This window comes from Rhineura floridana, chromosome 1 (assembly GCF_030035675.1).
Source record: "Rhineura floridana isolate rRhiFlo1 chromosome 1, rRhiFlo1.hap2, whole genome shotgun sequence".
Classification (NCBI taxonomy): Eukaryota; Metazoa; Chordata; class Lepidosauria; order Squamata; family Rhineuridae; genus Rhineura; species Rhineura floridana.
The window spans coordinates 310,981,196-311,042,100 of record NC_084480.1 but is presented as its reverse complement, the minus strand read 5'-3'; the positions used below and the strand labels follow the sequence as shown (position 1 = coordinate 311,042,100).

General features: G+C 43.2%; 1 protein-coding gene across 1 annotated transcript; it reads left to right on the top strand.

Annotated features, from left to right (window-relative positions):
• Window positions 1-33,752: 33,752 nt before the first annotated feature.
• Window positions 33,753-56,953, top strand: LOC133377587 (solute carrier family 2, facilitated glucose transporter member 5-like). The gene is made up of 9 exons (XM_061611923.1): window positions 33,753-33,825; window positions 36,602-36,754; window positions 36,847-36,972; window positions 43,860-44,050; window positions 50,109-50,219; window positions 52,297-52,398; window positions 53,390-53,465; window positions 54,849-54,976; window positions 56,780-56,953. The coding sequence occupies exons 1-9, from the start codon at window positions 33,753-33,755 to the stop codon at window positions 56,951-56,953; spliced, it is 1,134 nt and encodes a 377-aa protein (XP_061467907.1).
• The last annotated feature ends 3,952 nt before the right edge of the window (window positions 56,954-60,905 follow it).

Sequence of the window (60,905 nt, the reverse complement as noted above, 5' to 3'; positions counted from 1 at the left end):
CTGCTAGTGACTTTGCCTTAGTCTCCCTATGGCTTGTTACTTTGTGTCTGGGTGCCCTTGCTGTCCACAACCCCCTTGTATCTTTGTCTATAAAGCATACAATCCTGGGTTGCTCTGGATACTTGTTACACTTTCTTCCTTCACCGCTGCCACCATTAGATACAGTTTCCCTTCAGCCTGCCCTCCCTTCTGGTCTGTATACCCCCAGCCAAGGACCAGGCTTTAGGTAAACCAATAAAAGTATTTATTTGATAACACTAGGAAATAACAAGATTACTTTAGGAATGTTTAACAAGTGTATGGTTTCATATAGTGTCACTCTTTATGTTTCTGGTCATATATATACTGTCTAAATATCAGCCAAATATAATCCAACCCTCCCTCAGAACTCCGCCAACCAACCCATCCAAATAACTCTCCACTAACGACTCTCCAACAACTCTCACCAACCGACCCCCTCTCCACTGTCATCCTCCCATTTATACCTTCAGCCATTCAAATACTCAGCCAATCATCATCCAGCATTCTCCAGCCTTCCAACCCATGCTCTCCCCCCTCTCATTCAATTCACTTACCATATATCCCTTAATAAACTCGCACTTGCCATATTTACTAACATATTTACTAACATATTTACCATATTTATTTACCATATTTATTAACATACAAGGACATCACAATGGCGCCTGCCTAATATTTAAGGGGAAGGAATTCCACAGGGTAGGTGCCACCACACTAAAGGTCTGTTTCCTATATTGTACAGAACAAACCTCCTGATAAGATGGTATCTGCAGGAGGCCCTCACCTGCAGAGCGCAGTGATCAGCTGGGTATATAAGGGGTAAGAAGGTCTTTCAGGTATCCTGGTCCCAAGCTGTATAGGGCTTTGTACACCAAAACTAGAAACTTGAACTTGGCCCAGTAGCAAATGGGCAGCCAGTGCAGTTCTTTCAGCAGTGGGGTGACATGTTGGCAATATCCTGCCCCAGTGAGCAGTCTCGCCACTGCATTTTGCACTAGCTGCAGGTTTCAGACCAACCTCAAGTGCAACCCCACATAGAGCGCATTACAGTAATCCACCCTAGAGGTTATCAGTGCATGGACAACAGTGGTCAGGCTATCCCGGTCCAGAAACGGCCACAGCTGTCTTATCAGCCAAAGCTGGTAAAAGGCATTCCTAGCCATAAAAGTCACCTGGGCCTCTAGCAACAAAGATGGATCCAGGAGCACCCCCAGACTACGGACCTGCTCTTTCAGAGGGAGTACAACCCCATCCAAAGCAGGCAACTGACCAATTATCTGAACTTGGGAACCCCCAACCCACAGTGCCTCCGTCTTGCTAGGATTCAGACTCAGTTTATTGGCCCTCATCAAGCCCACCACTGAGTCCAAGCACCGGTCCAGGGCTTGCACGGCCTTTCCTGATTCAGATGTTACGGAGAAGTAGAGCTGGGTGTCGTCAGCATACTGCTGACACCTCGCCCCAAATCTCATGATGACTGCTCCCAAGGGCTTCATAGAGATGTTAAACAGCATGGAGGACAGTACCCTGCGGCATCCCACAGCACAACTGCCAGGGGGCCGAAAGACAGTCACCCAATGCTATTCTCTGAGAGCGACCTTGGATATAGGATCAGAACCACTGTAATACAGTTTCTCCAATACCCATCTCACCAAGTCAGCCCAGAAGGATACCATGGTCAATGGTATCAAAAGCTGCTGAGAGATCAAGTAAGAATAACAGGGTCACATTCTCCCTGTCCTCCCGATAAAGGTCATCCATCAGGGCAACCAAGGCCGATTCAGTCCCATAACCAGGCCTGAACCCAGACTGGGATGGGTCAAGATAATCTGTTTCATCCAAGAGTACTTGAAATTGCTGCACCACAACCCTCTCAATCACCTTCCCTAAAAAGGGGGTATTTGCAACCGGTTGGTAGTTGTCATAAACCAATGGGTCCAGGGTGGGCTTTTTCAGGAGTGGATGGATCACCGCCTCCTTCAAGGTGCCTGGAACCACTCCCTCCCACAATGATGCGTTGACCACACTCTGGTTCCACTCAGTCAAACTCCCTCAGCAAGGTTTAATAAGCCAAGAAAGACAAGGGTCAAGAGGACATGTTGTTGGCTGCATCATCGCAAGCACCTTGCCCACGTCATCAGGCCGCATCAACTGAAACCGTTCCCAAGAAGTTGCAGCAGACTTTGCACTGGACACCTCACTGGGGACTACAATAGATGTGGAGGGAGCATCAAGGCTGCTATGGAGGTGAGCAACTTTACCCTCAAAGTGCCTAGCAAACCATTCACAGTGGGCCTCCGAAGGGTCTAAAACTCCCATTTCCTGGAGTTTATTTATTATTTATTTATTTATTGTATTTGTATACCGCCCCATAGCCGAAGCTCTCTGGGCAGTTTACAGTAACTAAAAACATTAAAAACAAATATACAAATTTAAAACATATCTTTTAAAAACAATTTAAAACACAATTTAAAAAATTTAAAACAATTTAAAAACACATGCTAAAATGCCTGGGAGAAGAGGAAAGTCCGAGAAGATAACAGTGATTGTGCCAGGCGCACCTTGTCAGGGAGATCATTCCATAATTTGGGGGCCACCACTGAGAAGGCCCTCTCCCTTGTTGCTACCCTCCCAGCTTCCCTCCCAGTAGGCACCCGAAGAAGGGCCTTAGATGTTGAGCGTAGTGTACGGGTGGATTCGTATTGGGACAGGTGTTCCATCAGGTATTGTGGTCCCAAGCAGTGTAAGGCTTTATAGCTTAAAACCAGCACCTTGAATCAAGCTTGGAAACATACAGGCAGCCAATGCAAGAGGGCCAGAATTGGTTTTATATGTTTGGACTGTTACCAATATGGCTGCTGCATTTTGCACAAGCTGCAGTTGATGTCAACAGACTCCTGACAATAAGGAAAAGTTCCACTGGACAGCTACTTGAGGATGCGATGGAGGCAGAGAAGTGCCTTGTTGCCAGTAAAAGGGAATTGCTTCAATGGTGCATTTAATAAGTGTCATTGAAGCCATTTTCTTTGCCTGCCAGCAAACGTGTATATAATGGAGCCTGTACACTTGTTGAATGTTACATGTGAATAACTGTACAATTGTACAGCTCAACTACTTGTGTACCCAGGTACACAGATTGTACACTCATTGAATGTAACATGTGAACAGGGCCCAGAACTGGATGACTCAGTGAAATCAGAGTTGTGAGTTATTTGGATACCAGGCAACAGAAGTCCCTGGGTTTCTAAAGAGCAGCTGTTCTGTCCTGCCTCGTGGAATCTCCATAGTTTGCCCTTCCCTTTTCCCTAGCAACCAGGATGATTTTTTTTCCTGTGCTGGGTTTGCCTGAGATCAGGTAGTGCCTAGATTTTTTTTCTTTGCATATACTACTACACAATAAGTGTGGGTGAATGTTAAAGAATCCCTCCCTCCCAGTAAATGTGAAAACTTTGCAAAGTGGCTTAGGTATACCTCCTGCTTTGTAGGAGCTAAGGACCAGGGACTCGTTAAGAATTCACTGTATAGTTAACTTACAATACATTGGTATACATATCTTAGAAGTAATTCTCTGTGTTTAATGGGGCTTACTTCCAGGAAAGTGGGTACAGGATGCCAGCCTAGGCTTTGGTTTAGGGTTGGCATTGGAGAACAACAGGGTTCTTGTGCCTTTAATAGCTATATGGCAGCCAGAAATTAAACAGCTCAAATCTTTTCTAATATGGAAATAGCATTATGGGAAAGGTTTCATCATGACTACTGTCTGATTTTGTGTTATGCCACACCGCAGTGGCAGCCATTTTATGTTATGTCGTGTCTAGGGTTGCCAGGTTCATGGCCTGAGACTGATCCTGTATCTTTAGGAGAAGAGAAAGTCAGCCAAGTGCAGGTGTTGCAACACTGTAATGGGAAAAACCACAAGGTGGAATTCTCCCTTCCTCCTGCACAACTTTTAAAGATACAGAAGACCACTTGGTTGCCAGGCCCAGCCTTCAAGAGGTCTTCTGTATCTTTAAAAGTTGTGCAGGGGGAAGGGAGAATTCCACTGTGGTTTTTCCCATTACAGGGTTGCAAGCACACCTGCACTTGGCTGACTTTCTCTTCTCCTAAAGATACAGGATGAGTCTCAGGCCATGAACCTGGCAACCCTAGTCGTGTCCCCATTGTGGCCATTGTGTGACTGGTGCCCCTAGCACTCTCTCAAGATTTGAAATGTGCCATCTGGTCCAAAAAGATTGGCAACCCCGCCATTAAGGGTGGGGCTGTACACGCCACCGCCCCCCATCTGATTTGGGCCCAGTTTGGTGATTACAATATACATTTTTAAGGGTGTACACTGACCACAATGTTAGGTTTATTTGCTTGTCATGGGGCAGGACTACATTTGTTCCATCCCATTTATGAAGAAATTAAAACAAAAACACTTAGTAGATGATCTAAAGGCTGTCTGGCTATCTTTCCTTGTTTATAAAATGCAACTGTGGCCACTTACAAGTGGCTAGCAAATGCATGCATCTCCCTAGCACCCTGGTCACCCTGCCACCTTGTACAATGAAATAAATGTAATATATATCATTCCTCCTGAGAGCGATAGCATGTCATTAAGACCTGTCACTCCCAGTGCAGCTTACTACATTTATTTGAATGCACGTTGTGGCAGGGAGATCTGTTTCTTGTTTTACATTTTAAAAACCAGAAGAGACGACAACTAGGCAGACCTCAGACTACCTCATATTTGAATTTGTAAGTAAATGGGAATCTGACATTGCCTGGTTTCGGGAGAAAACACCTGCCTGAGCTTGTGCATTAGTCCAGACAGATTGGATCAGATGTGTCTGCTTTGGAATCATGGCTCACTGGATTCCTCCCCAATCTCAAGAAAGTGAATGAAATTTTCAAGCATGGTAGCCCCTCTAGAGTGGTTAGAGTCTGATGACTTTTTAAAAAACAGTACCAGGGGTTCTTGTGCTGGACAGCTTTAAAATAAATGCTATCTTTTGTTTAAAAAATGCTTAGAATTGGGCAGAGTTTGCAGGCAAGTTTGCTTGCTTCAAAGAGCACCAATCTTGCCAAATTTCAGGCTAGGTGTAGTAGTTTTCTCACGAGGGCATCACAGGAATCTCACAGGAATCTCCTCTATGCTCCCTTTTTCACTGTTGAGAAGTTAAAACAATGGCTATAACAATTTACTTTTGAGAGACATGAACAAACTTTTCAAGCGTAATATAGTGGGTAACTAGAGTGGGTAAAGGCTGAGAGATTGCAAGCAAATAGATCCGGGGCTCTTGTTCTGGGTATCTTTACTATTTAGATTAAAAAAACCTCACACTTTTTTATCTGGGGGGCAGAATTGTATGAAATTTGTTGGCAAGGTTGCTCCTTTAGAAGGGGATGAATCCTGCCAAAGTTCAGAATAGCTGAAGTGTTTTTCCTGTAAGGGCAAACATTACAATTCTGAGGTGTGTAAAAACAAACAAACACATTTGGTTGTATTCAATGTAGCACTAAGTCAAACATTTAGGGAAATCATGTGGCACACGCAGGATGAGGAGAGGGGAATCCCCTTGTGGTAGCTGAAGTCATTCCACTAGTACAAAATGTAAATGTACTGCCTTCGAGTCGATTCCAACTTATGGTGACCCTATGAATAGGGTTTTCATGAGCCTGAGAGCCAGTGACTGGCCTAAGGTCACCCAGTGAGCTTCATGGCTGTGTGAGGATTCGAACCCTGGTGTCCCGGGTCATAGTCCAACACCTTAACCACTACACCACACTGGTGATTTAGTTAAAGTTGAAATGGATTTGCTTCCCTTTCTGTGGCTTTGTGGGCACCATTTTGATTATGAAAATTGAATACATTGTAGAGATACCCCTAAGGAAAGTAACCTGTAAAACTTCAGGAATATGGTTGCAGGGACTAAAGAGTTATACTGAATGAAGAAAAAAAAATCTAGTTTCAGGATGATGAAAAAAATCACCTTCAAACCTGACTTGACAGGAGTGGATGTGTGAACATGTGGCACAGAGTCAGAACTTCAATGTCCATCATTTTCAAATCAAACACAACTAGCAGAACTACCAAAGAGCACAGAACAGATAAGAACAAAGTGATTTCTTCAACACTCCTTCCCCAATCACTTGGTGAGCCCTGGTAAAATCGTTCCCTCTGATTAGAAATTAAACCTGTCAGTCACAGAAGAGCTCTCCGCCCCCACCCCCAGGGTTTTGCTTATATGGCAAGCTTGGGGAGAATTTTTTGTAGGGACTCTGAATCATTTGTTTAAAGTTCCAGTTAGAGAGATCTTGCTCCAGCTCAGACATGCCTCAAATCTTGCCAAAGTAACCCACTTCATTTTAGTATTTCAGATACAATCCACATTCCTAGTTAACTGCTTGGTGTAATTGTTTGCATAATGCCACCATGAATAACAGGAAGCTTACAGCCGAGAACTTTTTTAAGAAATCTGGGAGACAACACTTGCTGCCATTATTTTGTTTGTAAGAATATGGTCATCTTTTCAAAATTGAAAGGATACGTAGACGGGACATATTGAAAGATGTTAAAAAAACCCCACACTCTCTTAGCTTTATATCTGTGGAGGACAGGCTATTGCAAAGTAAATGACTGTAACATGTGCTTGTTTGTAAAAGAGCCTGCAAGAATGTGCAATTGAGAAGGGAGGGGGCTGGAACATGGTTACCTGGAATAAGAACTGAAGTGTTCTTAAAAACAGCTCCCTATTTTGCAATGTGATACGTTGAAAGGTACATACTGTAAATATATATAGTACTTCCAGGAAATGTTGCTTCCAGGAAATTTTTATACTGCAGTCCTAATAAAACTCTAGAAGGCAGGCCAGTATTATGACCCCCACCTTGGAAGAGTTCAGGTTGAGAGACAATGTGGTCACCCTTAGGCCACCAACCATGCATAGCAGAGTGCAATCTCAACTGGAGTCTTCCTGATTCATAACTCAGACATTTCACCACTGTGCTATTTTAGCTCTATTGCCCCAGCAACTAATCCATGTTAAATTATTATGAGATTACAATACTAAGCAGAGATGATGCATCATCTCAGCTCCCAACTGCCAACAGCTTCCTGGAACCTTCTGCAATCCTTCTCCTGATTGGCTTCCACAATGCTGTTAGTATTCCGAATGCATTTTTTCAAAATAAAATAGGGCTTGGCTCAGTTTCCCCCTTCTCACCCTTAAGAGAAAGCTAAGGTAAATTTGTGGGCTCTTTGCCTATTCCTCCTGAAATACATGTGTGGTTACTACCCTGCATAGAGTGGGGAACTTGCCAGTAGACAGATTCTATCTGTACCCAGTTCTGTGGTTGTTTATACAATCATTGACACTGGGGATAACAGCTCATGTCTTCTCCAACTTCTGAATTTGGTAATTTCAACAAATATTAAAGGGTCAAATGTTCAAGGACTAAAGCAGTTATCTCCCATGATCTCCTCACTACCAAAGATTTGGCATGGCCTGTTGTGTAGTGACATATTTTTGAGTGGAGAAGCTCATCATGGCAAGCCCGCACCCATGTCTTCAAGGAGTCCAAAAATGCTGACAGTAATACACGATTTAATAGGATCTGCATGATTGCAATCCTATACAGATTCGACCCCTAAAATACTTTGAGTTTATCAAAAGACCTTCAACCAGAAGAAATGCAACTTTTAATTTTTAATTAGAAATGCAAACAAATCTTGTGTAGAGTGTTACCATTTAAACTGCTAGTGTGGAGAAGGAAGCCCATCTAAGCATCCAGCTTCTGCTTGATCTTTTCCATATTCTGACTTCTTGTGTGCTAATTTGCCATAAATATTATCACCTGATTCACTTGACAAAGCAAGGAGGACCCTGTCAATTATTTTGGTGCATCACACAGATGACATAATCACTTCTGCTCTGAAAAAAAAATCCCAGAGCTACAGTCCCCCGTATTCCCCGTCCACTACACCACTGGCAATCACCCTTAGCTTAGAGGGCTTTAACAAATTAGGGAATTTCATGCAGGAAAATAGTCCTTCCTGTGATGGTTAGCCAGGCAAGCTGCATGGAATAACCTTCAAGGTTGTATTAATCTGAATACCAGATGCTGCAAGGCAAATGGGAGGGGCAAGTCATCACCTCCATGCCTTGCTTGTGAGCATCCTACAGATATTTGATTGTCTGCTATTGGGATCACAGTGTTGATCTGATTCAGCAATAGTTTTCTATCCTTCTAGAGTCAACAAGCATATGTCAAAAGGCACTCTCTTATTCCCTGACAGGTGAGTTTTATTTTCTGACTCCTATCAAGAAAACATGGACCAAAAAGAAGAGTTAGAAAATGTACAAGCCAAGAAAGGGGTGAGCTTGGATGGTCTTGTCCAATCAACTGGGCTTACTGAAAATCTAAGTTAATATGTAATCGTTATGCAGATTTCTGATAGACAGTACAGGCCATAGTATTTTGGGTTTGATCCAGAATTTGTCATTCTTAGAGTAGTTCCAAATGGACTGTTTTCATTGTGTTTCCTCTAAGCATGACTAAGCATAGATCCAAGCCAATACGCTATAATATTGATCACTATATATTCAACATCAATTGATATATTGTAATGCATTTTTATAATAATGGATTAAACCTGTTCAAAACTGAACAGTTGAAATTCATGAACATAACTAATTAGGTTCATTAATGTAAGTGGGTCTACTCTATTCTGAGTAGAACTTAGTTCGATACAATCCAATATTAATATTATTCATCAGTTAATATCTTCTAAATTTTATTAATGCAGGATAAAACAATCTACTATTTAATCATATATTGTCTACAATGTAATGTAGTGTACTATTTGTAGATACATAATTTATAAAATCTAAATGTTGGACTCAATTGTTTCATAAAAATATATCTTTTCAAGAGAGCCTTTTCAATTGTGGCTCCCAGATTTTGGAATTCCCTGCCCCAAGAAGCCCACTTTGCTCCCTCCCTGATGGTCTTCTAGAAACTTGTAAAAACTATTTTGTGCCGGAGAGCCTTTGGTTGGGACTGACAGAACAGCCTGACACTGTTTTAAGTTTTTTATCTTTTATTTTTATCTTCTCACTTCCTTATATGTGTATGCACATATATACATGTTTGTATATGTATGTATGTATGTGCATAATGCATTTTATGTATTTTAATAGTATTTTATACATTTTAATTTACTGTAATGTTTTATGTTTTATTATGTATTTTATTATATATGTGTGTGATTTTATCGTAGCCGCTGTGAGTGACCTATTGTAGGGTAGAAGGGCGGGATAGAAATATTTTAAATAAATAAATAAATAAGAACAATAAAGCAGCAGAATAGATGTACCAATAAAAGTCATGGGAGGGGAGAGAAAAAGCATTTGGCTCATGCTGAATGGACATTAGAGTGGGTGCCAGGCTAGCCTATCTGGGGGTTAATTAGATCATCCAAGTGCCAATACAGAGAAGCCTCTTTCCTCCGTGAACATCTGTCGGAAGGCAGAGCTGGGGTCCCAATCCCGGGGAGCTGGATCCCGGAGAGTTGGGAGAAGAGTATTCGGATGGATGGCAGAGGGAAGGGGGAGGAACTTCCCCCCTTTGGAGCGAAGACGAAACAGAGGAACTGCCAGTGATAAGGTCGCTTAGCGACGGGGAGCCTGAGCCCTCCCTGGACATTCTCACGCCTCCCCCTCTTTCAGGCTCAGAGCAAGAGGGGAAAGAGGGAGGGCTGCTCACAGCCGAAAAGCGGGGGGGCAGTTTACCATCAGCCCCTCCCCTATCCCCCATCCTGGAATCGGAAACTTCAGAAGAGGAGGGGGTGATGCTTCCCCCCTCACCGCGCACATGCAGACAGCTGAAAAGACAGGAGAGAAGGGGGGGAAGGCGGGCAGTACCTGAGGGGCAGTTAAGGAGGAGCGAAAGATTGCGTGCCCGTTTGGCCCCTTCTTAAAGAACAGGTGGGAAGAAGTCCCTTGCTCTGTCAACTTTCTCCCAATGCCGCAGGACCTGTATCCCTGTATTGCTTCATGAGAAAACGCAGTCTTTGTTTGGACATTACCCTAATAAAACACAAATTAACTACAGCCGTTGGTCTGGTTCCTGAGTCACATCCTGGGCCTGACAGCTTGACAGAGCCACCTAAATCACCCTCAACGCTCTCTTCACTTGACTGGGACAAGATGTCAAAGGGAGCAGCGGGGGGGACGAACCCCACTTCTGAGACGGAAGAAGTGGAACTCTTGAGGACTAAGGTAGCTGATTTGCAGATGGATGTTCAAGCCCTGCTAGCAGCAGTCAAGGCGCTGAAGATGGATAATCAAACCTTGAAGGCCACGATAGACCAGATGCGAACAGCCCCTCCAGCTGCTGTAGTAAAGGTTCCCATTGGATTGCCCCCAAAATAGGTGGGACAAAGTGATCAGTTGGCAACCTTCGTGGCTCAATGTGAGTTATATCTGGATGTCAGGCACACGGAATTTCCAGACAATGGGGCTAAAGTAGCTTTCGTGATTAGCCTCCTGGAGGGAAAAGCTGCAAAATGGGTGACTCCATATCTCGTGAGAAAGGATACTGTCTTAGGAAGGTACAGAGGATTTATACAGGAAATGACCGAGATGTTTCAAGACCCGCAAAGGGCTGAAACAGTAGCGCGGCAACTAGGCGCTCTGAAGCAAGCTAAAGGGACTGTTTCCGAGTACACTAATGCTTTTAAAATTCTGTCCCAGGAAACTGGTTACAATGACGCCACCCTGATGTTTATGTACCGGAGTGGATTAAATGCTGAAATCCTGGATGAGTTGGCCAGGACCTCCCCCCCCCCCCGCTGACCTACCAGGGCTCATCCGGCTATGCCTACAGATAGATCACCGGATGGAAGGAAGGCGCCTGGAAAGGAAGCAGGAGGTCCCGAGATACTCAGCCTCGGCATCCCGCAACAAGACCCTTCCCACTGCAGGGATGGCAGGTAATGCAACTGAGGGACAGGGAGGGGCTAGGCCAAGACTGTCGGAAGAAGAAAAGGAAAGACGATGCCGGGAACGTTTATGCTTTTATTGTTCAAAGCCGGGCCATGTGGCCAGAGACTGTGGACTGAAAGGGGGGACAGCCGAGCCGTCGGGAAACTAGAACACCCAGTCCATGTGCAGGCCGGTGGACTGGGGGCAGCGTTGTATAAAGGCCCCCCAATGGTCCAACCTCCCTCAAAGGGGGTGTTGGTCTTGCCTATTCGGATTACAACTTCCAGAGGAGTGGTGTTTAATTCCACTGCCTTAATTGACAGTGGAGCCTCCACAAATTTTATTGATGCAAAGTTAGTCAAGCGTCATGGAATTTCCCGGTGGAAACTGGACGCTCCCCTAGCTGTGGAGACTATCGATGGGAGACCCCTGAAGTCAGGAGGGGTGACACAAGCCACGGAGGAAGTGAAACTTCAAATCCCTGGGCACGAAGAGTTCATTTCGCTATACGTGTCAGATCTCTCGAACTTTGAGGTGATTCTGGGAATGCCCTGGCTAGCAAAGCATGAACCCAAAATAAGTTGGAAGGAGGCAGTGGTGTGGTTCACCTCACAGTATTACCAGGAGAACTGTCAACCTGAAGGAATCAAGAACACCCTAGCGGGGGCAGTGCTATTCGATGAGAGGTCCCCTCTAGGTATTGTCTCCAGTTTTCAAAAGAGTCCTTGATGTCCGTAAGCGGTCAAGAATCCTGTTTTCCATTCATCTCCCTCCTTCATTCTGATCAGATTGTACGCTCCTCTCAAATCCAACTTCGTGAAGATTTTTGCAGAGCGCAGTCGGTCCAGCAACTCTGAGATCAGGGGCAGCGGGTAGCTGTTGGGGATGGTGATCTGGTTCAATGCGCGATAGTCGTTACAGGGTCTGAGTCCCCCCCCTTCTTTTTCACAAACAATAGTGGCGCTCCAGCAGGGGATTGTGAGGTGCGTATGAATCCTCGCCTCAGGTTTTTATCCAGGAATTCCTTCAGGGCCTCCCTCTCATTCTCTGTGAGAGAGTAGATTCTCCCTGATGGGATGCTGGCTCCTGGCACTAGGTCAATCGCACAGTTGTAAGGGCGGTGGGGGGGTAAAGTCTCTGCCTCTTTTTCATCAAACACATCTTTGAATTTTTCATACTTTGGCAGCAGGGTCACTTGCTCGATCTCTTGCACTACCCCCGCTAGGGTGTTCTTGATTCCTTCAGGTTGACAGTTCTCCTGGCAATACTGTGAGGTGAACCACACCACTGCCTCCTTCCAACTTATTTTGGGTTCATGCTTTGCTAGCCAGGGCATTCCCAGAATCACCTCAAAGTTCGAGAGATCTGACACGTATAGCGAAATGAACTCTTCGTGCCCAGGGATTTGAAGTTTCACTTCCTCTGTGGCTTGTGTCGCTCCTCCTGACTTCAGGGGTCTCCCATCGATAGTCTCCACAGCTAGGGGAGCGTCCAGTTTCCACCGGGAAATTCCATGACGCTTGACTAACTTTGCATCAATAAAATTTGTGGAGGCTCCACTGTCAATTAAGGCAGTGGAATTAAACACCACTCCTCTGGAAGTTGTAATCTGAATAGGCAAGACCAACACCCCCTTTGAGGGAGGTTGGATCATTGGGGGGCCTTTATACAACGCTGCCCCCAGTCCACCGGCCTGCACATGGACTGAGTGTTCTAGTTTCCCGACGGCTCGGCTTTCCCTCCTTTCAGTCCACAGTCTCTGGCCACATGGCCCGGCTTTGAACAATAAAAGCATAAACGTTCCCGGCGTCGTCTTTCCTTTTCTTCTTCCGACAGTCTTGGCCTAGCCCCTCCCTGTCCCTCAGTTGCATTACCTGCCATCCCTGCAGTGGGAAGGGTCTTGTTGCGGGATGCCGAGGCTGAGTATCTCGGGACCTCCTGCTTCCTTTCCAGGCGCCTTCCTTCCATCCGGTGATCTATCTGTAGGCATAGCTGGATGAGCCCTGGTAGGTCAGCGGGGGGGGGGGAGGTCCTGGCCAACTCATCCAGGATTTCAGCATTTAATCCACTCCGGTACCTAAACATCAGGGCGGCGTCACTGTAACCAGTTTCCTGGGACAGAATTTTAAAAGCGTTAGTGTACTCGGAAACAGTCCCTTTAGCTTGCTTCAGAGCGCCTAGTTGCTGCGCTACTGTTTCAGCCCTTTGCGGGTCTTGAAACATCTCGGTCATCTTCTGTATAAATCCTCTGTACCTTCCTAAGACAGTATCCTTTCTCACGAGATACGGAGTCACCCATTTTGCAGCTTCTCCCTCCAGGAGGCTAATCACGAAAGCTACTTTAGCCCCATTGTCTGGAAATTCCGTGTGCCTGACATCCAGATATAACTCACATTGAGCCACGAAGGTTGCCAACTGATCACTTTGTCCCACGTATTTTGGGGGCAATCCAATGGGAACCTCTACTACGGCAGCTGGAGGGGCTGTTCGCATCTGGTCTATCGTGGCCTTCAAGGTTTGATTATCCGTCTTCAGCGCCTTGACTGCTGCTAGCAGGGCTTGAACATCCATCTGCAAATCAGCTACCTTAGTTCTCAAGAGTTCCACTTCTTCCGTCTCAGAAGTGGGGTTCGTCCCCCCCGCTGCTCCCTTTGACATCTTGTCCCAGTCAAGTGAAGAGAGCGTTGAGGGTGATTTAGGTGGCTCTGTCAAGCTGTCAGGCCCAGGATGTGACTCAGGAACCAGACCAACGGCTGTAGTTAATTTGTGTTTTATTAGGGTAATGTCCAAACAAAGACTGCGTTTTCTCATGAAGCAATACAGGGATACAGGTCCTGCGGCATCGGGAGAAAGTTGACAGAGCAAGGGACTTCTTCCCGCCTGTTCTTTAAGAAGGGGCCAAACGGGCGCGCAATCTTTCGCTCCTCCTTAACTGCCCCTCAGGTACTGCCCGCCTTCCCCCCCTTCTCTCCTGTCTTTTCAGCTGTCTGCTTGTGCACGGTGAGGGGGGAAGCATCACCCCCTCCTCTTCTGAAGTTTCCGATTCCAGGATGGGGGATAGGGGAGGGGCTTATGGTAAACTGCCTCCCCGCTTTTCGGCTGTGAGCAGCCCTCCCTCTTCCCCCTCTTGCTCTGAGCCTGAAAGAGGGGGAGGCGTGAGAATGTCCAGGGAGGGCTCAGTCTCCCCGTCGCTAAGCGACCTTATCACTGGCAGTTCCTCTGTTTCGTCTTCGCTCCAAAGGGGGGAAGTCCCTCCCCCTTCCCTCTGCCATCCATCCGAATACTCTTCTCCCAACTCTCCGGGATCCAGCTCCCTGGGATCGGGACCCCAGCTCTGCCTTCCAACAGAGATGAATGGAAAACAGGATTCTTGACCGCTTACGGACAGTATGAATACCTGGTCATGCCGTTCGGGCTTTGTGGAAGTCCAGGAATTTTTCAAAAATTCATGAACGACGTGTTTAGAGACTTGTTGGACACGTATGTAATCTGTTACTTAGATGATATCCTGGTGTTCTCAAAGAACCAGGAAGACCACGACCAGCATGTGAAGACGGTGTTGAAGAGACTGAGAGAAAATCACCTGTATGCTAAATTAGAGAAATGTGGATTTGACCTCAAGTCTCTAGACTTCCTTGGATATCGAATCTCAGCGGAAGGCGTGGAGATGGACCCAGGGAAAGTAAGCTGCATATTGGACTGGGGCCAACCTGTCACCAAAAAGGATGTACAACGGTTTTTGGGGTTTGCCAATTATTACAGAAAGTTCATTCCAGGGTTTTCCAAATTAACAGCTCCTCTGACTGACTGTTTAAGGGGGAAGAAGAAGTTTCAATGGACAGAGAACGCCACCGAGGCCTTTGAGGAGCTGAAGAGAAGGTTTGCTACTGAGCCCATTCTGCGCTTTGCTGATCCGAACCGCCCTTTCGTAGTGGAAGCAGATGCTTCAGATTTTGCCATCGGGGGGGTCCTGCTACAATTAGACCAAGAAGGGAAGGAGCTGCACCCCTGTGCGTACTTCTCTCGGAAGTTAAAGCCTGCAGAGAAGAACTACACAGTTTGGGAGAAGGAGCTGCTGGCCATCAAGGACTCTTTTGAAAACTGGAGACAATACCTAGAGGGGACCTCTCATCGAATTGAAGTGCGCTCCGACCACAAGAATCTTGAAAGCCTCCAAACCGCCAGAAAGCTGAACCAGAGACAGATAAGATGGTCCCAGTTCTTCACTAGGTTTAACTTCCAGATTACTTACCATGCCCAAGCCAAAAACCAGAGAGCGGATGCCTTATCCAGACAGCCACAATACAAAGAAAGTGTATCCGAGGACCAGCCTCAGTACGTAATCCCGCCAGAGAAATTAACGTTGGGAGTATGCCAGCCTTCATGGGAAGAGGAACCCAAAATGGCACACTTTCTTCCTTGTGCAGGGGCCTTAGAGGCTAAAGAAACGGCCAAGTTATTCATAAAAGAAGTCTACTGGCTGCATGGATTGCCAAACAGCATAGTCTCAGACCGAGGAACTCAGTTCACAGCCAAATTTTGGAGAGCAATGTGGAAACAGTTGCAGACAGAATTAAAACTCTCCTCCGCCCATCACCCCCAGACAGATGGGCAGACGGAACGCTTGAACACCGTTTTGGAAAGATATTTACGAAGTTATGTGTCCTATCAACAGACTGACTGGGTATCATATTTGCATTTTGCAGAGTTCGCCTACAACAATTCTCTGCACTCCAGCACTCAACAAACCCCGTTCTTCGCTAATTATGGATTCCATCCTAAAGTCTTTCCAAGCAGCTCAGAAGGAATGCTGGTACCGGCAGCGGAGAACTTCCTTAAGGAATTGCAAGCGGCGCATCAGACACTGAAACAGCAGTTAAACGAAGCCAAAACGGAGTACAAGCGAGTCGCTGACCTGCACAGGAAGGAGGCCCCCCCCTTCAACCGGGAGACCAGGTATGGCTGTCCACCCGCTTCCTCCAGATGCCGGGCAAATGTAGAAAATTACAAGACAAGAGGGTGGGTCCTTTCGAAATAGAAACTCAAATCAATCCCGTGGCGTACCGACTGAAGCTGCCTGACACGTTTAAAATACATCCTGTGTTCCATCGATCCCTCTTAACGAAAGCCGCCCCTCCCAGTGAGTTACGGCCGGAGGAACCTCCCGGAGCTCCACTCCTGGTAAATGAGCAGCTTGAGTTTGAAGTTGAGGAGATCTTAGATTCCAGGATCAGACGCCACAAGCTGCAGTACTTGATTCACTGGAAAGGCTATGGGGTGGCTGACAGATCATTGGAAGATGCAGCTGATATGCATGCTCCAGAATTGGTAAAACTTTTCCATCAACGTTTTCCCCACCATCTCAAGCCAGACAAGGGGAGGGGGGCACAGCCTGGGAGGGGGGATGGTGTCGGAAGGCAGAGCTGGGGTCCCAATCCCGGGGAGCTGGATCCCGGAGAGTTGGGAGAAGAGTATTCGGATGGATGGCAGAGGGAAGGGGGAGGAACTTCCCCCCTTTGGAGCGAAGACGAAACAGAGGAACTGCCAGTGATAAGGTCGCTTAGCAACGGGGAGCCTGAGCCCTCCCTGGACATTCTCACGCCTCCCCCTCTTTCAGGCTCAGAGCAAGAGGGGAAAGAGGGAGGGCTGCTCACAGCCGAAAAGTGGGGAGGCAGTTTACCATCAGCCCCTCCCCTATCCCCCATCCTGGAATCGGAAACTTCAGAAGAGGAGGGGGTGATGCTTCCCCCCTCACCGCGCACACGCAGACAGCTGAAAAGACAGGAGAGAAGGGGGGGAAGGCGGGCAGTACCTGAGGGGCAGTTAAGGAGGAGCGAAAGATTGCGCGCCTGTTTGGCCCCTTCTTAAAGAACAGACGGGAAGAAGTCCCTTGCTCTGTCAACTTTCTCCCGATGCCGCAGGACCTGTATCCCTGTATTGCTTCATGAGAAAACGCAGTCTTTGTTTGGACATTACCCTAATAAAACACAAATTAACTACAGCCGTTGGTCTGGTTCCTGAGTCACATCCTGGGCCTGACAACATCTGCCTCATCCTAGTAATTCACCTGTAGCTATCCTATACTGAGCAGTGGGATGGCCAAACTGATCTGCAAGGTCCCTCCCAATTCCAGTCATTCTACATGGATGGTTTTTGTTGCAAGCTGAATACTTTTAACATGAAATGGTACTTCAGTTGCATGATATCATCAGTTGTATAGACTGTGTCTACTTCAGTAAACAGATACATCTGGGGCTTAGGTTTGCCCCTCTACCACAGAAAGCCATCCTGCTCCAAGGCAGCGGTGAAACTTGAACTTGACCACAAGATAGGATACCATAAAAAGGTAAAGGTGTCCCCGCACTTGTAGTGCGAGTTGTTTCCGACTCTTAGGGTGACGTCTTGCGACGTTTACTAGGCAGACCGTATATATGGGGTGGGATTGCCAGTTCCTTCCCCAGCCTTTCTTTACCCCCCAGCATATGCCGGGTACTCATTTTACCGACCACGGATGGATGGAAGGCTGAGTGGACCTCGACCCCTTTTACCGGAGATTCGACTTCCTCCTTCCATTGGAGTCAAACTCCGGCCATGAGCAGAGCTTTCAGCTGCGTTACCACCGCTTACCACACTGCGCCACGGAGGATCTTTAGGATACCATACCATATCCGTATTGCATAAAGAAGGATGTGGACCTTGACAGTTGTACCTTTTCAGCTTTTTGGTGCTTGAGTGAACATTCCTTATGCTGAGCCAGACCACTAGCCCATCCAGCTCTCCAGGATTTCAGGCAGGAGTCTACCCGGAGACGCTGGGGACTAAACTTTCTATATACACGACAGATGCTCTGTCACTGCACTATGACCCCTTTGAAAAGAATGCCCTTAACACGTTTTAAACCAAACTTTTTTTGTTAATTGAATATAAGTTTATTATAAGTTTAAAAAAGTAAAGTGAAAAAAAAGAGAAGAAAAACAGAGAAAATAACATATTTGTTAGTATTAATAGAGGGATGAGGTGGGGTGTAGACAAAATGATGTGGATTATTAATTCCAAATAAATGTGGCCCTGATTAGGATCTGAATCTTTTGGTTATGACAACTTTCAGGAAGGTTGTAATAAATAACATACAGCAGCCTCCACAAACTTCTGTGCTACTGAGGGGGATGGGAGTTGTAGTCCAAACCTTCTGGATGGCACACAGTTGGGGAAAGCTGATTTCAAGGGATGGACTCTCTCATATTGCTGCTGTGGAAAATAAATGACATTATAAGAGGGAAGAAACACCATAAATTAACTAGTAATATGTTAATTAAGACATGGGTACTTCTGACAAGGCACCAGAAACAATGGGAAGTGCTCTCAGTATTAGGATGCGGAAGGAATATGTTGCAGATGGGAGACACCCTTTGCAGACATGCATGCAGAATGTCTGGACAAAATGGGTCAGGGCCACTGAGGGGTGTATATTCAGGGGTAGAGTCAGCTCTATAGCCTCACTTTCTGTTGTTTCTGTGTTTTCCCTACATGAACATGATATATTTTTTATTAATTTATTTAATTGTTACATTTATATCCCACCTTTCCTCCAAGGAGCTCAAGGAGGCATACATGGTTCTTATCCTCCCTATTTTATCCTCACATCAAGCTTAGCTGCTTTCACACATGGGGCTAATAGCTCTTGTTTAATGGATTAAAAAGGTAGCACTTCTGTCTGGATTTTCTAAAATCCCTTTCACACTGCAGTACCTCTTGCGATAAGGAACGGTACTTTTTCGGCCGATATAGCAGCATTTCATGCAACTGTCTTTCACACAGCTTGTTTTTGTCCCTCACCCATGCATACTGTTCCTCACTGTGTAGGAGGCCTAAGATCTTGTCACATCGCCATGCAAGCCCTCTCCCTTTAGGATCTGGCTTTTTAAATTGTTTTAGTTGTATCAAGATGGGTGTGTGTGGGAAATGCTGCTGCTATCTGCACCGATGCCGGAATACCGGTACAATGTTCGTCAGGCAAAAAAAAATAAAATCTGCATGACTAAAGGGCAGGAACGCACTGCATGCTGGGATGCCTGTCACGTGAGCGGCAGCAGCTAGCGAAAAACTCCCACGATCTTCCAGGTTCCCAGCCTTGCTAACGGATTATTTCTGGTATCATTTATTGCGGAAATTAGCGCTATACTTGCACTACATTCCACCAGAATTCCGGAGCTACCCAGTATGTTGTGTGAAAGCTGAAATATAATGTGCAATTTACCAGGTAAGAAATCATCAGAATAACAGAATAAAGTGCAGTGTGAAAGCACCCCTTGTGAGATAGGTTAGGCTGGGAGGCTGTGACTGGCCCAAGGTCAGCCAATGATCTTCATGGCTGAACAGGGATGTGAAAAAGACTACTGTCAACTGGAATTAAACAGGACCCAATTTAACATTGTGGCGAGGTAGAACCAATTAATGTTTTTAAAAAGTAAAGGAAAAGGTTTGGGATATAGGGCCACCTTCTGCCATATGTACCTGCCTGGTCCTTGCTATCTTATTACAAGGCCCATTGGAGGCAGGCAGTGATGAGGGAGAGGGCCTTTTCAATGGTGGTGCCCCATTCATGAAATGTCCTCATTCTGCCATTTTAGGCACAAGGTGTAGATCTCTTTATTCTCCCAGGCATTTTAATTTTACCTCAGATATACATGATTGGTATTTTTAATTTCCTGTACTGAAATATTTTTCCCTTACTGGTTTTAGGATGACTTTAAATTGAATTCATATTGCTGGATTTATGCTGACTGACTTTTGGATGGTTTTACGTGCTGCTTTGTATTTGCATTGTTAGACCTTGATGTTGCAAGCAGGGGAAAACATGAGAAATGAATTAGTAATCTGTTAATAATGACATGGAGACTTTCAACAAGATACCAGAAACAATGTGCTCTCAGTATTAGGATGGAGAAGTAATATGTAGTAGATACCAGCCTTTTTCATGCATCATTAATTCACTAATAGGCAAAAATACCTTGCGGTTTAAGAACGCAGATAGCCTATAGCCAACAGATATTTCTATCAAACTTGGGCAGGGAAATTGGGCAAATATAGTGAATGTACCAGAGGAGCAGGAGAGCTGACCTTTCCTGTGAGATATTGTACTGCCCTACCAATTTGTAAAACTGCAAACAAAATTTGTGTTGGACTTTCACAGTCCAATCCGCTTCCTGTGTAGCTTGGAATATTTTCAATTTAACATTGTGGAATGTGAAAAATCTATGCTGGTTATAGTATACAGCCACTCTCTGCAAGCAGCCAAAATAACAGAAACAAGAAGTATGCTGTGCTGATCTTGTTTTAGCAGGGAGGAAGCAACAATATTAAGACAGATGATATAGTTCAGATAGTCACTTTAAATATGTTTTATTTACATTGTAATTTTAGTGATGTTTCCTATGGTAAATTATTTTCTATTGCTTCTGTTTCTGTGAATATGTGAAGTATAGCAACAGTTTGCATAATTTACACTTTAAAAAACCCCAAAAACAATTGTGGAATAATGGCACTGACTATGCTGCAGAATAGTCTCCAGTGGACATGAAGAGTATCTCAGTTTGCAAAAGATAAAACAGTGGGAAGTGAAATATATTCTAGCAGAATTCTAGGTATGCTTTATGTTTTTGATTGACCATGCCCACTCTTCCTTAACTGGAGTGGTTTAAACATGACAGGCTGAACACATACATCTTAGCTTGAAAGAATTTGGTAACGTGCCTCTGAGCATATGGTGAGTGGTGGCAACACCTGCAATATGCCCAAATAATAGAAACAAGGCATGTGCTGTGCTGATCTTGTTTTAGCAGGGGAAAAGCAACATTATTAAGACAGTTGACATAGTTCAGATAGTCACTTTAAATATGTCTGATATACTTTGCAATTTCAGTGAAGTTTCCTATAGGAAATCATTTTCTTTTGCTTCTATTTCTGTGAATAAGTACAGCAACACTTTGCAAAATTTACACTAAAAAAGGTCCAAAAATAATTATGGAGTAATGGCACTAACTATTCTGCAGAATAGTCTCCAGTGGACATCAGGAGTGTCTCAGTTTTCCCAAGATAAAACAGTGGGAGGTGAAATATATTCTAGATGTGCTCTATGTTTTTAATTGACTGTGCCCACCTTGCCTTAAATGAAGTGGTTTAAACATAGCAGCCTGAAAACATGCATCTTGGGCAGGCTAAGTTTGTTTTTTCCAACAGCTAGAGTCATTCCTGAAGGAGCAACATATTGTAATCAGTCTGATTTTACAGCAAACTGCAGTTAAAGATTCAACTGTTAATGCACCCAAAATAGAAATAGGACATAACCTCCAATTTGAAACACAAAAGGCTGCCTTCACCATTGTATGACACTGACCAATAAAAAGGCTTTGAAATTAATAAAAATAAATTTGACACAGGTTTCTAGCATGAATAATGAGAGAAATAAAATTTTCTAGGTTAAATTCTCTGTAGAAACAGTTGTAACACAGGAAAGGAGCCAAGTAAGAACACCAACAAACATAAAAATGTAGTTCTCCATCTTTGGAGATGGCAGGTGTTACCACCACTCACCATATGCTCAGAGGCACATGTTACCAAATTCTTCCAAGCTACACAGTAAGTGGATTGGACTGTGAAAGACCAACCCAAATGGTGTTTGCATTTTGACAAATTTGTAGGGCAGTCCAATATCTCAGAGAGGAGGTCAGGTGTCCTTCTCCCCTGGTGCATTCGCTATAGCTGCCCAATTTCCCTGCTTTTTAAAGTTTGATAGAAATATTTGTTGGCTATAGGTATGTTCTTAAACCGCAAGTTTAAGTTTTTTTTTCCTATTAGTGAATATTACATGTAGGTCAATCGCAGCTGCAACTGGGAGTGGTACCTCACTTCTGTCACCTTTCACTGATCCTGTCCACTTGTTGTCTGAGTGTGGACATCTGAAGAGAGGCATCAGCACAATCAGGAAACCCAACTGCACAGAAAGTGTACCCATGGACCTGTGGAACATCTACATGTGAGCAGCTGTTCACATGTAGTCACTGCAGATGGGACAGAAGTCTTGATTGCATAGACGCCCTTTTGCAGACATCCCTGCAGAATAGATGGAAGGAGCCAGTGCCTCCAAGGGGTGTGTTTTCAGAGGTAGAGTCACCAGCACAGTCCCACTTCCTGTGATCTCTCTATATGTGAGTAGTATGTGAAAAGGATTACTGCTAGTTTAGTTAACCAGGACTCAATTTAGTATTGTAGTAGAATAAAACCATTAAAATAAAGTCAAGGAAAATGTTTCAGATATAAGATTGACTTCACCTATATCTACCTCCTTTTCCTTCCTATATTGTTCGGATGCCCTTTGTGGGTGGCTGGTGATGATGGAGAGGGCTTTTTCAGTTGTGGTGCTCCATTCATTAAATGTCTTCATTATGGCTTTTTAGCACCAGCTGAAGAACCTTTTATTCTCCTTGGCATTTTAATCTCAGACATATATGTCTGTTATTTTAAATTTCCTGCACTAACATATTTTCCCCTTCCTGGTTTTGTGGTAGTTTTAAAATGAGCCTATGTTGCTTGATTTGTGCTGACTTTTAGATGGCCATGTGCTGATTAGTATTTGTATGGTTTATAAGCAGCATTATTCCTTGTTTTTGTTTTAGTTTTGTTATAGTTTCGATTTTAATAAGGTTGTACCCCCATCCCAAGGACTGATCAAATGGTTATTTTGTGGATGGTGCCAATGCTGATGATCATATTCAGCTGGAGTAGTCAAACTGCACAAAGGCAGTATTTATGAAGTATGGTAAAATGTCTGACCTATGTCTTTATTCTGTCTTTCTGTTTGGGATTTTTTTAGTTGTGACTGTACCTAATTAATGATGATAAATATAACTGCTTTGCTCTGTACACTCTCATCATGGTATCTGCTGTTCCTTCCTGTAGGAGCTGTCAAAGATGCTTATTTGGGTTTCGATTACTTCCTGCCTCATATATACACAATATGGTTACAACACATGGATACTCAACTCCACTTTTGTGGTAAGATCATCCTATAGCGCTGATGGCTTCTTAAAGCAAGGGTTATAGTAGAGCAGTGGTTCCGAACCTTTATGAGCACGGTACCCCCTTTATAAGCTGAAAAAAATGTGTGACCCCCTCCCCGCAGGGAGGCAGGCTGGCTGCCAAAAAGGAAAGGGGAAAGCAGCCTTTCTTTGCAGGCTTGCTTCTTTTTGCTTCACCAAAAGCCCTCTCCTCTCATTCTAAGTAAGGGCGTTGCCAGTAGCGGCAGTGCAAGGAGACGGGAATCAGTGATAGTAATCCCCTCTTCTTCCTGGTAGCTCCACCCTCAGCCTCCTTTGGCATCTGCCATGTATTTTATAGGCAGATGCCTGCCCTTAGTGCGCCTGAAAGGTTCTTTGGCGCTTCAGGAAAAGGCCTCCCCTCTCGTTTGGAGCAAGTGAGAGGTGTCATCTGCAGTGGCAGCTGAAAGCAGACAGTGTAGAGGGAGTGAAGACTTTTATAAAAAATTAATAAATACTTCATTTCTTTACTGTTCACGGCCCCCTCTGAATTACTTCCCGGCCCCCAGGTTGGGAACCACTGTTGTAGAGGGTTGGGGCTCCTGTCCAGATCCAGCAGGCTGCTCTTACATTTTTATCAATGCACAGTGACAATTCAGTTTCCCTTCCATTCCACTCCTTTCCTTTCTAACTGCCTCACCATAAAAAATCACCACTGATTTACTTTGTGTTACAGCTAATCTATAATTTGTAAACTGTGTCCATTTTGAGTCTGAATCTTCTTTTAAAAAAAAATGCTTAAGCTTTACAAAAAAGGGGAGGAGTTCTTGTGATCAGGTTACTAATGCAACCTGCTTCAGAAGCAGGTTCACAACAGGCTTATTCCAAAGTAAGTGAAGAATAAAGCGAATAGACCAGAGGCTGTTCCTTTGTCTGAGTACTCTGTTAAAAATAATACAAAACTGCCTGTTTTCATCTCTGAAATACTGAGGGGTTTGATGAATTGCATGAATGTGTGGAACCTTTTGTGATTTTTGAGACATCACAGATTTTTACTTTGTGCAGGGGACCTAGTGCAAATTTGACACACGCATGCATAAAGCTTTTTAAAAAATATTTTTAAAGATGCTTCGTTTTAATGTTTTTAATGGTTGTTGTGTTTTAATATATTTTGAAGTCTGCTTTTATGATGTTTTAGAGCAGCCTTTCCCAACCAGTGTGCCTCCAGATGTTGTTGGACCACAACTCCCACCAGCCTCAGCCAGCATTACCAGTGGTCAGGAAGATGGGAGTTGTGGTCCAACAACATCTGGAGGCACACTGGTTGGGAAAGGCTGTTTTAGAGTGTTTTTAGTGCTTTTGTTTGCCACCCTGGGCTCCTACTGGGAGAAAGGGTGAGATATAAAAAATGTCCCTTTTTACAGAGTTTCTGGGCAAACAGAAATGTGCAGGTTTTTTTGTCTTTTCTGAAAAGGAGTGCAGATGCTGAACATACAAAATAACATGATTCAAAACTGGTTAGCAAGAGACTTTATTTATTTGTTTGATTGATTTATATTCTTTTTTACTGTATTGTATTTTATTCCTTGCTGTGAACCGCCCAGAGAGCCATTGGCTAGGGGCGGTATAGAAATGGAATGAAATAAATAAATAAATAAATATAAATCAAATAAATAAATAAATAAATAATATAAAATAATGCATCATATCAGCATTTCCATTGTGCATCTAGGACTGACTGCAACTCCCTACCTAGTGTTCACTTGGTTATAGGCTCTCAGTTTTTTTGTTGCCACATGATATCTGGAGAGGTCTTAATGTCAAGCATTATGTACTTCTCTCCTAGTTCCGATATGAATTGTATAACATAACAATATCACAAAGGATGGATCCCCCAGCTTCTAAAGTTACCATGATGCTTATCTCCATGGCGTTATTTCCAATTGGAGCCACCTTTGGGTCCCTTCCTACTGGCTATTTGGTGGATAAATTTGGCAGGTATAGAGATAAAAATGTGACTGGTGAACTACATATGCTAGGTTTGTGGGGTGGGGATGCTGATGATCCACATGTCCCCAGTAACATCTAATAAAAGATACAATATCATTGCTTTTGCTGGGCCATAGGTCACTGGCAGAGCACATGTTTCCATGCAGAGATTACAGGCTCTGTCTTCAGCCTCATAAAGAGAATTTACTGAGCATGGCAGCAAATAGCAAATTTCCAGCCCTTATTAAAATGTGTGATTAATGCCTCTGGGAATCAGTGAAGTGAAATAAAGTTGGTCTGAGGAGGATGGATGACATTCTTGATGGGGATGACACCTCCTATTGGAAGAAAATGGCAGGGTCCACTAAAACCTTTTGCCTCTTCGCCAGGAGGAGAAGTCATCCCTCTCACTAGACTGCCCCTGCCTGTGGTTGATGACAGTCGGGGTCCTCCCATGTTTTCTAGACTTCCCTTCTGAGCCTTTATTTCTGTGTTTCTCTCTTTTCTTTTTGCCAGTGTCCTCCTCTTCCTTGGTGTGTGTCGGGGGGGGGAGATGTTTTTGTGTCTTCCTCCCCTCCCACTTGCCTTACACCTTTCCCACATTTCCCCCCCTCACCACTGTCGTTTGACTGTGTTTTGGCGGCTTCCCCCTTTTGTCTGGCTCGCATAGTACAGAGACTCCAGTTCTTGCTGCCTTGGCTGCCTCTTTGATCTTGCACGCAGCTGGCTACTTCCCGCCTTTTTGGGCTGTGCAGGGGAGACCCACGCCGTAGCTTTTATGGGTTTTCCTGTTGCTGTCTTGGTCACAATGGTCCATGAGAACTCCAACACCTCCGTATCCGACAGTGGCTGGTGCTCATTCTGCAGATTGGGCGGGTAACGCTGCTTCCTATGTCTGTGGTGGGAGTGTTCTTCAAGTTTCTCCCTCATGGTAAACACAGGAGATGGAGGTCCGCTTCACAGAAAGCCCATAAAGGAAAGAGTAGGCACCATTCCAGGAGGCATAAGAGAAAAAGATCCCACCAATTTCCCTCAAGTAGCAGTTCTGTGGGCTTTCCTTCCTCCCCCTGTTCCAGTAGCTCTTATCCTGTCATGGAGCCAGCTACTAAAAGTGCTAAGGGGTCAGATGGTGCTGATAATGTTTTTTCTTTCAACAGTCCTCTGAAGGGAAGGAGGAGCACTGTCTAACTCTCATCATTCACCCTCTAAACCTGCTGAGGAGAAATAAGTATTTGTGGTTCAGCCTCAGTCAAGGTTGTTTGCTTCTGAAATTTGTCAGCCCTTACCAGCGGGTCTTGCAGCTGACTGAGGATGAAATTTCAGTTCAGGATGCTCCCTCTCAGTCACCAGTTATGGGCACCGATAAGGCTTTCCCCTCCACTTCTGGTAAACCTATCAGTTTCTTCAGAGCTTGGAAAAGTTACTTTTTTGAACTCCCATCAGCCCAATCCAGTGGCTATGCTGACTGGGGCTGATGGGAGTTGTAGTTTTAAAAAGTAACTTTTCCAAGCTCTGAGTTTCTTTTCCTCAAGCTTTTGGTGCCATCTGGAAAGCTGGATGGGCTAACCCTAATAAAGGCTAAATTAGATTTGAGGGTGCCTACAAAGCATTATAACTTTTCTGATTCAGTCATGAATCAGTTGTGCTATCATCAGCATGGAGGGGTGCATAACCCAGACCTTTCTGATGTGTCAGTATTCTGCACTGCAGGTGTTTTTCCTAAATTTGTATCCTCATTAGAGGTTATATATTCCCAGGAGATTAAGGGGTTTCACCCTTCCAATTTGTCCTAGTCTGACAGGGGGATATCTTCAACATGCAGGAGACATACGTTCAATAGGCAACTTGGATCTAAACATCACAAGAGGAGGAGATCCCACAGATCTCCTTCAAACATTCATTATATGGGATTCTCCTCTAGCAGGTTTTTCCCCAGTTCATGTAGAACCAGCCAGTAAGAAATCTGAGGCTGCTTCTGCTATGAGTTTTCAGGGAAGGAGTTGGGATATGCACCTACATTTCCCCCCCTGCCGGCTATGTCCAGGTGGATTTTGTAGTTAATTGAGGAACAGCCTGCAGTAGCAGCTTTTCCTAACCTTGGGTCCCCAGATGTTGCTGGACTACAGTTCCCATGATTCCTGACCATTGGCCATGCTAGCTGGGGCTGATGGGAGTTGTAGTCCAGCAACATCTGGGGACCCAAAGGTTGGGAAAGGCTGCTGTAGAGCCTTGAGTCCTCATCCCCATCCCTGTCCGTGGGTGCTGAAGTTTGTTTCTTCTGCTCTTGCCAAATTGCCTACAGTGTTTTGATTTGTCTTCCCACAAGCTTTCCATATTGCGAGATTATGAAGATCCAGTGTGTTCCTTCTCTGTTGAGGGGTTACAAGGCGATTCCCTCAAACCTTGCCAATTGTCAGGTTAGCTGTGTCCATTCCCTCCTCCCTCAGAAACATAAGGGGTGAGATTCTGCTGAGGAATCTTAACGAATTCCTGTTTTGTTTGTTTGTTTGTTCCCCCTGTGGAGAGGGTAGACACTTTTCTCCTCATAACAGACGGACAGGGATGTGAGCAATCTGGGCAGAGACATGAGAGTAGTCCTCTAGCTGAGGAGTTTTCCCACCCTTTCTCTCCGTGAAGGTGCTAGAATATCAGTCTCATTTCCCTTTAGGCCACATTCACACCATACATTCAATCCACTGTTACTCTGCTTTAAACAGGCATGGCTTCCTCCAAAGAATCCTGGGAACAGTAGTTTGATAAGGGTGCTGAGAGTTGTTAGGAAACTCCTGTTCTCACAAAGCCACTATTGTCAAGAGTGTTATGTTATGTTACAGTTTATTTCTAGGCCGCCTTTTGGCCAAAAAGGCCCCCAAGGCGGCTTACACACAAATAAAAAACACAAATACAAAATACAAATAAAAACAATACAATTTACAAAAAATCAAACTAAAATCCTAGCGTTTCTAAAAAGCAACAACAGCTAACCAAAAGCATTCATTTTCCTGGCAAAGGCCAGTCCCCAGAAAAATGTCACTAAGAGCAAGAGTGAGGGGGTGAAGCAGGTGGGAAAGCGTGCCCCTTGATGGTCCCAGCACAGACTCACCCCTGAAGCAGTACCTCTCAGTCTGCAGCTCCTCTGGATAAGGTCCAGGCGAGGGGTGAGGCAAGGCGGGTGGAAAAACTTGCCCCTTGATGGTCCCAGCACAATGTCACCCCTGCAGTGGTTTAACAGTCAACCCCTCTTCCCAGGGAACTCTGAGAATTGGACCTCTGTCAGGGGAATAGGAGTCTCCTGTCAAACATGGTAGGTTCACAGCGGCTATCACCTAATTAACAGATACCAGACCCCAGCCAGACCATAAATCTGCTAGGCTGGAGGAACCAAGGGCCAGCCAGCGTGTTTACCGTTTGGGAAGCACTGAAGGAGGATGCAGGGGAGTCGAGTCCTTAAGGTGGTCCAAAGTTCCAGAAACCAAGAGATCCGATCAGGCAGGGTAGGGTCCAAGGCACGGGTCAACAGGGGAGCCTGCAATGTCTGCAGCAAGGCTTGATGTTGACTGTAGCAGGAAGTCTTCCTTTCCTTCCAGTCTTTTATGCTCTGTGTTCGAGGCCAGGTGCTTACAATCAGCCTGTGTTCTTGTGACCTCTCCTGCTCCTTAATCGAGCTGATTGCCTTTGTTGCTGCAACACCTGTTGGCATCTTCTCTCAGCTGAGGAAGGGGCAGCCTCCTGATCGCTTCCCGACTCTGACAGGCGGGCTCCCTCAGGGGCTGCTTGTCCCTGGTCTGGCAAAGGATCCTGAGCTGTCTGCTTGCTTGGCCCCTCTCCTGGGTCTGTGGTCTCCCATTCCTCTTCCTCCTCGGACGAGTCCTCTGAGGGGGGCATGACATCTCCTAACAACTCTCAGCACCCTTGACAGACAACACTTCCCATCATTCTTGGGGAGAAGCCATGGCCATTTAAAGTGGAATAATAGCAGAATAAATGTATGGTGTGAATGTGGCCTTAGACAGCTGACTCTCTCTCCCCTAGACCTGAAGGGTCAGGGCCCAGGGAGTGTTTCCAAAGCAACAGCAGAAGAGCCGGTTGGCTACTCTAGAGGGCCTCAGTCTGTAAATAAATAAATAAGAATCCATCAGGAGGTTTTTTCCCCCTTGAGGATTCAAAAAGTGTTTTTTTCCCCTCTAGAGGGAGGCCCTGTAACACTCATATGTGGAAGTATTTGCAAGAGCTGTTGGCTCTTCTAAATAGCTATAGTTTGAAATACTGTAAATAAATATATAAATATAATTACCTCATGAATCCATGAGGAGTTTGAGGGCTTTCCTGGAGGATGATTGAGTGTTACCCTGGTGGATGAAACTAAAAGATGGGCTTACCCTTTTTCTAGTTTCATGGGGCTTCACCCTTAGCCATTAAAAAGGCACAGTTGCCTCTCTTTTATCAGGGTTTAAATTAATTGGCTTAAGGTACCCCAGGAATATGCACTTTCAACAGAGCTTAGTTCTCCATGCAAAATGTGTACCTTGGCTATGGCTTGCACATGATGCCACTTACAACCTCAGATGCTATTCTGTTTTTCTGCCTACATCTTGGCAGTTCAGCATTAAATGAAATGTACAGTGGAGTCACATCTTACGTGGGAGTTATGTCCTAAAGTCAGCATGTAAGATGAAAATCACACACAGGGCTTATCCACACGGGAGCCTAACTTCATACTAAAGATGCTGCTTTTACAATCATAATAGATTTTCAAGGTCCACGCTTCTTGCTCAATGATAGCCTTCAATCTGCTGTTTTCCATTCACACAAGTAGGCGTTCAACTGCGAAGGACTGGTGTTGCAGTTTCCTTGTGGCCTCGCCCTCTAATTTTACATGCTTATTCCCTCTGTTTCAAGGCTGAAGCCAGGAGAGTGCCTCAGTGTGCAACTGACAAGTAAAAATGAAACTGACTAGAACCCCCTCCCCTTCTCCATTGTCCAAGCCTGAGTGAAAGCAGATGGCGGGGGTGGGGGGAGTGAGTGAAAGGCAAAGTAGGCAGTGGCTGTGGCAGAGAGAGAGGGAGCAGGTGATGGGGCATAAGAGTGTCCGCCCACTAAAAAAAAACACTGAAGCAAAGCACCTACAAGTAGGAATGCAGCATAGCTGAGACGGTTTTTCCTTTCCTTTTCACATTATCAGCGCATTGGATTAATATGGATTTAAAGGGGAAAACTGCACGATAGCTTCTGCTTGCCTGCAACGTCATGTGAACCACGCTAATTACAAGGGATTCAAGTAGCACACAGACACAGTAGATGAGCCCTTCATAGTCAAAATCCCCCCTTCAGCCCCTGTAAGGTTTTCCCATCTTCTTTGCAGGTGGTGGGAGAGGCCCCAGTGCCTAGGAAACCATTTTCCATTTGTGAGGGAAGTGGCTGTCACTAGGGAGGCAAGCTTGGCGAGGCAGGTTGAACTGGAGCCGGGGCTTTGCTCCCTGTAACCAAGGAGCGAGTGTCTGTATAGCTGCACGCAGAGCCCTACAGCTTCTACCCCTTACCTTCATGTACCAGGCAGTTCACCCAGCTTGCACACTCCTATTCCCACTTCATTGGAGGAAGAGACCCAGCATTTTTCTGCCTCGCAGCCTGGACTCGGCTGTAATGTGTGGATTAGCTTCTAGATATGCCTTTCACCCGACCTCTCCCGCTATTCCAGTCTCCACTCTGCCAGCTCTTTTTTCCCTCCTCTTTTTGCTTGAGAGCTGGGAAAAAGGACCTCACAAGCAGGACCGTCGCCAGAGGGTAGCCAGGGCGGCCATCAAAGCATGCACACCATCAACCAACATGGCGGCGGAGGCATCAACCCCTTAGGGAAGCCCCCACCACCATCTTGGTTGATGGTAGGCATGCGTGAGCAGTGCAGCCAGCATTCACTGCAGTGGGAGAGGTAGGTGGCACATGTGGGTGGGCACTGCGGGCCTGGGGCAGGCTGGTGCCCAGTCATGCCTGGTGCTGGACCTGCTCACAAGTCACAGAAGCAGCAGCAATGCAGGTTCACACAAGGAACCTCTGTTGTACTTCCTGTTCTGTCTTAGAGATCAGAGCCAAGAGGGATTTATGGGTGCAGGCAACTTGGATTTTCATCAGCGCGTATACTTGAATTCATGTGAGTTAAATGCACGTATGATGTGACTCCACTGTATGCTTTAAATATAAAATACATTTTCTTTATTCTTTTCTTTGACAGATAGTCCCTTTGGATAGGTTTGAAGATGTTTTTAATTGATTGAAGGACAGGAAGTTGCTAATTTCTATATTGTCTAATTAAGAGGAAAAGCATCTCCCAAGCTGCTTAGTAGTTCTTCATGTCCTTTTCAAGAGTAGTTTACGTATGGGGATGTCTGGTGCTGTTCGGGTTCCCACGGCATGGCAAGATTCTGCCAGCACGCAGAAATTTGAGAGGCTTCATCTAGGAGGAGAAGCTTCTTTCTCAAGAGTTTTGGCTGACGTCAAAGTGTTCTGGGGTATCGCTAGCTAATTTTACTGGTGTCTATTAGGCATGCTCTTTCTCATCTGATGGCAGGATACAACCTGGCTGTCTCAAGTGACATCAGCTATGGGCATTATGGTGTCGGGCCATAAACTGGTCTGGTGGTTGTGGTTTCTCTCTCAGTCCTTTCTGTAGCTTCTGCTTCCATTCCAAGATCCCATTCCAGCAAAGGTGAGAATTCAGGTGTTCATTCCAGACCTGATGTAGAGGGAGTTATGGTGGTAGCAGATTTCTCTCCATTTAACGGAGGGAGGAAGGGAGGGAGGGAGAGCAGCTGCAGAAGCTGATCCTGACTACAGATGCCAGCCCATTTGGTTGGGGCACTCTTGTCATTCAGATAGTCACCCTGGGGATGATGGTCTAAAGTTCCATGTATTTTGCCTGGACCTGAAAGTCCTTGGCTTTGGATGTTCAAGGTGCTCATATGCTGAGCCAAGATTTTAGAAGCTTTACTTGCCTGAAGGTGAGCCTCTAACGACAGGATGTCCACCTGGAGGCGTTTTCTCTCCTGGTGCCCCTCTTCTGGGGCTGACCCAGCAGTTTCAGAGGTTAAGGGTGTTTAGGGCTTTTATTTCTCCAGGAGGGAGTAAATAAGGGGGTGAGTTGCAGCACAATTAAAATACAGGCTGCTGTTTTAAGCAGTATTCTCACCAGTTTGTCCACACATCCCATCTACAAACATTATGTAAAATGTTTGTCCCTGGTTTCTCTCCAGGGAGTGCACCCATTTCCCACATGGAATTTAAATTGATTCCTCCCCGTCCTGAGGAAGTACCTCCAAATGGTACCTCCATTTGGCCCAATGGCCACTTGTGCAGTAATATTTTTTTTTGATCTTGAGATGGTATTTCTGGTAGCAATTACATCAGCCGGAAGGGTGTAAGAGTTGGAGGCTGTGTCTTCCAATCCACAACCTTGTGAGGTTTTGTTGTTGTTGTTATTGGCTCTGTTTTGCACCCTGATAAGGTGGTATTGCTACAGCTAAGGTCAACATAATATTCCATTGGTCCCAGGAGGTGGTACTACCTTCGTTGTGTAAGAACTTTTCACGCTGACAGGAGCTCAGGTGGCACACTTTCGATGTCAGAAGAAAACTATGCTTTTATCTACAGGGAACCAGGGACAGGGAACTGAGTCTCAGTTTGTGGCTTTTGCCAGCCCTTCTGCTGGGAGGAAGGTCTCTTCCTCACTAGTTCCTAGGTGGTTCAGCATCTGCCATGTAGTATTAAAACCTGTGTCCTTAGGGGTGCCATGACTTTGGATGTGTTTAAGGGCAGCTTTCTAGTGCTGGAAATTTGTAGAGTGGCAACTTGGGCTTCTCCTCACAATGTCTTGAGATGCTACCATCTAGGTGCATTCTCATCATCAGCTGCTGCCTTTGGTAGGAAGGTCCTTCAGAAAGCTATAAAGTGGTGAGGACCCAAGTCTTGGAGACTGCTCTGTTATGTTCCTATCAGGAATGCCATCCATCATCCTCAGGTAAAAAAGGAAATTTGTTTTACTGTGAATTTCTGTTTTCTGTGGATGCTGGGTGACGCTCTGCCCACTTCTCTGCTAGCAACCTGAGGGGTTTGGGTCGCAGTTCCTGCCATTGCTGCACATAAGGTTAGGGTTCTCCACATGTGGGGCTCCATTGTTTTTTGGGCCATCTGTTCTACTTTTGTGTGATTAAGCCCTTTTTTCCTGTGCTTCTCTGTTCCATGTTGATTTCTCCCTTTCTGTTCAGTACAGTTTCTCAACAGTTAAATTTCAGTTATCGCCAGAGTTGAAATTGCAGTGTTGGTATGGGGTCGAGGAGCTGTCTGCTCTTCAAGTCGGTCTAGCGAGAGGAATGACTCCTCCCCCTGGAGAGGAGGCAAAAGGCTTCAGTGGACCCAGCCTGTTCCTTCCAGTAGGAGGTGTCATTCCTATCAGGAATATCATCCATCATCCTTTACTATTTTTCCTTTACTGTGCTTTGGAGTAAGAGTTTCAGTGTCTTGTGTAGTTCTTTGTCCCTTCGCAAGACTAGCAAAAATAGAACAAATCGCCTATTAAAAAATTGAGGACCTTACTGCAGTTCCATAGCTCCACCCCTCCCCTTTTCTTTTGATGATATTATATGTTCATTGGCATCTCCCTACCCCACTGCAACTTTTCACTATTTTTTTCAGGAAAGGTGCCTCAGTGATAGTTAACATTTCATTCATTATCTTTGCTTCCATGATGTGTGCCTCGCTTTGGATAATTTCCTATTGGTACTTCTTCTTGACACGCTTCTACCATGGAATATGCACAGGTGAGTCAGGGTCACGGACTTAGTGGCCTGCATTTTCTTTTTACAAAAAATAAAGATGCCCACTCAGAAGTAGGGATGGGGTTCGCTGCATGGTGCCGATTCGCATGCATTTCAATAGTCTGTTGTTGCTTTACCAGTCCATCCTTTTTTTGTTTCCTCTTTGGCATTTGCCAATTCGATCTGCTGTGCACATTTCTGGGTGATTCGATCCACTGGGTTTTTTTTCAGGGTTGCAAAAATTACATAATTGTTTTCACAAATGCTTATGTAAATGACAGCATTCCACATAGTTTTTGGTGGCGGAGAAAAACATTGTGTACTTTTTAGGTCGCTTACATGAATGATCACAGTGGCCCACATGGTTTTTTGGCGGACGGAAAAAACATTGCATAATTTTTAGGTCGCTGACATGAATGAATAATCACAGAGTTCCACATACTTTTTTGGCGGTGGGAAAAACATTGCGGTGGCGGGGTGGGTAGCATGGGTTAGTCGCATCATTGTAATGTTTCCCACACAAGAGATTCAGAATGCTCTGAGATATCTTGTTTCAAAAACATGACATTGCAGGATTATTTGACAATTAACATTGAAGACATATATAGCCAATTTTTTTTTTTTTTGCATGACATTGTGATAACGAATTTCTTTCATAATATATAATGGACAAATGGAAATCCTGTGGTTGACACAACATCTTAATTATGAAAAAAATACATAAAATAGGGGGAGGATTTTTTTAAAATTGCCAATTGCAGTTGCAGCTGCAAAATCTGTGCCAATTACAGCCGCGACCTACCACAAGAGATCAGTGCTGCTACAGAGGGATAGCGAACTAGCAAATCCAGTCAGGATCCGGTACCAGGTTTGATTTTGTCAAATATTCTCCCTCATCCCTAGTCAGAAGTTGGGCTTGAATTCATGCTATTCAACTGAGCTGAAAATTGGGAGCTGCAATATAAAGAATCAAGTATATGCACAGAGGAGCCATGAACACAGTATTATTTTGGTGTTTTCAACATTGTAGATCATGTTACAAAAAACAATCTGTTTTTTTAAACTGAGAAGGGGTTTGGTTCTTCCTACCTCTGAAGTACTAAGTAAAGCAATGTCAGCAAGTCTGGTTTTCATATACATCCACATCTCACAAATTGTGGCTCAGATTAGGCCTCCAGGATAGGAATGGGATAGACCTGGTATTCCACTCTATAGGATCTTGAGTTGGGGGGAAATGGCACATGAAATAAATATATTGAAAAGCGGCTCCTGTGTTCAGCAAAGAGCTTGATACATACTTTCAAGCATGTGCCATCCAAAGAAGTTAGGATGGGGTAAATAGTATGCTAATTATTCTGTCTCAGGGCAAGGCAACATAGTGCCCTCTGGATGATATTTGATTACAGTCTCCACCACCCAGGCCAGCTTTGTCTGTAACAAGTCTTTATATAGGGCCTGTGCTTTTTAACTTGTTCATAAATGATCTAGAGTTTGGGGTGAGAAGAGAGGAGGCCAAATGCTGATGATACTAATGAATGAATGGGCCACAAAATGGTAAATGTAATTCAATGTAAACAAGAGTAAAGCAATGCATGCTGGGGCAAAATATCTTAATTTCACATATACACTCATGGGATCTGAACTGGCAGTGACTAGGAGCAAAACTTTGGAGTTGTCATAGATAGCTCGATGAAGATGTCAATGCATTGTGCAGTTTATATGAAAAAGACAAATTCCATGCTAGGAATCATTAAAAAGGAATTGAAAATAAAACTGCTGCTATCATGATGCTATTATACAAATCTATGGTGCAGCCAGATTTGGAATACTGTGTACAGTTCTGATTGTCTTGCCTCATAAAAGGTATTGTAGAGTTGGAAAAGGTTCAGAAAAGGACAACCAAAATGATTAAGGGGTTGGAGCAATTCCGAGGAAAGGTTGCAGCATTTGGGGCTCTTTATTTTAGAGAAAAGGCAAGTAAGAGGTGACATGATGGTATAAAACTATGCATGGCATGGAGAAAGTGGATAGAAAAAAACTTTTCTCCCTCTCTCATAACACTAGAACTTGTGGACATCCAAAGAAGCTGAATGTTAGAAGATTAAGGACAGTCAAACAAAGCCTTTTTATGCAGTGCATGGTTACACTATGGATTTCACTCCCACAGGAGGCTGTTGGCCACCAAGTTGGATGGCTATAAAATAGGATTAGACAGATTCATGGAGAATAAGGCTATTGATGACTACTAGCCACAATGGCTATGCTCTCCCTCCACCATCAGAGGCAGTATACTTCTGAATATCACTTGCTGGAAACCGCAGGAGAAGAGAGTGCCTTTGTGTTCAGGTCCTGCTTATGGGCCTCCCACAGGCATCTGGTTGGCTACTGTGTGTACAGGATGCTGGACTAGTTGGCCATTGGCCTGATTCAGCAGGTTCTTTTTATAGGAGTTGTAGTCCAATATTATCAGGAGGACATGAAGGTGGCTACCCCTCTTCTGCTCTCCACAATTATTTTGAATAATTTGGAAATTATTTGGAAAGGATTTAATATCCTTTATGGAAGATGTTCAGGCTCAAGTTTTGGCAAGTCTACATGAAAGAAATGTCCAAATTAGGGAGGACAGAATGGCATTTTGCAGAACCCCACAGGGAACATCTTGGGGTCATGAGAAATTACCTGCATTACCCAGTAGTGTCTTATTCCATATGTTCATATGTTTCAGCACATCATGTCACATGCACACTGTGTGTTATTCTTTGAATTTTTATCTAACCAGGAATGCTGTTCATTGCTGTCCCTCTATATCTTGGAGAGATCTCACCTAAAAGCTTGAGGGGAGGCATTATCATGATGGTCCTAGTGTTTTATATCATTGGTGTGCTGTTGGGTCAGATACTTAGTCTTCAAGAAGTCTTTGGAACCCAAAAAGGTAATTCAGAGAAATTCATTCTTTGCCTTATGGCATATCACATGGACCATCACTGTTTCTTTTCATTATCATCACTCTATCTTTTTGCACAGGTGTCCCAGTTCTGCTGAACCTAACATGGGTAATGCCCGTGTTTCAGATCCTTCTACTGCCCTTCTTTCCTGAAAGTCCTAGGTATTTATTCATTCAGAAGAAGGATGAAGTAAGGGCAAGACAAGGTAAAATAAACTGAATTGTACTGATATTTCTGGTGTGGGCACCATGCATAGTTGTGAGATTTTAGCCACCATTGGCTTGTTACTGTCGTGTCCCGGACTGGACTCAGAAACCAGACCAGGTTGTGAAAGCAGTTCAGTCTTTATTAGAGTAATATCCAAACATAGGCTGCACCTTCTCATGAAGGAGCACAATACACGTGTCCAGCGACAAAGTATTCTCCCTGGAGAACATCCCATCAGATGGATGATACCGTCATGTAGCGTCCCCAGGCAAGAAATGACAGAGGAAGTAGCTAGCCTTGTTAGATCCCAGACCATTTCCTGCCTCTTTGTCCAGCTCAAGATTGTTTTCCAGCTCACTCTTGCTTAGCCTCACTTTTCTCTCTCATTTTTTTACATAATTCTTCCTGTGCCACCTCCTTATTTTCAACTTTCTAGTCTTTAGCGAGTCCCTTGGTTCCCCTCTAGTATTTGTCTCTTGATTTTTGTGTGTGTGTGTGTGTGTCTATTTTTACCTCACATCCCATTCTCCCCCACCCCACTTCTTTCTCATTTTTTCCTGACTTGAACCTTATGTAGATCCTTGTGTGTGTTAAATTAATTAAATAAACAAACTGTTCCATTTTCCCAGACCTTTTTTTCCTCTCGCTTCTCTTGAATAGTCTCTTGGATTGAGAGCAGGCTTTTGGTTTCAAGGACCAAAATAGAGCCCAGGACATGTCTGTAGAGCTAGTGGCAAGCCCGTTGTCTTCACTACAACTTTGTCTGGAGATTAATAATACTTTATTAGGCCTTCTCCTTGCCCCCTGTGTGTGTGAGTTGAGCTGTCATGGTGGCCACACCTTCAACAGCTGATGGCCCGGTCCATGCAATCGCCAATGTGTCTACTACCGAGGCTACTGTCCAAGTTCACTGATTCAGTGTCTGTTGCCACTGCCACCACAGATGTCAGCTTATGCTCAGCAACTGAAAAAGGCACTTTAAAAGAAAAAAATAAAGTAAGGCTGCCTCTCACCCCCCATCAGTCTGACGGTGATCAGTGCAAAACATCTAGCATACACGACTGGGTGAAACTCAGATCTGTTGACGCCCATTCTTCTAAGAGGGCAATTTACATTGATACACCTGAACGTTTTTCCAAAGGCTTGTCTGACAACTGTCATCCCCCTTCAACTGATAAGAAGCATGCTAAGGAACCCCTATCAGGGACTGGCATCACCACCAGACCAGAGCTAATTCACCTGTTTGACTTTCCACATGTTTCTGAGGGTGAGTTTCATGGCTTCTCCCCTGTAACTCTCGTTATCCCAAATCCTCTCCTCCCGGCCTCTTCCTCCAGTTCCTCAGTTTTTTCAGCTTATCCCAGAGGCTCTGGCCCAGCTCAAGGATGCCATCCTGGAGGCTCATTTCTTCTTAACTACTCCCAGGCATTTTAGAATGTGTTTTTAAATTGCTTTTTATTAAAAAAAATGTGTTTAAATTTGTTTATTTGTTTTTAATGTTTTTAATTGTAAACAGCCCAGAGAGCTTCGGCTACGGGGCGGTATACAAATGCAATAAATAAATAATAATACAGCTACGTTATCAGAATGCATTATCTGGCACTTGTACAGGAACTTTCAGTGCACTTCCTGAAAATGTGTGGTTCAATGTAACTGATCAACTTAGCCTCCCCAAATCTAGAACGACTACTTTGCAATGTAATATATGCCATTGAGGTTGGTTCAGAAGCTGCACCTGGTGCAAAATGCAGCAGTGTGACTTCCATTCAGGTAGGGCATAGCCAACTTGTCACCCCGCTGCTGAAAGTATTGCACCCCCTGCCCATTAGCTACCAGGCTAAGTTCAAGGTGCTGCTTTGGATGAAAAAACCCTTTACAGATTGGGAACAGGATACCTGAAAAATCATCATATCCTTTATATACCTAGTCGGTCATTGTTCTCTGCAGTTGAAGGCCTCTTGCAGATTCCATCTTATCAGGAGGTCCATCCCGCACAGACCTTTAGTGTTGTGTCACCTGCCCTCTGGAATTCACTCCCTTTAAATATTGAACAGGTGCTGTTTCTGTTGTCTTTTTGGCACCTACTGAAGACCTTCCTCCTTCAACAAGCCTTTTAAGTAGAGACCTTATCCCAAACTGCATCTATGTTGGAACTGTTTTTTTAAGATTTTTTAAAAATGTTTTGAAGATGCTTTGATTTTTAAAGATATTTTAATATGTTTTTAAATATGTTTTGTTTTTAACCATCATTCTGATTCTTCGGGTCAATTCCTCACTCAAGCATACTTTTCATTCTGCAATTTACACACATGTAGTCCTTCTAGGTCATTATCACAGACTGTCAGCCTTACAACACCCCCAAATTTCAGCCTGTTACCATTCAACCAATATTAACAAATTTTAGCCAGTCACCATTAGCAGATTGGGATAAAAAAAAGACCCCATTTTTTTCACAGAAAGAAAGGTCAAGGATAGCTAACTAAAATGCACATGAATCAAATTACCCCTTCCACCATTGCATGGGCAAACAAGTTTGCACTCACATGGCAAAGTCATGTGACAAAGCAGTAAACAAGCTTGCAAGCGCATCTCCAATGTCCCATTGTTTCAAAAGGACACATTTTTGGCTCTTGGAAGAAGAAAACATGGCTTCTACAAGCAAAGTAAATTATACAGCCACAAGAGTGGCTGTATGCTCTAGCCAGCATGGATTTTTCACATTCCACCATGTTAAGTTCAAAATACCCCCACACTATTCTGCTGCTTTCCATAAGCTCATATCAAAACAAAATCTTACAAAACCTATAGTCCTCAACTCAGAAACACTTGCTTAACAACCCTCTAAGCTTTCATGATGATACACAAAACACTCAGATAAAATTGAGACTTCAAATGAGTAAAAAAATCCAAACCCTTGTTGGACTTTTTTCTGTCATAATTTATTGAAATTAATCAAAAATCAACCATGTTCACAGAGTACCTGTATTCCTGTTACTGACCTTGCCCCATACTCTGACCTACATCTTCTGTAGTTTAAAAGTTTAAAAAATACATAGCTGATTTTTAATTAATTTAAGAAAATTTACATTGGAGTTTGTGATAAGCGCAAGCATGCTTAGTAAGAACCATCTGTCAATGTTCTAAAAACTAGACTAACAGCTGTTTGGCTTAGCTAATAAGGCGCCACACCCATGGCATAAATGTATGCCACGTGAAACCATTATGGCTTCCCCCAAAGAATCTTAGGAAGTGTAGTTTGTGAAGGGTGCCCTTCATGAGACTTCTATTCCCCTTAAAGGGCTCTGTGACCAGGGTGGTTTAACAGACAGCCCCTGTTCCCAGAGAATTTTAGTGATTGTAGCTCAGTGAGCGGAATAAGGCATCTCCTAACAACTCTCAACCGGGAAGTTCACCAACTCCACAACCTCTTCCAGAGGAGGCCACCAGCAGCATCAACAACAGTGTTGATGCTCCACTTCCATTGGTGGTGGGCCATCTTCAGTGGATCTATCTCTTGTTGGTGCAGGTGAAGTACTTCAGCAGCTATCTGAATGTAACGGCGGATTAGCTGAGCAGACAACAAGAGGCACCAGGAAAGTGGAAATTACATCAATCAGTCTTTGCCCAACTTCAGTGGCACTTCAGAAAGATATTATCTATTCACTTCCTTCCACAATCATCAGGTTAATTGTTTTTACAAAAGGTACCAGATAGAATAGGTGGAGGTGAGAGACACTCTCTCAATGAATTGGCTGAAGGGCTTCTTTATGCTTTCCCCCCAGTGTCCCTAATTGCTCAAACACTGCAGAAGCTGCATGTGGAGAGGGCCCCTTGGTCATTAGAGCATCTCTGCCTCTCAACTACTGTGCTATGTCTGCTGCCTCCACATCAGGATCTCTTCTCTGAGGGATCAGTGCTTCATCCAGATCATGCATGGCTGAAGCTGACTGAAGGCACCTGAATGATGCTTCTTGAGATGTTCCAGATTCTCTGTAGAGGTGATCAACAATGTGCTTCCAGCATGATGACCTTTTATGACATGGCTGTATTGGTTCACATGGAAAGCTTTTGCAGAGTGGTGTTCATGCAAGGACTTATATCCTTCCTAGGCCAAGATTCCTCACATCCTCAGCTTCTGCCAGAATGGCCTTATCATGGGTCTTAAGGTGAACACTTTATGTCATCATGTTTTGGCTGTTTTCTTGATCTTGTCTCTTCATTCATCTGGACCCATGGGCTCTCATCTGCTCATCAAGAGTTTCCTTCATGCGGTGGCTGCCTCGTGCCTACCAGTAGTTCATCGTTTTCTGACTGGAATCTTCATAAAATTATGCAGGTTCATCAACGTCCACCAGCAAGTCCTTGAGGACAGTATCCCTGCATGTCCTTTTGTTTAAGGTTCTTTTTCTAGTGGCAATCATCTCTGCATGTAGAATTTCTGAATTAAATCTTCTCTTAATTGCCAAGCATCTCTGTCTTCCATAGGGGCAGTGATTCTCTGTACACCCAGCCATTGTGTGAAAGGTGTATCATCATCAACAGGAGCTAATTCTACCTACCTTTTGCCGCAATCTGGTCCATCTGCAAGAGAAAGTGTGGCACTCTAGATGTACTGCAAGTCTTGAAAGCGTACATTCAGCATACTAAAGGGTTTAGACAGACCAAATCTATTTTTGTGTCTTTCCATCCAAGATCCCCGAGGAAAGGAGTCTCCGCCACGCTAGCTTTTTGGCTTAAGGCTTGTATTAACTTGGCTTCTGAGGCTTTATACCTCCCTGTCCCTTCTCATTTAACAGCCCATTCTACCAGGGCAGTGGCTGCTTTGGTGGCCTTTGCAGTTAACACACCTTTGCTGGAGATCTACAGGGTGGCTGCCTGGTTGTTTCCAAGCACCTTTATATTGCATTACAAGATAGATGCTTCTGCTTCTGCAGAAGCTGCTTTTGGCAGACAAGTACTACAATGTGTTATTATGCAATCCTGAGTTGCTGTTTTCCTGCAAGGCAACCTTGGAAAGCCTACCCTCCCTCAAATTTCTGGATGCTTTGGTACGTCCCATCTGATGGGCTGTTCTCCTGGGAGAACCATTGGCCTTACCTGGATTTACTTTCTCCTGGAGAACAGACCATCGGAACCCTCACCGGCTATGTAATTGGTGTTCCTGATGTACAAATGCTTTTCACTATTTAATGTTACATGTCAACTGAATTGCTGATTGTTTTTATCTTTTTGGTAGATTTGCTATATTTTTATCTCATATTTTTGTTGCTCTTTGCTTCTTCGAACTATCTAGTATTATTTTTTGAGGAAGTAACATATTTTTAACATTAATCTTGATAGTTTCCATTGCATTTGTGTAGGGTTTTTTTTTTCATTTTATGTGTCTTTTGTCTGTTCTCACTGTTTGAGAATCCTCAAGTATTGATCCTACGCTATCTAAGCCCAATTCAATATCTTCCAAACCAAACCCTACAACAATCCAACTGCCAAACTGTTACCCACTCACATATAAATGTCTCATTGTCAATCACTCAGCCAATCACATGCCAGCACACTCCAGCATTCTACTAATTCATTCTGCACTCCCAACACTTACCAATTACCTTAAACATTCTAATGTAAACTCCTTACCATATATATTAGAATATCAACACATCAAACAATATAATACAAAAGTAAGGAACATCACATGGCAATCTTCAAATCGGGCTCTGTTTCAGATTCTGACAACTTGGAGAGTTATTTAACAACCGTTGCATGAAATAGGGCCTTCATAGTGATGTTCCCAAGACTTCAGAACTTATAGGACTTTCTGAACAGACTTCTGTCCAACATCCTCACCTTAATTCCCAGTTACTGATCACCATCCATTTTTCCACTTCCTTACAAAAGTCCTCACTCCCAGGGGGTTAAACGTATATGGATTTTAAAATTTCTACTCTCTTGAATTTACTGCAGCCCAGTACTTGTATCACAACATCTTGTGTGTGTTTTTCAATGAGGCTCTTCAGATCTAATTGGCTAATAGGCAAAGATGCCTGATATCTGCATTTAGTGTCAGGGATTGCACAATATAAGCATGAAGGAAGCCTCAGCTGACAAAGTGTCTTAGCCAGAGTGACAAATACTCAAGGTAAACAGCAAGTTGAGCATCTGTATGGATTTAGCAAGAGGGCGAAGACTCGAGGACAGTCAATCCTCCCTTACATTGATTCACAAATCCCATGTTTCCAAGTAAAGAAACCAATATCATTGGTACTGACTCCTCAGCACTAACTATAAGGTTTTCTAGATGATGTCCAACATCTACAACTTTCAAATTAGGCAGACAACTCATCAGCTATCTATGTGTCTAATAAGTGAATTAAAATTTAATTATGAAGGTGTATCCTTGGCAAAAGAAGGTATCAGTTCTTCCTCCAAGGAATGAACCCATTCCTCTTTCTTGGAGTGATGCCCTCCTTCCCACACAATCTAATATTATTTGTAATATTTTTTAGTAATTTAGTAACATGTTCCTCAAATTCAGTTTATGTATCCCTTATTATCTGCTTCCCTTTCTTTTGTTACACTTTCTGTTCATTTTTGTTCTTGTCATTTGGACATGGCTTCCATTTTCTGAAATAAGGCTTTTTTTTTGCCTTGAATACCATTTTTAATTCTGTTCATTCACCACAGTGGCATTTTCTTGACCTTGGTGCTATCTTTACTGCTTTGCAGTATACATTCTAACTGCCAATGCTTATGGTATTGAATGACTCCCAAGCATTCTGGAGAGATTTGCCTTTCTTGACTTTCTCTTTCCCACTTGCTTTTTACAAATCTTTTTTTCTTAGATGTTCTCTCTTTTGAAGTCTAATCCTTTCTGCCTCTATTCCCACCCAGCACTGAAGAAGCTAAGAGACAGGAGTGATGTGGAGGATGAGATTGAAGAGCTCCATCAAGAGGACCTTGTTGAGAAGGCAGAAAAGAACATGACTCCTCTTAAACTACTATTAAAGACCCCAAAATTGCGGTGGCAAGTCATTACCATAATTGTCTTGATGGGTGGACAGCAGGTCGACGGCATTAGTGTGGTAAGGAATGCAGTATCTCAAAATGTTAGGGAAGTACAGCCAGGTAAAATGATAGCTCATTGTTTACAGGATATGACACCAGTTATCACTGTGTCTAAAGAAAGACAATTTCTTTGCTCTCAGAGAGCTGTTGTGTTGTCCAGAAGCTTCTCTGGGGACAGATATATTTGACCCTCTAATATGGGGAGAGGAACTCTATAGACCTGTAGATGGCATTGGGATTCCAACTCGCATTGGCCCAAGCCAACCTGGCCAATGGTCAGGGATTATGGAAGTTGTTGTCCAATAACATCTGGAGGGCTACAGGTTCCCCATCCTTGCACAAGTGAATGGTAAGACTCTACAGGAAGATGGCATTGCCTAGGGACAAAGGTTTCACAAGTACAGAGCACTGAGCTCATCAGGGTGATCTAGAATGAGACACCATGCATGGATAGCCATAGAAACAATGTCAATATTTCTGAAATGTGGATTGTCTTACACTATAACTCAAATTACAGGACCCTAGGTAAGTGTGGCATAGTGGTTAGAGAGTTGGACTACGACCTGGGAGACCAGGATTCGAATCCCCACACAGCCATGAAGCTCACTGGATGACCTTAAGCCAGTCACTGCCTCTCAGACTCAGAGAAAGGCAGTGGTAAACCATTTCTGAATGCCGCTTACCATGAAAACCCTATTCATAGGGTCGCTATAAGTTGGAATCAACTTGAAGACAGTCCATTTCCATTTCAGGTAAGTGATAGAGCACATCCATTGGATGGGAAAGGTCCCAGGTTTAATCCTCAGCATTTACAGCTATAGCTGGTAAAGACCCCTTCTCCTAAACCCTTGAGAGCTGCTGCCAGTCAGTGTACGTAATATTGAGCTAAATGGACCAATATCCTGACTCTGTATAAGGAATATTCCTATGTTTGTAATAGTGACTTCTTTTCCTTGCAAATGAAACAGTGAACAAGTTCATTACCAACCCGTTTTAAATTCAGATAAATTACTAAAGCCCCAGTTGAAATGTGTGTCAAGGCCAAATTCATCTTCATCTTACAACAAATTTTAAAAATACCAATGTAATTAAATCAAAGCACATGTGTGTGGACTGGAACACAATGACCCTTTAGATTTCACCCTTCTCAAAATGTTGTGATATATTTCTGATCTCAAAAAACTTACCAGGTATTTAAATGTGCAATGACATATTAATGTTCATGTGGAAACTTTTTGTTTGCAGAAATGGGGCAGAATAGACTTGTGAACAAATATATGTGAAATTAGCATGGACTGGAAATAGATTGATCTGTCCATTCTTTGACATGACATCATTGTGCTCAGCATTTCCCTGCTCCAAATCTTTTTCGCTGCTTGAAGGATGATTCCATGTCACATATTGCTTTTACTCGAATTTACTGGTGTGGGCGCAGAGCTTGGAAAAGTTACTTTTTTGAACTACAACTCCCATCAGCCCAATCCAGTGGCCATGCTGGCTGGGGCTGATGGGAGTTGTGTTGGATGTTGTATCTGGCGCAAACAGATGCCCAGGATGCAGAACAGTATAGTGACAGGCTAGATGCCAGTTGAAGCAACGAGCCGGACAAGCAATAAGTTTTAAGAGTCACTTTACTGACAATATATCACAAGCTCTCTCTGTACAAACTCCTCGACCCCCACACTCACAAGTGTCTGCTGGCCCTCTATATACATAAGGCCAGCTGCCCGAGCCTAGGTTGCTTAGCAACGTGTCCTTGAAGATGGCTCGAGCTCTGCCAACTTTCGCTTCTAAGTCACGTAACTCACTTGTGGAAATTTAACCTCTGCTTTCTCGGTTTAATAGCCAACAATCCCCCACCTTAAATTTCCACATTCAGCCAGTTACATTTCTCTTCCATTTACATGTGTTACATTTTACATGTCATTACATTTACATCATTTGGTTTTATTCTTCTGATACATTTCCTTTTATTTCAGTTTACATCACTTTCATTTGTAATACAGTTACTCCATTGCAATCTCAGCATCATTTTCATTATATTTCATTACTCTTCATGATTTCCATCATCCCACTTTTTCCAGTTACTGAAGTCTATATGTTTAATGGAATTTATTTTAAATCTAACAGGTGGAATACCTTTTGTTGTTCTCTCTGATCTGCGTGGTTGTATTTCTGCATTAGTGTCTGTGTCTGTGTCAGGCGATTCCTCTGTTTCTCTCTCAGAGCTAGAACTTGATTCACTACTGCTGCCTGTTTCTTCTTGTTTTATTGGTACTGTGTCTGCCTGTTCTTGTTCATTACTACCTTCAGTGTTTCCCAACTTCACATATGTTTTCTCTTCCCAATCCTGCTCTATTGCTTGCACGCTTCTGCTTAACACTACAGACCTTTGTTTTGGCAGCCATATTCTGTAATACGTGTTTTCAAATCCCAGCATGTACCCTTTGTCTGCTCTCCTTTGCAGCTTCCCTGTCCTTTTATTTTTGGGAACATGTACCCAGCATTCTGCTCCAAACCTAATCAAATGGTTTAATCTGGGTTTTCTGTCATACAATTTCTGATAAGGAGACATTCCAGTGGCCTTATGGAATATTCTGTTTTGAATGTAAGCTGAATACAGAACACACTCTCCCCAGAAACCTTGTGTTAAAGAGGAGTCACATAGCATTGATCTTATTGAGTCCTGAAGCAACCTGTTCCAGCGTTCAGCTAACCCGTTCTGATGAGGACTATAAGGGGCTGTTAACTCCTGTTTTATTCCTCTTTTATCCAAGTATTCAGTAAAAGAGTGTCCTAAGAACTCTCCTCCTTGATCTGATCTTATTCTCTGTATTTTGACACCAAACTGCACTTCAATTTTTGTAATAAATCTTTTCAGTTTCTCTGCAGCTTCACTTTTAGCTTTTAGTAAATAAACAGTGCAGAATTTTGAAAAATCATCAACTATTGTCAGGAAATATCTTGCACCCCCCTGAGTAGGTTGAAATGGCCCCACTAAGTCCACGTGTATTAATTGATAAGGTGCATTTGTACTGGGCATGGCTTCTTTGTTCTTTGCAGCCACAACTGCCCTAGTTTGTTTACACACGTGGCAGTCTACATATTTTTCACAGTTTCTCAATGTCGCATCATTACTGTTCTCTGTTGTTTTCACCACATTTTCATATCCTATATGGCCTAGTTTTCTGTGCCATAAATGAACACAATTATTATGGGGTTTCTTATTAGCACACATGAGTACATGATTTGTTTGTTTCACGTGTAAGAAGAACAATGAGTTCCTCACTATTCCTTTCATGAATATTTTTTCTCCTCTCATCACATGCACTGAACCCCTTTTGAACATTACTGTGAACCCCATTTCATTGAGTTTCGACACAGCCATAATGTTACATTCGATATCAGGAACAAATAGCACATCTGTCATAATGGTATTGAAACCTGCTAATTTCACTGTACCCCTACTTTTGATCTGTTTCTTAGATCCATCAGCCATTATTACATGATCCTCTACGTCACAAAATGTATGAAACATAGATTTATCTTTGATTATACTATTTGTTGCCCCACTGTCAATTGCCCATAAATCTTTACAGTTATTTCCCTGCTCATTGTTAATACATTGCTTATTCTTACTAGCATAGATCACCTGTACACATGGTTTTCTTCCTCTTCCTCTTCTTCTTGCTTCACAATTCCTTTGTAGATGTTGCCTGGAACCACAAAAATAACATGCCTTTTGTCCATACAGTCTCTCTTGTGCAGCTTTGTTGTTCCGCTTTTCCACGTTGTGTTTAGACTCAGTCTTTTCCTGCTTTGCCATTTCCTGCCTCCTTTGGAATTCTTGTAAAAGTTTGCCTTCTATATAATCCATATTGAGATTTGCATCGTCCATTGCTTCCAAAGAGCTCACCAGACTATCATAACTTGAATCTAGTGAAGCTAATGTGATATACACTTTTTGCATTTGAGAATGTTCAATTTCACGTTCTGACAACTCAGTAAACAGTCTGTTTATTTCCAACAAATGCTCTGACATGGTTGTATCTCCAGATAAGCGCATCTGATACAATCTTCTGCCAAGATATATTTTAGAACTGGCAGTCTTTTTCACATGAATATTTCTTAAAGTTTCCCAGGTTTCCTTTGCCATTGTTGCATCACGCACGTGCAGTAATTGAGAATCATCAATAGCAAGAACAATTAACACCTTTGCCCTCTCATCCAGCCTTCTCCAATCTGCTGGAATAGGCACCCCGGCGGGTGGGTCTTCTGCGATAGCTTTCCACAGGTCTTCTTTCACTAGAAAAGCCTGCATTCTCTGTTTCCAAGTGCCATAATTTTTCCCTGTCAGCCTTTCCAAGGGAATCCCGGCCGATAACGTAACAGACATACTTTCACTTTTCACAGTTCACCGCCTTTGTAATTAGAGCTTCTCACCTCCGTCCTTCAGTCAGTTATTCCCACGGCTCTCTCACAGCTTTCAGCTCAGCTTTCAGTTTTGCCGTCTCTTCGCTGTTTTACTCGCTGGTCTGCAGTTCTGGCTTTTCTCTGCCGCTTTTCTGCAATCCTCAGCACCAGGTAATCCTCAGCACCAGGTAACCATCAGCACCAGGTAACCATCAGCACCAGGTAACCATCATCTGCTACCACTTGTTGGATGTTGTATCTGGCGCAAGCAGATGCCCAGGATGCAGAACAGTATAGTGACAGGCTAGATGCCAGTTGAAGCAATGAGCCGGACAAGCAAAAAGTTTTAAGAGTCACTTTACTGACAATATATCACAAGCTCTCTCTGTACAAACTCCTTGACCCCCACACTCACAAGTGTCTGCTGGCCCTCTATATAGATAAGGCCAGCTGCCCGAGCCTAGGTTGCTTAGCAACGTGTCCTTGAAGATGGCTCGAGCTCTGCCAACTTTCGCTTCTAAGTCACGTAGCTCACTTGTGGAAATTTAACCTCTGCTTTCTCGGTTTAATAGCCAACAAGTTGTAGTTCAAAAAAGTAACTTTTCCAAGCTCAGGTGTGGGGGCAGGGCAGGGGAAGATGTAGATCAGACAATACCTGATGGCAAATCTCATTAAGCCCTGATTCTGCAAGGGAAGACCTCCAAGTCAAGAATTTCTTACATTAGCAGAGACTAATAACTTTAAACTATTACAACTCCCATTTCTGGGGAATAGCTCTCTTCACCTTCAACTTCCCACCTCTAATATGTAAACAAGTTGTTAGTAGACATGAATTTTCATTTCAAGATTGTTTAATGTCCAGGAGACTGAGGAAAATTCTGGAAATGGAGGGAGAAGACAGGCTAATAAGTGCTCCATTTCTTAACATTTCCTTCCTTGGTGAGTCACTAAAATTAAGCCCAGCTTGGAAATCAAAATAAGAAAAATGGCAGCTTTGGAGCACATAAGAATTAAGACAATTAAAGTAAACATCCCATAGATTAAGGGCAACTGATACCCAAGGTTCAGTACAGATCATTAAAACACTAAAAGAGCCCTGATGAAACAGATCAATGATATATTTAGCAGAGCATCCTGTTTCTCACAAATGCCAAAGAAATGGAAATGGACTGCCTTCAAGTCGATCCCGACTTATGGCAACCCTATGAATAGGGATTTCATGGTAAGTGGTATTCAGAGGGGGTTTACCATTGCCTCCCTCTGAGGCTAGTCCTCCCCAGTTGGCTAGGGCCTGCTCAGCTTGCCACAGCTGCGCAAGCCAGCCCCTTCCTTGTCTGCAACTGCCAGCTGGGGGGCAACCGGGCTCCTTGGGACTATGTAGCTTGCCCACAGCTGCACAGGTGGCAGGGCATGTAACCCTTGAGGGAATCACTGTGGGGGTGATCTTTAGCTGGCCCTTGACACCCAGGAGACATGAATGGGGATTTGAACTCACAGACTCTGGACTCCCAGCCAGGCTCTCTTCCCCACTGTGCTACAACAGCTGTTTTTACAATTATCAAGCAAATGTCTAAGGGAAGCCCACACAGAATTCTTCCGTTCCTAAAACTGTGGGTCATCACTATACAGCTAAGACTTTTGGTTGTGTTGGTCTGATTTCAGGCATACCTTTATAAGGAGAAAATCTTCATGAGTATGATGCTGGGGGAAAATGAAATCCATTTTGCTTTGATAGGCACAACTGTTTTTTACTGCTTCTCAAGTATATTAGGGGTAAGCCTCTTTCACCTTTCTCTCTTACCTTCTTTGGTTAATTCTTCAAATGGCAGATATTTCCTGTAACTTTTTATAACTGTTTTGTTTTGCTAATTTAGGTGCCCCCTTTCAAAAACTGTGGAAATTGTAGTTTTACCAGGGTTCTCTGAGTATTCTTTGCAACAGAAGCCTATAAATTTACATATTCTGATTTGTCTTGGAAACTGTTTGAAGGGGCATGAAAAATCAATTTGCAAATTTGTTTAATATTTTTTTCTTTACATGTAATAAAATTTGAGTTAGAACGAGCAAGGTCTCCCTTTGATCTGCCAGATTAAAGTCTGATTTTACCCCCGCTGATCAATTAGGGGAGCTCTCGTTTTTACCCCAGAGGTGAATATGTAGGTGTGTGATAACATAAAAAGTCCTGTCTCTAGACAATTGAATTTCCAATTTAGACTAACTGTGAAAGATACCTCTGCCCTACTACCATAGAAGTACAATTCCCAAAGTTCCTTTGGGAAAGTGAATGAGTGTTAAACCAGATTAAGGTTGTGGTAGATATGTGTCTGAAAGGCTCCAAACCCACACATCAAGGGTAGCCAACAAAGGGTTCTCCAGATGTTGTTGAATTACAACTCCCATCATCCTTGACTGTGCTGGCTAGGTCTGATGGGAGTTGGAATCTAACAACATCTGGAGGGTACTGTGTTAGCTAAACCTACTGTATAGCAGAGCTTGGAAAAGTTACTTTTTTGAACTACAACTCCCATCAGCTCCAGCCAGCATGGGCACTGGATTGGGCTGATGAGAGTTGTAGTTCAAAAAAGTAACTTTTCCAAGCTCTGCTGTATATAGCTATCTGGTGGCAAGCCCACTTGCACTCAGTGGCACTTACTTTGGAGTAGAAATATACTGGATTCCATTGCAAGTCAGGATTGCATTCATCCATTTTATTTAAGATCCTTGGCTCTCTGAATATAGCAAACACTCACTACACTGTTGTTTATATGTGGATTCCTCCTAAATCAAAGTTTCTACAGTGTGTACATGGGCTCCAAAAGTTTCCTTGTATCTGTAGTTGTATATCATATTGACAAAGTGTGTGAAATTTACTGGCACAGGAGCCTCTCCATAGTGAATGAAGCCCATCAAATTCCCTTAAAGGGGGCATTTGTTTCTTGATTTTTCTTACCTTAATTAAGAAGTGGCTGAGTAGTGTGTACTCTTGCTTGTATATATATTAAAGTTTGGAACAGTAGGCATTACAGGATTTGTTTGTGTTCTCCAATGCGCCTTTTCAGATGTCTGCGGGACACAGACATCTGATGCATGCCATATAACTTAAGGCAGTCTATAACACTGCCTGCAGAGTTCTGAACAACTCTGAGTGTTTTTTGTTAAAACAAAGCAATTTAGGATTTTATAAAAGCATAAGCTTTTAACTTTTTGGACAGCATCATTTTCTGTAAAGGCAGTATGCTTCTTAATACCAGTTTCTGGTAACTGCAGGAAGGGAGAGTGCTCAGGTCCTGCTTGTGGGTTTCCTACAGGCATCTGGTTGGCCACTGTGAGAACAGGATGCTGGACTAAGTGGGCCACTGGCCTGATCCAGCAGGCTGTTATGCCCATAGGCCTAGATAAAAATAGAGATATAAGAAAATATAGAGGTATCTATGCAAAAACACACAGAAAAACAACTGCAGAGCAACACAAGGCTTTTACAATGCAGTTCTGGACCCCTGAGTCACTCCAATTTCCCTTGTTATTCAGCCCCAACATAAAGCCAACACTGAATGGCATTCTCGTGTGATTTCACTTCTCTTACTCTTCATTTATACTTTCTCTAAAAAGTTTATTACGCAGTACTTAAACTTAGAGAAGCCAAGCTGATAGTTCTTGGTAATTTTATCTTTAATAATGCTTTCCACCAGCTATACCAGAAGAGGCATAAGCGAACAAGCTTGTGCTAGTAAGCTAACTAGTGCTTTTGTTTGCCGCCCTGGCCTCCTACTGAGAAGAAGGGCAGGATGTAAATTTAAGAAAGAAAGAAAGAAATTCCAGTATCTGTCTTCCTTCTCTTTATATTCTTTAGGTGTATTTCGCTGATTCTAAGGGGCACAGGATTCTTCTTGTCACTGGCTTTGGGATCTGCTGCATCATCAGTGTTCTGCTAAACATGACCCTAGGAATAGAGGTTTGTGATTGGTGGCATTTAGAGTTGATAATCACTGAATGGTCTGTCCTTTGGCCCTGTTCCTCCTCCCCCTTTAATCTGTACCTTGTAACACCCCCAAAGCTGATGGGACAGTTGGCTGTAGACTCAACAAAAATTTCTTTTTTTTAAAAAAAAATGTATATGAACAGAAATAATTTGCACTGAATGCAGGGCTGATTAGTATGCTGTAGAAGGAGACATGAGAGTAAAGTTACTTTGGATTATAACATTCAGTTGGATTTTGTACGAAAGCTTCAAGGGAATGAATTAGAAAGAACATAGTTCCTACCTGCAGATTTTTCCTGTGAAAGTTACATGGACACTGCATTCCAAACTGAGAGATCTCACAGGGGCTCAGCTCTTTGTGCTGTGTACCACCTGCTGCAATCTGTGGAATATGGGCCAGCAGTTCTATGGAATGAGAGATGGCAATTTTAAAGATGAAGTGTAGCCAATAGAGTTACCCTCCAATTGCTCTTGGCCTCCAACTCAGGCAGCATCTGGAGGGCACTACATTATCTACCCCTGAACTAGATAAAGGGAACTTGGCAATATCAGAAATACATAACTGAAACAGTGATAGGATCCGTTGGCCAGTGCTGCTTCAAAAACATTTTGTTAACCTACCAGGCTGGTATTTATTCAAGTTTGTTCTTTATCCACTGCTTTTACCAATCCGGCTTTTTCCTCCCCAAAAATATTACTATTAAATAATTATTTTGAAAGGAAAAGTTGATGAATGGAAGGAAATAGTGATAAAATTATCTATCTTAATATTGATATTTTAGAGGTGGATTTTATTTGTTTTTAAAAATCCATTTTTGAAAATAGCCATGGAAAATCATTATATAAAAATCCAATCCGCAACGATAGACAATAAGGGAATTAATGGAAAATTCAGTACCACATCCGAATTGGACAGAATTCTAGTACATCCCTAAACTGAAATATATTCTACTTTCTCCAACAGACCGCCATCCCAGAGATTGTGTATTTCACCTTAATTTTTATAAACATATTCATGTTTGGACATGCCATTGGGCCAGGTAAGTGTTCAGATGATGTACTGAGCTCTGTAGATGATGTGAAAGATATCAACAGAGCTTGGAAAAGTTACTTTTTTGAACTACAACTCCAATCAGCCCCAGCCAGCATGGCCACTGGATTGGGCTGATGGGAGTTGTAGTTCAAAAAAATAACTTTTCCAACTTCTGGATATGAATGGGTGATTCTTCCCCAATTTCAGTGATCATTGATAAAAAGAGACACAGCCATTAGGAGGTGTTAAGTCATCATTGAAGGTGAGGGCATGGCTATTTATGCCTTCCTTTGAACTCACAGTCTCCCCATGGCTGGATTCCTGGTGTTGTAACACCCGATTGGTACATAATAAGACCTCGGCCATTCATGATTAGATTGGTGATGAGGTTGCTGATCTGGCATGTATACTGAGACCCGGGTGGCTGAGCTGGGAGGAGTTGATCTGACCCAATTGTGCCCACTGAGATGCATGGTGCAGCACAGAGCTTGGAAAAGTTACTTTTTTGAACTACAACTCCCCTCAGCCCCAGCCAGCATGGCCACTGGATTGGGCTGATGGGAGTTGTAGTTCAAAAAAGTAACTTTTCCAAGCTCTGGTGCAGCATCAGTACTGGCTGCAGGGAGTGGGGACAGAGAAGAGTTGCTCTGCTTCGTAAGCCTTCCATCTCAGTCAGTTGGAAACTCCTTTGTCTTGGAGCTGGCTGTGAGGGCCTGCACTGGGTTTGGGAGCAAGGAAATCATAAAGTTGAGTTGCTGCAGCATCTGAACTGCTCACTCGGGCAGACTATCACCAGAATGTAATGCTGTTGCTCAAATAATTGCACTGGTCTCCAATTAGCTGCCAAGCTACGTTCAAGGTGTTGGTTCTCGTGTCCAAAGGCCTATACAGCTTGGGACAAGGATACCTAAAAGAATTTTTATCTCCTTATATACCAAATCAGTCACTGTACTATAAGGGAGGGAGAGAGCCTCCTGCAGATACCATCTTTTTAGGTGGTCTGTTCCAAATAATGTAGGAATCTTTCCTTTATAATCACCTCCCATTACTCATCAGACAGCCACTGTCTCTGTTGTCTTTTTGGTACCAATTGAAGACCTTTCACTTTTCAACAAGCCTTTTAAGTGATCTTTATCCCAGTCTATATCTGTATTGATTTTGAAATTATTTTTAGATGCTTTTTAAATTGTTTTTACATATAGAAATATTTTTAGTTGTTTCAACATATGGAATTGTCTTTAATTGTTTTTATTGTTGATGTTTTTACGGTGAAATCACTTCAAGGTATTTTATGGGAAGAGATTCATAAATTGAATCAAATAAAAATAGGATAAATTTGTGAGAAAATAAAAAAGGTATTCAATACCTTGAATCCTTTCTGTCCACCAAGGTTCACTTCCATCTGTACTTGTAGCGGAGCTGTTCCTTCAGTCATCACGATCTTCAGCCTTTGTGATTGCAGGAGTTATGAAGTGGCTCACAAACTTCCTTGTAGGAGTGATAGTCCTTTATGTAGAGGTAAGTGATTTGGAATGTCAGTTTGATGGAGAGTGTCAGTTTGTGTCAGTGAACTAAGCTCCACCCTTTACCCCACCATCATTCTCCCCCACAAACCACCAATGAAGCCATATCCTTAAAGTGATTTATTTTCCATCACTCCCTCCCCCCTCCCCCAAATCCAGTCAGTGTGTTCTGTTAAAACTGGATGTTAAATCACCTCAGAGATTTACATATTTTCCAATGTGGTTCAGTGCATGGACAGTGCATGGCTCCCTGCAATATCCATCATCTATTACTGGGACTTGTGGGAGATGAAATCCAACAATGTCTGTATGGTCACAGCTTCCCTATTTAGTGGGTAGGCTTGGGGTTCAAATGCTCAGGTGTCCATGAAACACAACTTGCCTTGGGCAAGTTGCTCTAGTTCCCAGGGAAGCAGCCATAGAGAATATGATGTGGCACATGTAAGATTTGCAGCTTTTCCCAGCTGGGTCCTTGTGCCTTTAACAGCTAGACAGCAGACACTGAATACTACTGATGAAGGTGATGTTGTACCCCCAAATTCCAGGATCCTGCTCTATATATATCACTTTTCAGCCTCTTACCATGGAGTAAGCCACATTAAACACAGTGGGACATACTTCTGAATAAATGTGGAAGTGATTGAGGCTGCAGTCCTAACCCCCTTACCTGGAAGTAAGTCCCATTGAATTCAGTGGGTCTTATCTTGGAGTAGACATGCCTAGGATTGAAGCTTGTTTTACTAAGGCTCATTGTATTGTTCCTTTTCTTTGGAATGATGGATACTGTAATTAATATCCAAGACTTCTTTATAGATGGATATTTCTGAGCAGTTTTAGCTTACAAGTATGTTTAATTGCTGTCATGAAATGTTGCACTTCTATTTAAGATTGTAACCCTATGCATACTTATCTGGGAGTGTCACTGAATCCAATGGCAATTACTTCTGAGTAGTCATGTGCTACTATGCTACTCTCTCCTTTGGGTGAAAGGGTAGGATATAAGCTTTATTAATAAATGAAAAAGTAAGAACTTTAAAGTGATCACTTTTTAATATTCTTACATAAGATCTAGAAATAAAATCTCATTGGTCTATGGTTATTAACATTTCTGCCTGCCACACTGCTGTTAAAAGCATAAGAACCCTGCTTTGCCCCATTGCTGACCCTATACCAAAGCCTAGGTTGTAATCCTGTGCACTCACCTGGGAGTAACCAAGCCTTGTTAAACACAAAACATATTTTAGGGCATTCCTGATCTCAGACAAACCCACCACCAAAAAAATGTATCCTGGATGTTGGGGAAAACAAGGAAGGGCAAAATACAAAGATTCCAGGAGCAAAAAAGTACACCAGTACTTGAGGACCACAGAGTTCCTATCACCTAGTCTCCAAAGAACTCACTTGTCAGTCATACCTCTAAATACACTCATTGGCTAGAAACACTGAAAGGTGGGAGCAGTCAGACTGGCTCATCTCACAGAAATCATGCAGAAGAGTGCCTACAAACTGTGCTTTGTAACTTCTTTTCTGGGTGGGCTATAGGCTTAAAAAAAAAAGCTAAGAGTCTAATCTGTGGGGACCAGTACATCAGTACCTCCTGTATCCCCCTTTTGCTGGCTCTGCTGCCACTTGAGGCAAATATTTCAGTGTGCCTAATGGTATCTTGGAGATAGCTCCTTTGGGGTGGGTGAAAGCCCATAAGAATATGTGTGTATGATAGACAGATAGATAAATAAATAAGACTGATATATTGTGCTCACATCTGTCTCTTTCTCCTCCTTTTTCTTTCCATTCCTAGAGAAATCTTGGCGCCTACAGCTTCACCATTTTCTGTCCTGTGCTTATAGCCATCTTTATTTATGTTTTCAAGTTCATTCCAGAAACCAAAAACAAGACCTTTCTTGATATCAGGAGACTCATGGGAATCCACAATGGCAAGAAGATTGACATAAAGGAACAGACAGACAAGTAGAAACTTGGGAAGCATCCTATGCAGTTTCTTTATTAAATAGGGTTTTTTTAAACAAAAGAAATTATTCCAAGAGATCTTTTTCTGTGTTCCTTCAACTGCCATAGGGATAATAAATGACAATGATGATAACAGCAGGAGCAGATACTCCTGATCTGCAGATGCAATCCCTTTCTCCAGTGCTCAGGATTTTATGTGAAAATGGGTAGATTTGAAGAAAGTAACAGGCATACACCTCACCAGCTGACACCCTTTCAGGACTTAGTAGCTGTTTGTGAATATTGTGTGATTGATATTTTGGAATAGGCTGCAGCTCAGTGGCTTCTTTTATCTATTAGTGATATGTAGCAATAGCAGCTTAGGAAATAAAGGTTTGTAAGTCTGACTGGAGTCCTGAAAAGACATAGGGAGAGTTAATATGAACTAATATTGAGGACATATGACATACTTTTAGGGATGGGTGAGAATTTCAATTCAGTTTGCATTTCAAGCCAAATTTATCAAATCTGCACTTTCCAAAACAACATAGGAACTGAAACACAGCCATCCTTTGAAATTTACACTTATCCAAATTTTGTGATACAGGTCACAAAAATGCATATGTTAGGGGAAGGTGTGCATAAAAATGAACATAGGAATGAAAGCAGCATGCAGAAACACATTATATGACGAGGAATGGCTTGCAGAAATGTGTACATTAGTTCAAACTGCCTACCAAAATGTGTTTATTACAAGGAATTCTTAATAAAATGCTGGAGAATTTTCATGAGGAAATTTTTTTTTGAAAAAAATTAATCAGAAATTCCTGCAGAAATGTGGATAACCGAATTTAAGATTGGAAAAATGGGAAGCTGAGAGAACCGAAATTGACTGATCTTCCCATCCTTACATACTATATGAGTGACTCATACCGTCACCTAACCTACTTCACAGGATTGTTGTGAGGATAAAATGGGAAGGGAGATCCATATACACCACCTTGAGCTCTTTGGAGGAAAGGTGGGATATAAATGTATGCAATAAATCAATATTTTACCTCAGGGGTGTGAAAGTATGTTGTCTCCCAGAAGTTATTGGACTTAATTCCCATCAGCCCAAGCCAGCACGGTCAATGGTCCTGTATCTACATGTCAGCAGCTGCTCACAGATAAACATTGTAAAAGAGATGAGGGTCCCAACTGCGTAGACACATATGCAGAGATCTATGCTAAATGTGTGGACAGAAGGGTGTGGAGCCGGTAGGAGAATATGAGACTGGGGGTAGGGTGGAGTGATGTAAGCACTGCATTCCTGTTGTTTCCAGGATTGTCCTACACACAAGTAACATGTTCAGATGGTTACTCAAAATAACTAAAACAACAAATTACAAAAGATACAGTTATGAGATAAATATAAGGTTGGACTCGATTTTGAATTGTACTGTAACAGAGCAAATATAAATAAAGGAAAAGTTTTGGAATATAGGATCACTTTCTCCCATATGTACCTACCTGGTTCTTGCTGTCATTATCAGAGATATATTGCAGGCAAATGGTGATGAGGCAGAGGGCCATTTCAGTGGTGGTACCCCATTTATGGAATGTCAGCACCCATATTATGGTCTTTTTGGCACCAGGTGAAGACTTCTTTATTCTCCCAGGAATTTTAATATAAACACAGACATACATGTTTGGTGTTTATTATTGCTTTTATGCTACTTTAAAATTGATTTTTGTGTGTGTTGATTTGTATAATTTGTATGTGTTGATTTGTAAAACTTGTGTTGATTTCTTTAATTTGTATAATTGTCAATGTGTCATTTTTTTTTACTGCATCTTGTATTCGGTATTTTAATAACGCTATAGACCTGCCAGAGGACTCAGTTAATAGTTGGCACATTGATGATGATGTTAATGATGATATAGTGCAGATAGTACATCATTTGCATTTATCAAGTTGCATCTCAACACCTAAACTCTTTTTTAAAATCTTTCCTTTCAGGTTTTTCCTTTCAGGAACTAGAGGGCGCCTCCTAATGAGGGGCACACCACCTTCTCTTTGAAGGCAGCAGGTACAACCTTTTCTTGCACAAAGACATTTATCAGCCCCTGGACCCACTCGCTCAATCCCCTTCAGCTTGATCCAATTAACCAAGATGGGCAAGGTTTGAAAGAGTCTGTTGTTGACTTCACACTGAAAAGAGTCTTGCCTGAAACTTTATGTCGCAACACTTTTGTCCTCAAAGTGTCTTGCAAATTTATCATAATGGGCTACCGAGTTCTGATGTTACCAGCTGTGAAACAATGCTCACTAGCCCCCTCACCACTCCGAAAAGCTTTGCTGGATGGCTACTCAAGGATGCAGTGGTGGTGGTGAAGTAAGCTTCCTTCACCACCCTCATATGGTAAACATAATCTACATTCAGCTGGCTTCACTAAATGACTAGCACGACTTGTGCTGTGACTGTCGCCCAGCTACCTTCATCTCCAGGGAGGATTCTGTGTTCCCCAGTGGCCATTTCTTAGTGAGATGAGAGCCTCAACATGAGCATCAGACATCCTTAACAGAAAATCCCACAGCGTATGCAGGAATCCTTAGGGTTCTAATCAGCCCCCCATCCTTACGAGTAGGTGGTGTTATGGTCAAGTCAAGTTTCACCAGGAAGTGGTTGATTCATGACAAAGGTGAAAGCTTTACAACTCCAACTACAGAATCACAACCAATACACTAAATGACAAAAACTCAGTGGTGTAGTCATCCAGGGTCTAAGGGGCACTTAGACCCCTTATGTCTTGGGGAGTAGGGTCCCAGCGGGGTCCCTATGCTTCCAGCATCCCATGAGCCAATCATTATGAAAGGGGAGTGTGTTAGCCACTGAGAAGAGTCTTATAACATGTTCCCTTGTCCTTTCCTATGGATTGGAACCAATCAGACTGAAAGAAGGTGAGTCAGCGAATGAGAAGACTCTCTTCAGTAGGTAACACTCTCTTCTTTCTTGCTGATTGGCTCCTACGGATGTCTGTTGTTGTGGGAGAAGCCATACACAAGGATCTCATTCTCAACCCACCAACAAAAAAGAGGTGGTGGGGTGTGTGACTAACATTGAAGGGAACCTGCACTCCTGAATTTGCCACTACACTATGGCAAACACTAGATCTAGAGTATGACCTATAACATAAGTTGGACCAGTGACTTGTCATGTTAGCCATGAAGTTCCAAGCTGATGGCTTGCCTTGATGTTTATTTATTTATTTATTTTATTTTATTTATATACCGCCCTAAGCCCAAGGGCTCTCTGGGCGGTGTACATAAAATAAAGCAATCAGGAATATATAAATACAATAATACAATAAAATCAAGCCAACAAAGGTAAACAAAAATAATCAAACAGTAGCAAAATACAACAATACATATAATAATACGCATTAAAATGCCTGGGAATATAAAAAGGTTTTCACCTGGCGCCGAAAAGATAGCAGCGTCGGTGCCAGGCGCACCTCATGTTGGACTCCCACAATACAATCACTTGGGATTCTTCAACACCACTTCTGATACCACCTCATTCAGCTCACTGTGAGAACAAGATGCTGGATTAAATGGACCACTCGCCTGATCCAGCAGGCTCTTATGTTCTTATGACTTGGAGGCTGTAAAGTAATGTGGAGTTAGGTCAATAGAATCCTCGTTCTGCCTCACCCAAATGAGGTGCATATCCTCAAATCAAGTGCCCAAGCACAGTTGCCTCCTGGTAAGAAAAACAGAAGTTTGATCAGTGACAGTGACACCACCACCTGCCTCTCCAACTTAAGCTGATGCAGCATGGAAATTATAAAGTGCTATTACTTTAAGGAATAAAGTGCAGGTAGAATATCCTAGAGTGTCATTTCATTTCATTTCATTGGCGATTGCTCGTGGCCAAGTAAGATTGTCTTCCAGGACAACGTCTTTAACAGTGGGTCTGTAAGTGACTGTGGAG

Bases quoted from the DNA above. Each gene is read 5' to 3' on its own strand.
- LOC133377587 (XM_061611923.1), top strand. From the start codon at position 33,753: ATGTGTGCCTCGCTTTGGATAATTTCCTATTGGTACTTCTTCTTGACA. The intron at 52,399-53,389 runs GTTTGTGATTGG...TTTCTCCAACAG, and splicing joins ACATGACCCTAGGAATAGAG to ACCGCCATCCCAGAGATTGT. The intron at 54,977-56,779 runs GTAAGTGATTTG...TTCCATTCCTAG, and splicing joins TGATAGTCCTTTATGTAGAG to AGAAATCTTGGCGCCTACAG.